The sequence below is a fragment of the Ylistrum balloti genome, unplaced genomic scaffold, assembly GCF_031769215.1.
Source record: "Ylistrum balloti isolate Yb309-2 unplaced genomic scaffold, AGI_CSIRO_Ybal_v1 Utg370208, whole genome shotgun sequence".
Lineage (NCBI taxonomy): Eukaryota > Metazoa > Mollusca > Bivalvia > Pectinida > Pectinidae > Ylistrum > Ylistrum balloti.
In genome coordinates, this window is record NW_026782179.1 from 143,495 (window position 1) to 205,900 (window position 62,406).

Below are 62,406 nucleotides of genomic sequence, written 5' to 3' on the forward strand. Positions count from 1 at the left end.
GGTTCACATTCCGGCAATTCCAATTCAAATGTCCTGTGCCCAAGCAAGTCGATGTCCATTTCAAACAGTTTGCTGGAAGTATTCATATCATATTTTGAAAAACACGGAGTCAGCGATAGGTCGGAAATCCCATCAAAAGCTTTCACTTGGTTTTTTATATCCTTGCACGCTTGAGACAACACTAGGTCATCGAAGTCATCCTCCGGCAATGACTGGAAATCCAGGTCTTTCATATAGAGAGTAGATAGAGCTACCAGACGGAGAAGTTGCCTTCCTTCTGCTTTCGAAACGCAAACGAAAATGGTGAGAAACTCGGGTTCGGGTTGAACTACTAATTTATTGTTGATTGCTTATGACGGAAATGTAGAAATGTACTCTCGAACACAGGACAAACGGGATTGGTTCGTAGCAATTGATTGACGGACCATGATAAAAGCCAGTTATTGAATGTCAATTGACTCGTGAACACTCGTCTAGACTTCTAATAACTGTAACTGATTTCATTACACGACACATCACAATAACATTTTGCACTGTCGGTCCTAATGATCAAGGTGAAAGGTCAAGGTCACTGCAACCTTGCACGACACATGACCGTCTAAAAGTGCATTCACGCCGACATTTTGTTGGCACTTTATCAAATGTTGTATGAACTTCGATCTGTGGTCATTAACAAAAGGAAAGGAGTAAAAGTACAAGATCTGTAGAACGATTCCAATGACCAAGTGCTGCCTTGTAAAGCAGATTTAAGACTTTTCGTCCCACGAAGCTGCAGTAGCATTATAAAGATGTTACCTAACTACAAATTAAAGTTACAGGTACCGACTATACATAATATATGAATGGGGTCCCTCTTACAAAGGCATCATATAGTAAAGGGTCTGGTATGTGAATTAAGTTGCACTAACTTGTATCACTCTTGGTGGTCCAGATAGGCTAAACATTACTGTGGGACAATCCAGAGAGTAACGAACACAAGTAACGGTCCCTATACCTTTTTTTTTAGTTTTATCTAGAAATTCAAATAGGTTCCCTAAGTGTGAGGAGTGCACCAATGTGCTACTGAAAGTTCCATCAACAGACAAACAACCCAACAGTGTTATTAGTTTATTTATTCAAGATGTCCATTTAGCAAAAAGCTATCACCGTTAATAATAATTATAATAATATATCTTAATATGTAGCTAGCTATAAGCAGCAAATTGTATACACTTATTATCCAGTACATATACATGTAGATCATCACACATGATAAAGTCTCCAGAAAATATACCATTTGTTCCCACAAAAAAAAAAAAAAAAAAAATATTGCATATCACCATGTTTTTAACATGTTTTCCTAAATTATTGTCATTAGAAGAACAAGAAATATTTCAGCACGTTTTTATTTCAACAGTTACATCAAACTCCTAGAGGTATTTTCTACGCTAAATAAATTTATGACCAAATATCACGACACAGCTGTTTGTCCGCTGTTCAGGCACTAGATTGATGTGGCGATCAGTTGTGTTGAGATCTTGTTCCTTCCTATATGTATTAAGTACTATAACTACGTGGGTGGAACCCCTAAAATACAGGTAACAAAGGTCTGCTCCCTTTTTACCCCTGACATAAAACATACCACATCTGCAAGGCCCTCCATTTATTTCCTTTCAATCAGAGTCAATCTATCATGAATTATTGTTCTATAATATTTCTACTAAATGCCATCTATTTCATAAGAACATGTTAACAAAAACTGCCAAGATAACAGAAGTCAATTTGGCAGATCTTTTTTCAATGTGATTTATTTACTTACAGGTTCTGCATTTAATAAGAAGTAATAAAAGAAAAGGCTTTGGCCATATGCCAGTGATGTGCCTGTGAATGACACTGACAAAATGGTGGTGGAATGAGCTGGTTGATGTGTGTTGGATGACATGACTATTTACATGTGTAATCACCATTTTCTAGTGCAAGCTACACACAGTGATCACATCTGAACAACACAAATATAAAATTGATATAAAGTCTATTTTCATAATTTCTTGGCTAATAATTAACCAATACCACCAACTGTTATTTTGTTCATCATCAATATTTTGTATTCAAATATTTACAGATATTTATGTCCAATGTTGACAGTCAACCCTCAAACAATGGATTTTTACTCTCGCACGCTCTCGTTCCTTAATTTTCACTAAAAGCTAAGTATACGAGACAATAAGAATAGCACAATTTAATTTAGAGCACATACAATAAAGACTGTGATAAAGAAACATAGGGAATATTCTGTGTTTATAATAGCGACAGGTAAGAAAGCAAAACCACTATACTGGCAAATAAGGGCATGCACAAAATACTTTGACCATCACAGGAAAACTCTTCTCAGCACCTTAGCAGTTCTATCTTCCGACACCATCAAGACATTTCAGAAATGACTCAATACGAGGAAGTCGGAAATAACACAAAGCCAAGCATGGTCAAAAATGACACAGCTGATCCCATGTCAGAAATGACACAATGTTGATCTCCAAAAGAAATGACCAGTCAATCTTTGTTGGGAAAAACACGTCGAGCTTGGTCAGAAGCTGCAACACTCTGTCATGTCATAGCCTGTGGTTTACATGTCAAAGCTGTCACTGGCCAACAGGAAGACCAATGGTCAGGGTATGGTCCGGTAATTCAGGTCCCAGTTTGGTGATATGATAACTTGTCATCACATTTTCTTGCGACAGTTTATAATTGGTGAGAAAACTCACAAATACGTAACAAAACAATTTTACACCGTGTATAAAAAAGGAAACAGGAAATAGGATCCAGGTAATAAAAAAATCATAACACAATAACAATGGTAATAATACACAAACGTTTGTTTTTCATTATAGAAATTATGTAGGTATGAAATAAACATCTTTTGTAGAAAAAAAAGGAATCCAATGCATGTGTTTATATAAAGTACATAGTATGTATGGGAAATACAGTGGACAGGCACCCCTTTAGTTTGTCTAGTAAATGATAAATGTTCTGGTATGTGTTTAAGCATCAGAGTTCTGTTTTGGTGAGTCAACACTGTCATCATCGTCATCATCCAAATCTCCGGCTCCGGACCGTATAGACGACAACATGGAACGAGCAGATGACACTCTAGAACTAGGTCTGAAAATGGAGAAGAGAACAACACTAAGCAAATTATTCCAAATAAACCATTTAGTTTGGTATCTAAATGAATGGTTGAATTCATTAATAAACATGCTGTAGGATTTCACTTTTTTATCAGTTAGTAGTATAATGAATGGTAATAATATACATCAATGATCCACATCACTAACAGCAGTTTGGCTTAAGTTCTGCAACATTTCTGTTATACTAGCTGAAAAAGTCTGCTCAAATTTCTTAATCATCTTGAAAATATTTATTCATATGTCAAAATTGATTGACATTCTTTTGATTTTACAACATCCATGTATCTTTACTTCAATGTTTAAAGTTCCACGATCTATGACATTAACAAAAACAAGGTCTGGTTTCCGTAGTATTAATGAATTACACACGCACAAACTCAGAACAAACGTGTTGATGAGGATGATGTAAACACTGGGTCAGGATTGTGAGTTGTTGAACGGGCATCAAACAAAGCCTCAGAATAGTGACATTTTCTCTTAGATATGTAGCTAACAATGTGTTAATAGCTATGAAAACCTTGCAATACATGTTTCAACATTATGCACTGCTGAAAGGAGGAAGCAAGGAAGGTAATTGCCCCAACCAATTTCAGCAGAGGAAATCTATTGTACTAGATGTGAAGCTTTGGCAATGGCTGTGTTCTGAGATTCAATTAATGTCAAGTGTAACTTTGGTCATTAGGAAATACTTCCTTCTTTGATCTACAAAGTTTATTCTTTCACTTTCAATTAGAAAATGTATGACCACAGACATGCTTCAGTAAACTCCCAAAATTAACAGACTTCTGTCTTCCAAAACAATCTTAACATGCAAGGATGGATGGATTAAGATGTCTGTACATGCCAGACTCACTTCAAATACAGATGAAGGAAACCTTATGATAAATTGAAACACATCATTATCTTAAATATTGATACCAATGATTTATAAAGACTGTTGGCACTATTTCTAGATGAAAATTGCTTGCCATTCACATCAAACTGTGTGAGGGTGATGGTGAGATTGGTGGATACACACTAATTTGGACTTTGATGTCAAGAGAGTGAACACACCGAGACAAAGTTAACCATGTGCTCTCCATAAAGAACTTACGATAGGTTTGATTTCATACCATGCACACTACCATGTGATCTAAATTAAATCAAGCACATAATTTCAGTAAAGACAAGACAAAACTATGAATGACAAAAGTTTGATCCATTTCCAACAACAAAGGTATTCTTTTTCTAATGAATCAAATACAACTTGGTACTTAAAGGTACTCCCCTCTCTCCAATTGTACTTTCATATTTCCTAATAACAACATAATACCATTATGAAAGCTGAAGCAAAACAGAGAAAATTAAAATCAAAAGTGGATTTATTGATTGCCTTCATGCAGCATTCCCCCAAAACCAGTCAAAAAAAATCTAGGTAGATTAGCGCTCCAGGAAATTAGTTGGCTAATAACTTAGGATTTAATGATGCAAAGTTGGCAGATACATGATATTATTGACTACATAATGATACACAAGACTAGGAATACGGCCAAAAAGTCACAAGCATTTCATGTAGGGAAAAAAAAAGAAAAGACGTACAATAGGCAATGAAGAATGCCTTGGCTAGCAAAGGCCGCAAGTAGATCAATCTGAATTTTACCTGTCTGACCAAACAGGTGTCAGATCATCAATTAGAGGCTTTCTCCCCCAATCTGTGAATTCAGAAATGTACATGTAGCTGGGAACACCTCAAAACAACAACCCAACATGGTCACCCAGCCTCCCTGTCTACCAGGCAAACTCACATCTCTTAAGAAAAACTATCGTTCACTAGCATCTTATTGTCACAACAAGCCTTTACAGTCCAGTTGTTTGTTTCAACTCTACAAAGTCAAGCTTCAGATGAAGAGAATTTTGAATGCATGAGAAAATGGAAAGAGTGCAAGTCAAAAGACACTTCATGGCTAAAAAGTGTCTGAAACTTGTGCAATTAACCTAACAAAACAATAGAAAATTCACAGACGTTTTAATATACTGATTTATGCTCTAAATCTTCCATCATTTTGTGGTGCAAACAATTAAATTGAGGCTGAAGGGATAGCATGTGCTTTAATGAAATAAATAATTATAAATGTTTATGAAAGAACAGTGATTGTCATGATGCAGTAATGTTTAAATGATAGTTTATCATGGTCTAGACACTAGATGATCATCACACAACATGCAAACTGTTAGAAAACCTTCTATCGACCATGACAGAGGCACCATCTAAACCTAGGCTGGCAATGCTACTCAAGACAGCAGCTCCATTAAATATCAATATTATCCTACTATCAGTGCTGACAATGGAACAGTTCAATCTTCATCAATACCGTAAATGTTGACAATATCAATGACAATTGAGGGTCTCAACAACCACTCACACTATAAACCATGTAGGCTACAAGATCTCTACATGAATTTGGGTTTTATACCCGAAGTCACAGTGGATCAATGATTCCTACACTAAGGTGGAGGGTTCATAAATGATGCCTAAAAATGTATCACGGACAAAGACAGATACTGTTGACAATCTCTATACTTTTGTCAAACAACACGGTGTTATGGTTTACAACTCTACAGGAATGATATCTAGTTCCAGCTTGCCAACATATTTTGTCTTTTATTGTGAAGCTGATGAATAAATGAAACTAAAAGTCACTGCACATACATTAGGTGATTACTGACACAAAAAGTCTGGCTAACCTTAGATCTAAAATCCTATTATAAAATATAGAAATAAACTTTGGTTAGTACATGACGAATAAAAAATCTATATCTATCAACTTCAATAACATCAGAATGCATTTAGTAACTTTTTAAACACAGTAAAATCAATTGAATTTTCAAATGTATGCACAGTTTCAGGGTTTATCAATACCTCTTAGAAACTTTCTCCTCCACAACAAACAACAAGTACACATATTGTTATGCATCCCTTTTCAAAACAGCAAAATATAACATATCAATAATATTTTTGGAATGAAACAAAGTGATGTTTTTGGAGGAGGAAATAAACTTACTGCATAACAATTTTACAGGCGATATCAAAATACCAGCACCGCCAAGTTTAGGAAGCTACAGCCATGACCAGTTATCTTAATTTCCTGAAAAGATGTTTTTGGCGTCTGTTCAACCTACCTATATTTTTTCAGCTGAGATATTTCTCGAGCTGATGCTTCGCTTTGTTCCATTTGCTCATCAAGATCACGCTGTAATTTGCGTTTGGCTGCATTCATCCTTGTAATCTCTTCCTCAGCTTCATCTAATTGTCGTTTAAGAGCTCGTACACGGTTGTTCATCTTATCATTCTGTTGATAGATTTAACACAACTCTTCTACATCAAAATTTAGTTGATTTAACAATAGGTGAAGATATCTGATGCATACAAACAAAAGTGGCAGGTCTGAATGTTCAGTTACTCCTTGATTAAATTTAAAATCTATTTTCAAAATCATTTGTTTAAATTCTGCTTTTACTTACAGCAATGAAAAATATCTATGGAAATTAATCTTTTGAGTATGGTGACTCATTTTACATATCCTAATTTCATCATATACAATGTTTTGAAAGAAGTTAGAACACAAGATGTACCTGTTCTTTGAACTGGTCAGCATGACGACGTTCATCCTCGGCTTGCAACACCATTTCTTTCAGTTTCTTTTCCAAGCGGCGTACAGTACGCTGCATAGTTGTTCGGTCCCTAGAACATGAAGTACAACTTTAGCTAACAACACAATAAATACATGCAAATCCCCTCCAAAAAATAATGAAGCTCTAAGGAAAATTCATCCAAAAAAGACAGTTCTAACAGTAAGACAAGAATTTAAAGAACTGAAGTAAATTCTACACACTCAGTTCAGCTAACCAAATTAAATTTTGAAGTGATAATTTTTAAACTATTTTTGTTTTGTTTCTAGACCTGACCTTTGGCCGATTAAAGAAACAGTTAGGATACATCTGCCTATATACTGTAAAGACGTGACCTGTATAGGCAGTGTCATTTCTATAAATTACAAGTGACCTACTTTGTTTCATTGTCAAGTTGTTCCTCAAGGTTAGAGACTTTGCCCTCTAGAGTGGCGATGGTTGCCTTGGTGCGTGTGCGTACTGTGTTTTCCAGGTCTTGAAGTTTCTCACGTAGGTCCTTATTCTGCCTCTCCTGGGCTGCTCGTTGGTTCTCAAGCTTCTGAGTGACAGATTTTTCTGATGCCAGATCAGCTTGTAATTGCTCCGCCTTTAAAATACAACAGTTTCAATACAAATGTACAACTGCTTCAAACTTAAATTCATGAAAAAATTACTGAGTTTTAATTTGATTCCACCTTTCAAACACTTTACACTTTGTTCAATTTCTGAATGTATCTTTCTTTATGTGATGTTTAGACTCTAAATTGGTTAGTTAAGATAACTTATAAATTCAAGCAAAGTCTTCAGATCTAACTCTCCTTACCTGCATTTGTGCCTTTCTGGCTTTGTCAAGCAGCATCTCACCGTTGGTCTGTTCATCTTCCAGTTCATCCTCCACCTGTTGTAACCGTGCCTCAAGTCGGCGTTTCTCATCCAACAAAGATGACCTGTAAACACACACTATTGCATCAGATAGTGTCCTCAAAGAGCAACATAATGAGATATAATCTGAACTCATGACCAGTTCAATAAAACTCATTATTTTCCTATAACTACACTTAGTTTTGAAGCTTCATAACTAATGGCAGTAGCATTTTCAAATTAAGCAAGTTTCTATTTGGCAGTTGAATTGGAACTTGTTGAAGAAAAAGGAAATTCAAAAGTGTCTTCAGTTATTTTATTTTTCCACAATTTTTTCTTGTCAATATTTCTTTTTTTCGTTGAACATCTCCTTTAAATAAATACTTTTCTCAACAACTTCTTCTAAGCAAAGTATTATGTGTTAAGTCCACAATTCTAATAGGGCACACACAGGGAATAGGATGTTTTTGAGGAATCATTCAGAGAATTATCGTGTACCCAGATATCATGGACATTGTGGGATAGTTGAGAACCGTTTAAATAGAGTTAACACATTTTCAAACATACAGAAATTATTGGAGTTTTTCTTGCATGCAGTGTGCAATTCAGGGAGATTAGTTTTTACTTTAAAGATCTTAAATAATATTGTTATTATTTTTTTTTATAAATACACACAATGAACAAAGTAGTTTGTTATATATGAAATATTTATATATCCATTCCATTTGCAAATATCTGAACATTATCAATGATAACCTAGACATAAATATTGAATTGCTTCCTTCTCTAAAATATTCATGCTAGGTAACATGCCCCAGGGTCAAGGACACAACAAAATCACAGTCTATAAATGCTTGTACCGATTCTGATCATCACTGAAGAGCAAAACAACAAATTGATAAAAAATTTTAGAAAGAAATTAACAAAGTTTAGCTCAATTTTTTTTTTACTAACAATGAAATAAGTCTATGTACTGATTTTGATAAAACTGTTTTTTATTGTAAAATAAGGACTTTCACAATAGTTTTCATTCATGATAAATCACTTATGAATTAATCAAAAGATTAAAATTCTGCCAAATATACTGTGCTATCACAATTTAACAACGAATATAATGGTTTTTAAATTAAAAACTAACTGAAAACATTTCAACAGAATATTATCACACTAAATTATTGCACTGAAAATTATGTGCAGGTAAATGTGTGAATAAACCTGTACTTACTTTCCTGTTGTGTTGCTAGCAATTTCATCTTGGAGTTCATCCCTCTCAACCTCTGCATTTCTGCGTGACCGCTCAGAAGAAGATAATTCTTCCTGCAGCCTAATCAATTCTGCTTCTAGGTTCTTAAATTTCTTCTCATTTTCCTTCAGAGTGCTAGCAGCATCTTCCCGGGCAAGTCGTGCTTCATCCAGCTCACGCAGGTTGTCCTTCATGACTGCCTGAGTGCGTTTGAGCTGTTTGACAGCATCCTCCTTCACTTTGTTGGCCATTTCTTCTTGCTGTTCCAGATCCTTGATGTCATTTTCCAGTTTTTTCCTAGCATTAACAGCCATTGCACGCTGCTTACGTTCATCTTCAAGTTCAGCCTCCATCTCACGTAACTGAAGAATAATTAAGTGTTGATCTACAGTCACAGTAGCAAACTTTTTTTATCTGCCAACACCATTTATGCCCTTATCATCTAGCTGGAAGTTATGTGAAACAAAACAGCAGCAGCATTTTCTGTTCTGATGCTTTTTCTGACATTAAGAAAACTAAAATCTCTTTTGACTTTGTTTTTATTAGAAACTCTAAGAGAAGGTAAAAGTACCAGTATCTGTAATATATCACATATTTAGTAATTGTATCAATTTCTGCAATCAGGAATAATTTACCTGTTTGAGGAGTAGCTTCTTCTGTTCTTCGACAGTATCTTCCTTGGCTTGATGGTCACGTTCAAACTGGGTTCTCATGGCCTGCATGTTCACCTCTAGTCTGAGCTTGGCATCCTCTGTAGTCTGGAGTTCATCTTCAAGTTCTTCTATCTGGAGTCGCTGTTCCTCAACCTGTGCTTCCAGGGTTCGCTTGGCCTTCTCCAGCTCGTGTACCTAGAAAAATCAAAGCAAAGTAAGACTTACATTCAGAGAAAAGTGTTAGATAAAAGAACAAAAATATTTTCGTTCTACAGTGCCTCAGATTCCGATTATGACCAAAGTGCATGAACAAATAAAAGATGGATATTGCTATTATATAACTGCATCAGGTAAAGATCATTTTCAACAACTTTCATGGAAATTGGCAAAGAGCAAGGTTTTTTTTTTTACAAAGCACAAAGTTTAAATGATTTCAATTACATTTAGACAGACATCCTATTTCCACCAGAACCCTTCCAACAATGTTGCTAAAGAAAAAAAAATTACTTATTCTGGTATCCATGTTACTTCCTCAAACATTATGTTTTCAAATACTTCCTTGTATTTTTCTATGATATCACAACACTTACATTTTTGCCGACATCATCCTTTGATGACATGAGATCTTCAAGTTCCCTCTGCTGGAGAAGTCGACTCCTGTCAGCTTTTTCATAGGACTCATGCAGTTCATCTAGTTCTCTCTGTAGATTCATTATCTTTGTTTCCTTTTCTCGGCTTTCTCTTTCCAGCAGATCTTTTTCCATTGACAGTCTGTACAATAAGTATGATCATTAGTAACAGGCAAAATGTTTGTTTACTGTCCCAGTATTTTCTTATGATGTAATTATGGCATTAACAAAAGTAGAAATATATAAGGTTATACATAGATAGTGATTTTATATTTATAAAACTTGGCATACAGAAACATTGTAACCTATTTGTCATATTCATTGTAAAATTGATTTCAATATCCACCAACTTACTTTTCTGAAACACTCTTTTCTTCATTGAGGAGAGCATCAAACTTCTTTTGTTTCTTCTCCAGATGTGTGTAAGCAGACTTTTGATTATCTAACTCTACATTCATATCTTCTACCTGTTAAGTATAAACGCAAGGTAAAATTTTTTTTTGTGTTCAAGATATCTTAATAATAATCCATTTGGCAGAAAATTTCACAAATTAGTTAGTAAGAGAAGAAAGCAAGTGAAAAACAAAACATGATGGACAAGAAAACTACCTCTGCTTGTAACTTTTTGCGAGATTTCTCATGTCGCTCTATAATGAGGTCTGATTCTTTCTTCTGGTCATCTAGTGCATCCCTAGCTGATTTCTTCCTCAACTCTTCATTTGCTTCCATCTTCTGGACCTCCTCCTCATTCTTCTTCTTCATCTCCAACATCTGTAACAGTAGTGATTTTCAATTCAAGAACTGTTTTATCTGCTAAGCATGCAAACAAATACACAGTGAAGATGTTTAAGAAGTATGCACATCGGTGTCTCTTTAATATACTTTATACTTGTGTGATAAAGAGAGTTACACACCATAAGTCAGAATTATACATAAACTAAAAGGACTGCACAAAAGTTATTGCTTCAATTTATCTAAAAAAAAAAAAAAAAAACCCTCCAAAACATCATGGTTGTATGTTCTGAATTTGGGTGATACGAATATCACAATCAAATGACATTGGAAATTTGTACCTACCTTAGCCTGCAGCTCATTTATCTGTTTTTCTAATGTTTTCTTGGATTCCAGCTCCTCCTCAATGCGATCTAACAAGCCTTCCTTCTCATCATCCATCTGTCGCAGTTTTGACTGTACCTGCAGTTTGCTCTTTGTTTCTTCTTGTAAAGTATCCTGTACAAACAACATGTTATGTCTTAACATCAGCTATCATCTTTTCCCACATACCTTTACCCTACATCGGAACTTTCAACATCCCTAATATCTTGTATTATTGGATTGATATAATTGTAACATTTTTCTGTTTCCTCACACTTATACACTCAAGTCCTAGTAACATCCTGTTCAGTCCAATTTTTAAGACAAGGTGTTTATGCTAACTTACGTTTTTGATTCATGTTAAAAGTAAAAAATATTCTGAGGATACAAATCTTGTAATTCTTTCGTCTGCAGACTTTCCACAAGTTCTGTTTTTGCAGCTTGTCTAGAGCATCAGTATCAACTTCAGTTTCTAAACAATGATTATTTCTTATTATACAGAGCATCGAGATCAAACCTTTATCCACAACAACACTTACCTGAGAATCTGCAAGTTGGGATTCTAAGTTGGCCACTTTTTGGCTCAGATGAACAGTCTTTGTGTCTGCCTGTTCAAGTTGTCCACTGACCTGATCCAGTTCATTCTAGAAAAGCAAAGGTAAATAAAGAGTGTACCAAAACCCTGAAATTTCAAGGAAAACTTAATATCATACCCATCATAGATTAAGAATTCTGAACTATCTAACCAACAACCACATTGATTCAAGTCACGTTTACACAAAACACAGGTACAGGACAATATAATGCTGAATTTCAGCATAAACCTAACAGGTTTTATATCAAGCAAGACACCAAATCATATGAGAGTTGATTTTCGGTCACTTTTCCCACAAATGATACGTAATGTTTCTTATCTTACAGCTAGTTTGGTAGCCTTGTCAATAGTGTCAGTACGTCCCCGGTCAGATTCTTGTAAGCGTATTGTGATCTCCTGAAGCTGAGCTTCCACCTGCTTCCTCTTGCGTTCTGACTCTTGTTTAGCCATCTGAACTTGTTTAAGGTCTCCTGCCAAGTCTGTGTTCTCTGCCTCCAGGGTTTGTCTTTGTTTGTCAAGGGATGCTTTGCTCTGTTGGTGAAAAAAAAAGAGATCATAACAAAATTGATAACATCAATAATCTTATTTTATAATCATTATATTCATTTTATCTGTGAATTGTACTTGCAACAATTAACAGGATTAAAAGAACAAAGCCATCTCTCCAAACTTCAGCTGATTGTGAAACACTAACTCATTCCATATATTCACATTATATTGTTTGATTAAAATCACTTTAAAAATGAATTCAATTCTGACAATTCACTGAATTATTGGATTTTCTATAAATATCAGAGTGACCTTGACCTTACATTCTAAAAACACAAACTTGTGTTACATGAATAAACAATGATAAATGAACCTATTTACCTTTTTAACATTCTCGATTTCTTCATTGAGCGCCTGTATTTGAGCTGAATGCTTGTGCCGTATGGCATGTACTTGATCTTCTGAACTCTTCTTAGTCTCAGCCAACATAGTTTTTAAATCTTTAAGTTCCATTTCTCTCTTATTTCTCAGATCCTGGACAGCAGCTGTTGCATCCATGGAGTCTTCAAGCTCAGATTTCAAAGCCTCCAATTCCTACACAATTTAAAGTTAATGAAAACAAACTGTAGGAAAGTACTACTTTATTACTATCACACAAATGATCTTGTGTGTTATTAAACAAGAGATCCCAGAGGGATCTTGGCACCCACCATTTGAGGATCTATTTCCAGTTCTTGAAGATTTGTTTATTTTTGTTTGTTTGTTACAGGTGTTGTAAATGTTCATGAACTGGTCTTCATTGAATGTACTCAATGATGGCACAAGATATTTTTATTAAGCACTTATTAGCAAATATCATTTGAAAAAGATCCCAAAGTATTATTAGATAGCAGTCAGTTACAGGTGGATAATGGACAATATGTTTGTGCTGTATTACTGTCGACATCCAAGATGGTGGCCTGTGGGCCATCTTGATTTCAAATCAGTCCAAAAAAGGTACAATGCACAACTAGGGACCAAGGGAAACCAATATCTATGAAATATTAGAAGGATCCATCCAGTACTTCCTCAGATATAGCAGTAACAAGATTTTACTCTCAAAATCCAGCCATCTTGATTTCGGTTCAGTCCAAAAAGGTACAATGTACAACTTGGAACCAAAGGGAACCTGCATATGAAATTTGAGAAAGATCCATCCAGTACTTTCCCAGAAATAGCGGTAACAAACTTTTACATCCAAAATCCAAGATGGCCACCTGTCGGCCATCTTGAATTGGAATCAGTCCAAAAAAGGTACAATGCACAACTAGGGATCAAGGGGATCAAGAAATACCAAAGGGAACCTGCATATGAAATTTGAGAAAGATCCATCCAGTACTTTCCCAGAAATAGCGGTAACAAACTTTTACATCCAAAATCCAAGATGGCCACCTGTCGGCCATCTTGAATTGGAATCAGTCCAAAAAAGGTACAATGCACAACTAGGGATCAAGGGGAACCTGCATATGAAATTTGAGAAAGATCCATCCAGTACTTTCCCAGAAATAGCGGTAACAAACTTTTACATCCAAAATCCAAGATGGCCACCTGTGGGTCATCTTGAATTGGAATCAATCCAAAAAAGGTAGAATGCACAACTAGGGACCAAGGGGAACCTGTATAAGAAATTTGAGAAAGATCCATCCAGTACTTTTCCAGAAATAGCGGTAACAAGAATTGTTTACGGACGGACGGACCACGGACCATGGACGCAGGGCGATTTGAATACCCCACCATCTGATGATGGTGGGCTAAAAAAAAAGAGACAGAAAAGAAAGTACTATTTCATTGAATATAACAAAAAAGCTCTCAAGAGTTAATACTGGCTTTGAAATTCACTATCCTTCAATTTTGATAGAAGTTGCCTTGAATTGTTGCAAAATTGTAAAATAATATTTCCCATTATTTTTTTTTAAATCAGTATTTTAATTCCTTTCCCAAATTTCAAATTAAAATATATTGATTACTGTATAAGTTTCATAACTACTACTACAACCTGATGGCTTTATTGAGATTAAACAACATACAATCTCATGACTTTATATAAACTTCTGTTATAATGTAAGATTTTATGATATTTTACTTACCTCACTCAGATCACGTTTCTGTTTTTCTGCCTTCACTCTGGCATCCTTCTCTGTCTCCAAGTCCTCTGTCACTTCCTGTAACAGGTTCTGGGTCTCTCGTGACTGTTTCAAAGCCTGAGATTTGGTTACACCTTCTTCATCCACCCTGGATAATTATCACAAATATATTATTATCAATTTCTTTGAATGTTGATTTCCCCCTAGATAATTGTAATTACAAAAACACACATCAAATCTGGTATAAAAACTATTCAATCATAATTTCATTTATAGTTACCAAACTTAAGTCAATACATATGCCGGGGTAGAAGAAAGTTGAAGTGAATGGATAACTAGAAAATAACATGAATACACTGGTCTGAATAAAGTTTCTCATTGAATAAATCCTTTGTAAATATCAATATTCAAAGCAGTTCTAAATATATTCCATAACAGATACATTCTGTTGTTGATAGGAACACTGACTAGATGAGTGTCAGTAACAATTCCATCCAGACTTACTTTTTCAGTGCTGATTGTACTTCCTCTTCTCGTTTTGATAGCTGTGCCTGTAAATCTTCCACCTGTTGACGTTTCTCTGTTAACTGTTCTCGTAAATCGTTCAGCTCACTTTCCAAACGTCGCCTTATTTTCTCCAGTTCTTGCCTAGCCTGTAAAGAAAATTGAAAACAACATATTTCTATGTGCCCTGGTACAACAGATTCCCATAGTTTCCTTGTACAACAGATTCCTGTAGTGCCCTTGTTCAACATATTCCCAGGATACCATCAAACAACAGATTCCCACAGTGCCCTGGTCCAATAAATTCCCATAGTACCCTGGTACAACAGATCCGCAAAGTGCCCTAGTCCAACAGATTCCTGGTGCCCTGGTATGACAGATTCTTGTTGTTCCCTGGTCCAAAAAAATTAACCAATTAAAAGAAATAAACTTTTTGTTCATCAGTGTTAAGATAATGCCAGTCTCTTACCTGTGTTTCTTTCCTCAAGCGCTCTTCTAAGTCAGAGATAATGGACTCGTACTTGGTCTTAAGTTTGCCTAGCTGCTTAGCCTTTTCTTCTTCCTCCACTAAGTGTGATGTGACCTCACTCATACGTTCCTCCATTGCCCGCTTTTCTTTGAGCAATTTATGATTTGTATCCTCTTGCACTGCCAATTCCTCATCGTACTTCTTCATCTTTGCATCAGCAGCTACTTTTTCCAGCTGTAATTTTTGTCTAGATTGTTCCTCCTCCTCAAGTCTGTAACATTATTTAAGACTAACTGCGATACTGCTCAAAGTGTTCACCTTAAAATCTTAATGTTTATTTACATTATGCATACCTATAAAATGGTGGTTACCTTTCAACTTCCACATTTTCTACAAAAATTTAGCTATAACTTCTTTAAAAATTTATCACTGATCAATGTCAACACACCAAAACTTTAATAGAAACACTACCACATCAAAAGGAACAATAGATGGAAATGCTGGTCATTTCTTTTGAATCTACCTACAAATAAGATAAGTGTTTACTCTGTGGTACAGCAAGAAAATCTACTATATACAGGAAAACATTCATCCGTGCAGAAAACTATCATACTTCACAAACAAACTTGTTCACCTTAAGTTTTTGTCCTACAGGGAAAACTGGCAGAAGTTCCTGGTATTTTTAGTTGATTTTTCACAAGTGGACTAGCTACCATTATATGCAAATTTGGAACAAGAGGTGAATACATGTCATAGCTTTGAAAACTACACTCACTGTTCCTCCAGGTCTGTGACTGTCTGCTGAAACTTTTTGCGTTCCTCCATGAGGGCATTACACCGATCTTCCTCTTCCTCTATCCTGATCTCAACGTCATGTAGTATCTCCTCCAACTCCTCTTTCTTGGCTTGCATCCTTGCTTTGGACTGTAAGTGATTGCAGTACCAATTAATCAAGGTAATCAGAGAGTTAACCATATACAAATGGTAGAAGGAGACTTTGATAATAAACACATAACCCTACTGCTCCAAATCTCTTATCATGGTAGATGTGCTTTCTCTTTTATGGTGCCATTAATATTTCTTAACTGAACTTGGCTTTTAACAAGTCATGACTTTCATGACAAAGAGAGATTTTTTCATTTCATGAAATAACTTTTTTTACATTTCAGTGTTTAATTTTTTTTCTTTATAAAGATTGATCATTCTCACCTCTTCTGCTTCAGCACAGATTTCTGTTTCAGCTTGTAACTGTTCTGCTAAGATGGATTTTTCTTCAATGATTTGAGCATACTTTCTTTCCAGTTCTTCTATATCAGTCTTTTGACGTTCCAGACTTTCTTTAGCTTTCTTAAGTTCATCCTCTTTTAATGTAAGTTTTTCTTCCTGTCCTGCTACTGGTAACAATGGCTTCACCTTTAAGCAGAAGCAAAATGATCAAATGATTTATCACTTGCTACTTTTGGCTAATAAGGACTCTTGTACGGTATGGTTTTTGATCATTTGCATATAACCGAAATACTTTGAATGCGAATATGTAAACCCAAAAGGCAGACTGAAGATTCTTGGAGAATAAATGCTGTAAAAATGTGTTAGAAGAAGGTAAAAAATTTCAGATTTAATCATAAATGTAAATGAACCATTTTCCTACCAATCCTAACCCATCGGTTAATTTAAAAAATTTAAAACTCAGCAATGCTATAGTTATTCAGTGGGATCACAACTGTTTCAACAGACCAAATATCCAAATGAATTGTTGATTGTGCTGAGCAATGACATGAAAATGAGCTAAATCTACTTGGGAGTTAGATTTTTCAAGTTGGGTCCTGCCCATCTGGCCCTGGGGGCCAAAACCCAGGCTTTATGTATAACTGATTTCCCTTCACCCCAGCATGCTTCAGACAAAATCTTGACAATATCCTACAATTCCTGAAGAACCAGATAGATTAAAAAAAAAGATAGATTTTCCCTATTGGGCCCTGCCCATCTGGCCCTAGGGGGTAGAGACCCACTGTTTATACAAAACTGACTTCCCTTCACCCAAGCATGTTTCAGACCAATTTTGAACAATTTCCTACAATTCCTGAAATGGGACTTGCCATAGAAAAGAGTCTCAACCATACTATGTTATTTACTTTGAGGCATGTTACTTTGGTAATGGGTATAAAGCATATTCAGTGTCTGAGTTCTAGGCAACCTACCATTGGTAAAGAGTCTCCACAACACCTAGTTTCTCAGTTTGAGGTTACGTACCTTGGTAAAGAGCCTCCACCATGCCCAGTTCCTCAGTTTGAGGTAGGAAGCACAGTTTCTCTGTATAACACGGATTGCACTCAATTGCTGCAGCCTTCTCTGGTGATTTCTGTCATGCAAAATATGGAAATGAATTACCTCCCTTTTTCCACATATCAATTTCAACCATCACAAATTCATGCAACTATCTTTTCTGCCCTTAGTTATAAAAGAGTTTGTGTTGAATTACAAAAATAGATTTCTTTTCTATCTCCATGCACTTAAATATTTTTGAATTACTTATATCAAAAGTAGAAATCTGATGGTGTTTGGTTAACCCCTGAGGACCAGTGTATGAAATATGTAAGTGATCATAAGAAGAGAAACAACTTGTTTATGTACATGTATTAATTTTCTCCTATTCTTACCTTCTAGCTATCAGACCTCGGCATAAAGCCTGGAACTGGATGATGATATCAGTGAGTTTTAGATCTCTTTCTTCCTCCAAATGCGCCAACACTCCGGCTCTGAAGAAAATCTTGCTCTGTCCAACTCGGTACAAATTGGGATCCAACTCAAGAGCATTAATCTACATAAGGAGAAATCATATCATCAACAGAGCTAAATTCAAAAACAGTAATTCCCATAAGACCAAAAATCAGGAATAACTTAATTACAAAAATAACTATCAATGGATTAAAGGTGTCTAGAATCTTCTTTATTCTTTTCTTCAGTCGATGTACAATCTCTCCCTCAATTTCAAACCTTGTGAATGTTGTCGCTCATTTTCTTGTCATTTAGTACATTTTTAAAAACACTGAAGTGATTTAACTCCTGCCAATATCAAACAAGCTATCTGCTAGCTGACAAATTTACCATTTTTTCAACTGCCTTTTTGCCATCCATAAATCCTTTGGGAATACTATTTGGACACAGGATCTCGTATCGCTGTCGGAATTCCTGGAATAAGATCCTGTTGGGGAAGCCCTGACGACAGATTCGGATTCCTTCCAGCACACCATTACACCTAAGCTGCTCCAAGACTAGAGGGGAGTCAATTTTTCCGGCCTATTGAAAAGAAAAGTTAAAAGTTAGTTTTCATCCCAAATGAGTAAACAATTCCTGCTAGTGACTGATCATTTTAACACGATTCTTTTTGGTTAACTCTTAAAAAAACCCAAAAAAGTCTCTTGTTTTCTTTTTTCAAATTTGAAAATAATAAGTTCCTCAGGTGATCCAATACACTTTCATAAAAACTGAATCTGTGTGACTTCAAAAAAGCTCAAAAATCAATGGGATCAAATGGAGCTGCATTTGATATCTAATAAATATAACATGTTATGTCTTTCCCACACTTTGCCATAATGATTTTTTTGTTATAATTCAACTGCACGACAATCACATCAACATGTAATTCCTCAAGACATAGACAAACAATTAATACAACAGGTTATCAAATAATTTATAATATTTTTAAGAGTGTCCTACCACAGATGACTTACCTTTTTCTCGTGGTTTGGAATGATACATCTTACGAAGTTCGGGTTTGTGTTGCGAAGTGTGGCCATTAGTTTGGCAAGCTGTTCCTTGTACAGTTGGCTTACTGTTCTGAACATGCCCTTTCGGGTTCGTGACCCAAACATGGTGTCACCAGTTGATGCAGCTCCCATACCAACAATTTCAGCTGTTAACAGAGTAAAACTTATTATTCTATGTTAATCATTAAATTACATACAGGAACATCTTACAAATTTCTTTGGTAGATCAGAAACATCCCTTAAAATCTTGAAACTAAGCTGCAAATTATGTTCCTTTTTATACATGGCTTCATTAAATATTTTCAATCCAGTCTAATTTTGAAGATTTTTATTTTTACAATACCAAGTTGTGTACAATTATAGAAATCATATTTCCTGTACAAAGATGTACTGATGACAAGTCATTTTACTGAATAATGATTTTATATGGAAGATGCAAATAAACATAGCCCATGGTCCAATTCTGCAACCCAGATACATGTTAACTTTTCTCAGCAAGGAGTCCATGACTTAATTTTGACAAGATTTTCAGATATATCGACATGTTTATTTACCATCCTTCCAGATGGCAGCAACGAAGGGATCTGATGAGTTCTGCAGCAGGGATACCACATTCTCATTCAATGGGTCCATATTCTTCATCAGCCACATACTAGCTGAGTAGTCAACCTGGAAATGATTTAAGAACATACATTAAGACATTTTCATCTGAAACCAATCAATAAGTATGATAGGAAAAGTCTCTGTGATGTTTACTTTGGCTGAATCTAAAGTTATGTCAGGGTAACCAACTTCACCACAGACAGAAAGTGGACTGCTGTGATATTACAATGGCATGTACTTTTAAGCTAATTGATCATCATAACCTCCTCCTATTCAAACACTGTGTTTCAGGTTTCAAACATTGTGCTTTTAACAAAAGCTTAAAAAATAAAGGATCTATTTTTTCACTTAAGTCATAAATTAATTTCACTTTCAAGGAATCTGGAAAATCATAAAATTTTAACCCCTTGAAATAAAACCATTATAGTAAACGAATATTTTTTTTTTTTTTCAAAAGAAAGAATGAATGATTTTGTTTCTATGCAGAAATGCATATTCCCAACATTTAAATTAGAATGAAGTGTAGCACTCACAAGTAGTTTATAACAAATGTAGCACATCTCGATATGCAATTTATGAAAAATTAGGTTTCACACTATAACGATGTCAAGAACATGTATTTCTGTGTTTTATGTGTTACTGAATTTCTAAAATTCAAAATCCATATAAATGAATCTTATGAATAAAAATAATGGTTTAAATTAATGGTTTACCTTTCCAGCATAATGGATGAGACTGAAGTCTGCATCCGCCCTGAAGTCAGGCTTCTGGAACTTTGGATGGGAGGAATGTTGGGTGACAACCTTGTCAATGAAGGTCTTGTCTGTTGCTTTGGGGAAGAAACACTCCTCATCAACCAGAGCATAGATACCCATGGGCTTAAAAACAATACAGTACAGTTTACAATAACCATCCAGTGTCTGTATATCAAATGTTAGTCTATCAACAGAATTTCTGACAAAATACTGCTAAATGCATAAAATAGTATGAATTACTTCAATCAATTTTTTTTTAACAATATTGACATTATAATTCTTTTTATTTCTATACTCTAAAGACTATTTGATAAATCGAAGTCCCTATCTATCAATTTCTTCAGATATACATGAAACATATCTTGAAGAACTTGTGTAGGAATCAATACCTTCTCAAGAAGGTCAATGGTGGGCTGTAGGTCAAGACCAAAGTCAATGAACTTCCATTCGATGCCTTCTTTCTGATATTCTTCCTGCTCCAGAATGAACATGGTATGGTTGAAGAGTTGCTGCAGCTTCTCGTTTGTGTAGTTGATGCACAGCTGCTCGAAGGAGTTCATCTAAAATACACACCATACAGTATAAATTATCCCTGTACAAATAATGGTACAACAGTGTTGCAGATGACACATGCTCAATCATAATCTGGATGATAAAAGATGACCTATTTGTTATATTTGATGTTTCCCTTCTATATGTCTGATGAAAGTGACAGTGTTTTGTCATCAAAATGTCACATCTTCATTTTTTTTTAATTGGTTGTTATATATGAAATTATATTCAGTCCTATCTATGGATGTTAAACACTCAAAGGTTTTGAAACACTTTGTTTCCATGACCTTTGAATTCAAACCTATTCCAGCTTTGAATTATTGGACTGTATTGGGATTTTAAAATTGGTAATTTGGCTTGCCATCCATGTCAGACTTTAAATAGTCCTCAAGGTCAAGTCTCTTCAACTGTGGATAGGCACATCATAAAAACCCAACAATTACATGTGTACCAATTCAAAAAATATGAATTTCAATGTCTTAATTGCAATGGATAAATAATTTATATATTTCTAAAGCAAAACCAATGTACTTAATAAGACATCAAACAGTTTCTTCATTCTTCCTGCCATAAAACAGTAGAGTGAATGGACAAACACATCACAGTAGAAAGATATCTGCATGTAGTTGACAGTTTCTGGGAATTTAACATTACTTAATGCTTCAAATTTTCAATCAAAATATTCTAGCATTTAAATGCCAGTCAATATCTGGTAACTATAACTCGAAAATAGCATGCTTATAACCATACAGAATAAAAAGTAAAGGCACAATTTCAACCATTGAAAATGCATAAAAAGTTCATGCAAAATTTGCTAATGCCTTTGCAATATTGTCCAAAAAGATATACATCTCTTTCCTTGTATGCACAATGTATCCCTGGTATGTCATTAACTTAAAATTTGAATTACAAAAATCTATATTTCCAGGCATTAGACAATGATGATATAAGCTGGGACAAAAGATAAGCTATGCCACAAAGATATCTGGGTGTCAGGGGAACTAGCAATACAATGTAATCAAATAGATTTTAAATATACAAAGGTTGTACAGGACATTGGGTCAATACAAAGCTTGGACATGACACTGAGTCAATACAAAGCTTGTACATGACACTGGGTCAATACAAAGCTTGTACATGACACTGAGTCAATACAAAGCTTGTAAACGACAGTGGGTCAATACAAAGCTTGTACATGACACTAGGTCAATACAAAGCTTGTAAACGACACTGGGTCAATACAAAGCTTGTACATGACACTAGGTCAATACAAAGCTTGTACATGACACTGGGTCAATACAAAGCTTGTACATGACACTAGGTCAATAAAAAGCTTGTACATGACACTGGGTCAATACAAAGCTTGTACATGACACTGAGTCAATACAAAGCTTGTACATGACACTGGGTCAATACAAAGCTTGTACATGACACTAGGTCAATACAAAGCTTGTACATGACACTAGGTCAATAACAAAGCTTGTAAACGACACTGGGTCAATACAAAGATTGTACATGATGAAGGTTGAATCATAAATATGAATACTGAATCTGCAAGAAACTGGCAAAATTGAAAGTTATTATCAACCAGCCTTTCAATCAGATTAAACAATAACAAAGAAGGATAAACAATTAAAGATGGAAAAAATATATATGTAATTGAACGAGTTATTTATGATGTAAAGCCTAGATTTTCTTGAAATGTTTTCATTACAATACTGACCAAGGAAACCCATGCACATCAGAAGATAACCTGCCTTAATCACAACATTTGAAATTTACTGGTAAGTTTACAACCATTTCTCTTACATGCACTTTCATGCATACAAATAAGTCAACTGGATTCTGCCATTCTGCTTAAGCTGAAGGTCAAACTGTGACCTCTGGGATTCCTGCCATTCAGTGAAGCATGGCTCAACCTCAAATGCCATACACTATCAACTATATCATGACTTCAAGAAAAAAAGCTTCTTTGTACAACACAATAACCTACTACAAGTAGCATGTTTTACCATTCAATCTTTAGTTTTCTTTGTTAAAAAAAAAAAAAAAAAGATTTTGGTACAAAATGTTATTTCGTTGATTTTTTTGTGGTTACTTCAGTTTGAAGTCAGTAGTACTACTTTGAAACATCTTTTGATATCTATAGAATTGCAACACAAATGAGTATTAAGCCAAATTTTGAACTAAGCCTTGAACAAGGGTCATTGGGTTAGACAGGAAAAATTATGCCAAGTCTGAAAAGGCAAATTTTGAATTAATTGCCCTGTGGAAAACACTATATTGGAATATAACTAGGTTTCAGCATTGCTCTGCCACACCAACCAATAGAAAAACAATCATTTTCACAATGTCTCAGATTTGTCTGAATGCTTACCTCGACACAATATTGACTGATTTATGATAATGAAGCTGCTCATTTCAATTCAGTGAGAATTATGCAAGTTGAAGAGCCACTGTCTATGAAAAATGTTTTTCTACTTCAGACTGAAATCAGGTCAATTTTCAGTCAAAATGACTTAATTTTTTTCTTTTCAATAAATTTCTCCAACTCTTATAAAATTTCATTATGCAGAAAGTCTTTCAACTCCTCTTCATCTTTTTTTTTTCTTCTCCTTATACAAAACTGCCATCTAGGAAATAGTTTCCCCAGATTTCTTTTAGAAATGTTGCATGAAAATCACTGAATTGCAGAAGTAAATCAATCAAGGGATTGTGCCGAGATGTTGCACCAAAACAAAAGGATTCAACATTGTGAAGATGGTCCACAAGAAACAGACATTACTTACGGGAGCTTCACCCGAGCCCACATCGCTCGGCTTTAACAAGACAACATACTGTCAGAACTGATCCAACTATGGTTCTACACACACATATATATCATGACTATCACTTCAGAAATTTTTGCTAAATGTACATACACGTGGTTACTTTATGTGACCAATTGAAAAATAATCTTTATGTCAAATCAAAAATACGAGTATGCGGAACTCCTTTCATTTCAAAGATACCTGTGAAATCAAACCATGATTTAGGACATCCAGTGAAAACCAGCATCATTTACTTTCATTTCCTACGTAAACAACCATTGATATCCTGTGTGATCTGATCAATGCCATGTCCGATAAAGGCTTTGATTATACAGGTTTCAGTGTTTTGATATCAAATACTTACACAACAAAACCTTATGTCGAATTCATTCCACACAAAACAGGATATACCTAAGTGTTGTTAAATAAGTTAACATGAACTTAACAATAGACAAATTTGCAAAAAAAAAAAAAAATAAATAATGAAATGACAAAAAAAAAAAAAAATGTTTTGTGTAAACAATGATTACAACTCAGCAAAGAAACCTACTAAAATCTACTGGCTCATTCTCTGACAAATAAATTGACGAAAAAAACACAAATCATGCTTTCTGATCCAAACACTGATGTCCCAAGCAGGCAGTGAGCCTGGGGATCAGGTCATTTACCTTACAATCTGTGGACTGTAGGCATAACAGATACAAACAGTATGTGGTAAGTTCCTCTTCAAAACTATCTTTGTATCAGAATTATCATCATTTGTAAATATTCTAAGAGAAAAGTCCTAATACTTTAAAACAAACTGGCTCTGGTTTTTGAAATCTTTACAATGAAGAAAATTTTGATAACTGAAGTGTGTTCCATTGACAGTCTACTATGGTAGATGATCAAACACATGTGATTTCCAACATAAATAAAACCTTACAAGAGAAATTTAAGGAGATTTTTAGTCCACTTGTGGAAGTATAGACTGAAAAATGATTCATAAATCACAGCAAGTTATCATCACAAGGATGGTATTTTTGGAGTACATTAAAGTTTTCTGAAATAATCAGATGTGTGTAAAAGATGTCCTTTTTAGATCCAGAATGAAATCTTTGTTAAAATATAATTCAATCATTTTTAAAGAGAATTCTGACCCGCAAAAATTACCAGTTATACACTATGTATCAGTTGACCTATAGGGTAGGAACTAACACATCTCAGCAGCTATATTACTAATAGATGGACAGGGTCAGGCACCGAACTCAAGAGAGTAATAATTATCCAGCCAGTTTCATTAAAATAAAAACCCCTATTTAAAGGTATTGCCATGAAAATAAGCCCCTGAGTTTAAATTGTTCTTCAAAAATCTGATAATTAATCAATAAAAGTACATTTTGGAATATACAAGCATTTAAAACATTAACAACTTTTTGTTGCTTTTGCAGGCACATTAGATTTAAAATGTTTATATGCTCTAAATATTTCTTCATACCAGCTATTATGCAAACTAATCTTTGAACAGGACTACACAATGTGACCTTAATTTTAAAAAGCAATACATACCATTTTCAATCTTAAGATTTACACAATATCAAAACACTTATCTATGACCGATTATATTGTTCATCACAACAGATGTAAAATGATATATAGCAGAATATTAAAATTTACGCATCTATTAAAATAATACATCACTGAAGATTTGTAAATGTTAGAGATGGACATCAGCCAAAAACGACACATTCACCTAGACCTGCTTTAGTGGCAGACCATTTATAATGTGTACATACAAATATCAAACTATTCCTAATGAGAAATCAGCAGTAGGAAGAGAGAATGCAGCATGTTACGCCTCTCACTAGCAATAATAGTACAGAATGAAACAAATAATACTTGTTAAAACTATTACACATTTGATAGTACACAAAAGTTTGTAAAAACAAAACTTCTGAAAACATAACAATCCCTTTTCATCCCAATTTACAGGTAAATAAATTTATGAAAATGGCAATACAATAGATGAAACAAATCAACTTGAAAATGAGGTAATTTTAAACATTGAAAGAATACAGCAGCAAAGACTGAAATATGAATCCTAGTAAATAAAAGCTCCGATCTTATACACACCTTGAAAATTTCGAAACCAGCAATATCTAGAATGCCAATGAAGGATGCTCCCTGCCTCTTAGTCCTATCTAGTGAACGATTGATCCTGACAACAAGCCATTTGAACATCTTTTCGTAGCAAGCCTTAGACAGGGCCTCCACTGCAAACTCCACCTGCTCCTTGGTCTGGGCCTTTGTCACATAGTCCCGGCCTACCTTGATTCTGGGGCGAAGGAATGCCTGTATTACAGATGTCACCGAAAGACCAAGCAGATGACAGGCTTTCTGGGCAACTGGTATAGAAATGAAAATAACAAATAACATTTCATCTGTTTTTCCCTTTGTTTATGAATTTTGAAAAAAAAACCCCACAAAACAAAAAAAAACAAAAAAACCCAAAAATATTGATTACTGACAAATATTAGGAAGGGCCCCCACATTGTGTCAAGACTTAAAACTTGATTGTTACATTTCAAAATGAAGTCTTGTTCATTGCTTTATACAGGCAATAATTTGCCTGTGAAATATAAAAAAAAAATCAAATTTGACCTTCCCCCTTTGACCACTAGACAGAGGACTTCTCAATTGACTGCAACTAATTATGCTTCATTATGTCATAACAACACACTTAGTTACCAGTGACATATTTCAAACTGTACCTCAACCTTTGACCTGAAATACTTTAAAAAAAAATCATCATTGATGTATACCTGTTGTTGATCAACTTTTCATTTGATTGCAATCAGTAGTAACTTTTCATGTCACCAATGTGACCAATGTCACTCATGTCAGAGTGACCTACATTTGACAAATGACACACCAAAGTGTGAAGCTCCATTGTATAGGATATAGGGCACGGACAAGGTTTTTCTTTGATGTAGGTCAAGGTCAAAATGAAGACCAGAATGACCTACTTTTGACATCATACTGCCTCACTAAAGTAATTTGTATCCAATGTATTAAGTTCAACCAAGGTGAAACCATTTCCCAAGCATAAAGTCCCTGTAATTAGTTGTGTACAAGATAGGGAAAGCGAAAAGAAGGAAGAAGATGATGGACAGACACAATGCAGAACAATATAGCCCCTTCTGGTTCCTTGTTGGGGACTAATACCAAGATATTTTAATGGTTTTAAAACCATATATCTGAAATTTTAAAAATGACCGGTTTTTGTTGTGGTTTTTTTTGTTGAGAAATTTCAAAATTTAAGTCAAGTCTAAGAAAGTAGGTTTATCCTCAAGAAATTGGACTTTACCTGTATCATCTGGAAGGGTTGCCTGGTCAGAGCTCCTCTCTTGTTTGAAGACCATGTTTCCAAACAGCAGGACTGCAGATATCACTCTCATAATGGCTAGAAATGCAAAAATATTTATGACTTTTTTCTTTTTAAGACCCTAGTTGTTAGGAATACTTGCGTCATATTTAATGAAATTTTGTTAAATAATCTTTTTAGAAATGTGAAGATAATCCAATTATTTCTAAACATGTTGAGTGAAGTATTACCCGACTGATCCTCAGGTGTAATGCCCATGATGGTGAGAGCTTCCACAGTCTGGCGGAATTCTGCAGTGTCGTCCACTCCACTGACAGGCACACTGCCATGAGTCAGGAAACGGTAATTGCCAATGTCCTCCAATAAAAACTCCTCTGTAAGCATAAAATCTCACAATGTAAATTCTTTATTAAATTCACTGTAACATGTTCCCTTTTTTCTGTTATCTTATTGTTTATATTTTCTCCAAATTTAACCCAATAATGTCAGATACTGAAAAATGTGGTGTAATATATAAATTTGAATTTGAAAGGATTCCAGGCAAAGATGTACCCTAACACATGTAACTATACTTTATCATATGGTACTGTTAAAACTGTGAAAACCTAAACCAGAAGTAGCCTGCTGCCATAACCAGATAGGATTTTAAGTATGTCGCATTCAGGACATTTCATCTGTTTAAGTCCTTTAAAATTCATCTTTGGTGTTTGTTTGTTGAATAATAGCATTATGGCCAAAGTCAAGAAACAAAATGAACTTTGAATTTACTTGAAGGTTCAAGTATCAAGTAAAGTTTGATAAAAAAACCTCAACCAGGCTGAAAAACAGCGATATATTTTAGTTATCTCTTCATTTTTGAACATGCATGCATGCACACATACACATACATGATGCATGCGCATACACATACACCCTCACATACACGCGACGATAATAATGGCTATTTCTTGGGGCAAAATTATCTTTTTCTTTCTCAATGTATTTTTTTTTTGTATTATTCTAAAAAACAAATGTTTCAATTTTGTTATCAGACAAGCAAGAAATGAAGTATGAACATATAACAGTAATGTAAAATGTTAGGACATATTAATCAGTGCCTTATGATGGATGACCATGATCCAGGTGTGGGACGTGTACTACAATAATGCTAGACTGTCTAGCCAGACTACTGTACAAACCAGCTGTGGTAGTATGACTCATTCCCTAACTTGTCAAGGTAGGTCATTACCTCAGCCTTACACCACAACAGGTGATAAACTATGCAACAAATCCGTGTATGTATAAAGTAAAAAACGAAATATTAAATCCATGAGTAGTATAGATTTTCTTCCCGTAATTCCCACTGATAAGCATATTCATACTAGTTATACTAGTACCAAGGAGGAGGTAAGGTACATTATGAGGATGCCGAAAAAGAAATTTAAGGTACCTGACCAAGTAAATAGGAGTTAACAGTAAACTAATGAGGCCAGGTTGTCTGACTAAGCAAAGAGGATTTTTACACAGACACCAAATGACGTAACAGGGACTTTGATGGTATAATGGGAAATTATGGGTTACTATCTTTCAGTTAATTAGGATTATGAAGAAAGCAAATATGGGTACAAAGGATTAATGATCATGACCATAAAGTAATGAGATAAGATGTAGAAAACTAAATGGGTCAAAGTCACCAAAAAGCATTTGGCTAGCCATACAATTATACTGAGTTTTGAGAAAATCAATTAATATACTAGTATGCAATATTCCTGAATATTCAAATACTTTTTTTTGTGGTGGTGGCGGAGGTGGGAAGGGGTTGTGGCGGGGTTCAATATCTTTATTGTTCCTGAATTGTGAAGGAACAAACGTATCACTTATCCACATACTTCTCTGATGAGGCGTGGCTCCATATAGGAACTGATAGAAGATGTGAAAACATCTTTCTTGCTCAGCCTGTCTGATAGCTCGAGATTTCTCCAAAAGATCTTCAGTAAGTGAAGGAACAATGAAGTACTTACAAAACACCCTTAATGGAATTACATGTATTTCTGCACACAATAATCATTAATATGACAAGAATTGCAAGTCTTTTCAAACCCTTCAGTTTCTACACACAACCATTTACATATAAAGGTAGACCAACTGTCAAATTACAAAAGAGTGAGTCATCTCTCTCTCTTTTTTTTCAATCATTTTCTAAGTTATGTAATAAATTCTGATATTGCAATGCATAGATATCATCATGAACACACAAATCAAGAAATAAAAAAGCCCACTTAAATTTACATGTAAGATGACTTGTTCTTTTTTACCCTTAGCTGCTATTTAATGATGATTCATGAAGTTAAGTGGTACGGTCACATTTTTTTCTATGAATAGTGATATATTACAAAACTTCATTATATAACCACTTGTACAGTACTTCCAATAGTAATAAATGTTTATTATGTCCACCCTGCAGTAAGGAAAATTGACCACATGCCATGGTGCAACATTAGCGATGGAAAGGATACATGTCTCTATATTAGCTCCAGATATGTAGCCAGATGAATCGAAGTTGATTCTGATGAACTTCCCCTAAAATACAGAAAACCTTTATCAAAAATTGGTTCATATTGAATAGAATATTAATATATATCACATAGGCATCCTTACATATTATTATTTAAAAATATACACTTGATCAAATTTTGAGTGATAACTTACAAATCTGGAAGAATTGTCGTTCTTGATAGTCTTTGCATTTCCAAAAGCTTCCAAGATGGGGTTAGCCTGAAGTAACTGGTTTTCTAATTCGCCCTATAAAATGGAAACATTACTCATTCAAGTCACAGTAAAACAAAACAAAAAACAAAATGCAAAAATATCTTTTAAAAATGAGATCCTTTTCATACTGAATAGGATAGATTGAAACTAAAAATGGTGTGATTTTATTAAGAAATTTTTTAATTGCTCTATAGTTACTTGAAGACTGAGTTATGAGTGATTATCAAATTAGTTTTTCTTTCCTGTACATGTCTAACATCTTTAGATATTAACAGAAATACTTATTAAAATTACATAATTGTTAAAAGCATGCAGTAAAATGAGTTATGGGCTAATTAACAGGAAGAATGCATCATAAAGTAAAACAAATGACCAGCAGTATCTAAATGGATGTTAATAATGACGTCGAGTGTTCAGATCCTTGTACTGGAATCATCAGTCTGTTTGGCCACTACAGAATTAATTAAGCTTGATTACCTCCCTTGGATACGATAACCAGGAAATCAACTTAAAAGTGTTAATTCTGCATGAATGCATTATTAATGGCAAAGCTATTTGTGTGTGCGACACTTAATAACCTTGCCTTGCAATGGCCAGTGGAACCATGTAATTGCCCCTCACCTACTGATGTAGGTATTGAAGCAGGCAAGCAGACCAATTCCATCTCCATAGAACGTTTAGAGAAAGATCCAACTTAATATTTCAGAAGGAATTTAACCTACCTTAAAGGTCACACACAATCAGTTGTAACTCTCAAAAAACACAATCAGTTGTTAGAACATCAATGTTTCAGAAAGAACTCTAACATAATGGATAAGATATTTAGAGTGATCTTTCTATTTAAATCCTATCTTCGTCCAAGGTCAATGGGAAATCCTAAGATAATTTGTTGGTAAATGGACATGTCAACCTGTTTTTTTGTAAAAGGTCAACGGATACATGACCCAACATTGTTGTCCAGTGTCAATAGAAAATACCTATTACTTTAATCAATTCTATGGCCAAGGTCAACTTTGCTGTCAAAGGTCAAAAGACAAATCAACCACTTAGTTCTTAAAAATCAATGGGCACATCATCCAATACGCCTCAACAGCAATGGGAAATACATATCTTTTTTTGTTGTCTAAGGTCAATGGACAATCACAAGAAAATTTGGGAACAAGGCTTACTTTCCAGTCAAACAGTATTGCAGATGTAACAAGACTAGCTTGACCCAATGACCTTGACTGTACAAAGTAATACATTGTACAAGAGAGTTCATGGAGTTCACATTAAAGTGCGAGATGATGGTGAAGTATAAACAAGATCACAAAAGTGTGATAATGACATTGGTCAGTACCAACATTCCTTAAATATAGTGAGAGCTGTGACCAGTGAATGGACATGATCAGTGTACAGATCAACATGTTCAATAACAGTGTGTTTCAGAATTCCGCATGCATAATGGGATAGTTAGTATAGGTTTTAAATAAACACTATCTGGATAAATCTCTTCCATCTGTTCATGCTTCCTGTATAGTCTATATAGAATTAACACTATCAATGTCCTGGCACCGGGTCGGTCTCCACAACTCTTGAATTGGTTTGGAAACATCCTTACCAGGCATGGTTCTAGTGCAGAACTCCAGTTTACTCTGCTAGGAGCTCTGTTTACTTACCATTGCAAAGAAATCATCTCCATTGATCTTGGCTACATATACTTTTACTATCTAGAGAAAAATACTTGGAAATTCAATATCCTTTTGTTTTATGGACAGTCATTAAAAGTCTAGTCGGAGTACTTTAGCATAAAAACCAGACTGTTGACACTGTCTATAAAACAACTGACCAATGATTTATCAAAATTTCCTCATATCATTTCTCTTCCTAGGAGTCAACTAAAAAACCTACTTGTTAGTAGTCCTGCTTTCCATGTTGTTCTTAGACATGGTATGAAGCATGCTCTATTTTTGTTACTTTCTATAACACCCCAGTATCCAAAACCACACAGTCTAAAAATCATTCCTATAGTTATTTATCCCTATACACCTCCCAGTACCTCATCAACAAATGGCTTTAAATCTAATTCTGATGCAGTTTACTAGATGAGTATTCAAAATCACCAAATAACATGTTACACCAAACAACGCAAAAACAAAATTACTAAACAAAACAGACAAGACGAAACATTACTATGACAACATGGCTTGTGTGACGTGAACAAAAACGATGGGTATGAAGTACATGTGTACTTACAAGGTTTATGTCCTTATGGCTCTATTGAACAGTGTGTCCCACAATGGAGAAGAGACAGTTCATTAGGCAATGGCTCAACAGAAATCAACAAAGGTCGTACAAAGGTCATATAAAACCAGTAAAACTTCATGCTTTTTCACATGCATAGATCTACATTTGATTCATTACAAGATATATATTATCTTTATAATGAAATAATGACTAGAGATAGAAATTATTTCAGAAACTAGCATGACAGTTAAGTATTAGCATAATTATACTGGGAAGAAAATTACCCTTTTGACCATAGAGTATATATTCGATATTTTACCGAAAACAACTTTAAACTTAACAAGAAACAATGTTATTATAAGAAATGAGAACAAGAACAAAAAACCATAAAACTCACAATACATGACAAATTTCAGAAATCTATTAATTTATCATACTGTTTTCAAAGAGGATGTAAAAATAAGTTAATTTTCATTCTTAAAAAATTTGAAATACAGGATAATAGAATGCAGTCAATAGTTCTAAGCGACATCCCTAGTTCCCTAGCTAGCACACAGCGCAAACTATAGCTCGCTAAGCCAGACTCTCATGCATTAACAAGATTTTCGACAGATAATTATAGAGTAATATTTACAGATGTATATAATCTAATAATTAGGTTTTGATAAACTGTAAATATTTTTTTAACAGATAATTTGATCATTCCATATTTGTAGAAAGAGTATTTATAAACATTACTACTTGCCTGTACAAACACATTACCTCCCTGTACAATGTAAGATCAGAAATATTGAATGTTTCATATTATTGTTTCCTTAATTACGTCCTTATTTAATTTTTTACATGTATATATTAACACAGTAAACATAAATGGCATGCAATCATCTGATCTCCATGCAATTATTTTTCACACACTGCAACAACGTTGGTTAGAAGCATGTTAATTACTCGAGGGTTTCTTAGGGACAAACCAATGGTAAATTCACGCCCTTATACACAAACAGGTTTTGTTTATATTTTGATTACAGATATTAAATTTATCTGATTTGTAACAGATGCACAATTAACATTAACATACTTGACTCTTGAGTACAGGCATTTGTAAAAATACCTTCAATAACGATATTATCAAACAAGAAAGTATGGGAAGATATTATTTGTAATCAGTTACTTTAGGAACATGTGCATCTATCACTTGGTAAGTTTTGTTTTAGAAAGATTTTTGGGGTTAAAACATTCATTTACAATTACTATTACGTGACCTACCAGTGTGAGAGCACTTTGACGATCTGTGTTTGGCTTTTGAGTTGTGAAGTTAAAAAAGACAAAATGAAATGTTAAAACTAGTCACACTTCTGTAAAGAGATTATCATAAGTATTGTAATGTGTGTGCGTTTATTTGGGTTTTTTTTTAGGGTCGCTAGTTATGACAGAAATAATGAAAAATGTTAAATAAAAGCATCAATTAAAAGAAAGGACTTCAAATTCCTCAACAACAATTTGTATGTTGGTAATTAGCATGAAAAAGACCTTTTCTAAAATCATTTCTGTGACAGAGTAAATACCAACATAATATTACATATTTTCAGAAGTACATTGTACTTGAAATGCTAGCCTTGACATCCTCGAGTCACTTCAAACAGAAGCAGGAAATCAGAAAGGAAACACAAGAAGGTCCACTAAATTAGATCTTACTATGTAACACCCCCTACATCAGAATTTCAGCTTCCTGTTTTTGAAGTTTGTCCTTTAAAGAGTGCATGTATATGTCAAAAGCCACAATTTTGTACACAAGAACACATACGACGAGTTTTAGCCATTCCATATCGACATGCATAACCCCACCGCACCAATAATGTCTTTGCCACTAGTTATTTCAGCTCAGTGTAATTTCACATCTGAACTTAGGGATCCTACAATCAACTTACACTTAAACATAATATAGAGGTGAATAACTTCCTGATGAGATAACAAGGCAAACAAGAGAGTAAACCTAAAGAATACTAGTCCTCCTGGTTTGATTTCTGTACCAGTTTATCATAATTAGCCCAAAGGAAGTGTGCATTTTGCATTATTTCAGTAAAGAAAATGTTTCTAGCTACCTACAAGTTTATGTTCTAGCTACACATAAAATCCATCAAATTTAAAGTAAGAACATCAGACTTTCAACAAGTCTTTTATCATTACAATATGTTACATATTTTCAAATAATTTTCAAACCCTAATCTTTTACAGTATACAAGAATGATTCCCTACACAGACTCATATCTCAGAAAATGGTTTACATCTCCACTCATCACAGTAATCATTAATCAAGGAAAATCTGATCTTAGAAATCTAGCCATATTACAAATATATCCTTAGAAATGTACTCATCAGATCCCAAAGTTCAGACAGATGAAGCAATATCACAGAAAAGAAAGTAAAACATCCTTATATCAATCTATTAACATCATAAAAATTTACATAAAAAAAATTGTAAAAACAAACCCAACAAAAAATAGATAATTAAATTGAGGGAAAAAAACAAAACAAAAAAAACCCCAACAAACTAAAATTGAATAAACAAAAACTTTCATATAAAAAATTTGACTTTTGGAAATCATCTCTGGTGATTCTTCTTTATTAGCCATGCCAAAATATGGGTTTTGGCACAACACCCATTTTTGTAATATTTTTTCCACGAAATCATAAGATTGAAGACCCATTGACATAAGGATGACAAAAATATAAGCTCACATCTACAGAATAGTGAGTATATACAGATTACGCTGGTGTACAACAACAATTCTATCAAATAGCACACTATCTAGTATAGCCAGACACAAGCTAACACATCAGACTGGAGCAGCTAGCTACAGATGCTGCATCATATCAATATAGAAGTGGGGCCGGACTGGCGATGTCCGGCACCACCCAGCCACACCCTGCCAGCCACTCAACAGCTAGCGACAGCCACCAGCTACAAGCGCATACATACCGGGATGTGGAAATTGGAGACGGATGAACGGTTAGATGAAGTTCTGTTTGAGGCTGCGACGTGGGCCAAGTACTGTATAACTTTCTTTGTGTTTTCTGTCTTTCCAGCTCCGGATTCACCTCTACAAGTACAACAGGAAAACAATTCTCAAGTGCTCAACAAGTTGTTTAATCTTGTTCCTGTCAGTGTCCTGAGGGAAAGTTGAACGACTCACATCCCTGAGTGATACCGCCACACCAGTACATTACAAATTGAACGCATGTTTTATACACAAACACAAACCCTGCATCTTCGTGTAAACTGCATTTATATTCAGCCAAGTAATCATTATCTTCCCTGCAGTATCTTGCAATGATGTTGAACCAATTAATCAACTTTTTGACTCGCATGTTTCTTATTCGATTTAAACAAGGGCCAGTGCTGGGCTATCAAAGAAAACAGACACTGAATAAAACAGTTTAAAGTTTCATTAAATTGTTTTATTTTTTCTTTGCTTCAAATATTTGTTAATGTGTAAGTGTAACTGTATATTATACAGACACACAAGAAAATGGTGTCAACTACAATAACAGACACCATTCACAGCTCAGATAAATCTAGGAGTTGCCATAAAACTTTTCCTGTCATTCTTAATTCATTGTGGAATGTTTCATTTTTTTTCTCTTCCTTGTCTGACTACAAAAGGAGAGACCCATTCCTTTTCATCTTGGTCTTTATTCACCACAGAATATCCTTACAGTCCATCATTTCAGACATAGTGCAAAGATAACACAAATAACGTTTTAGCAACAAGTCATGAAAAACTTTGTAAGACTTGTGAGAAATGTGCCTCTATGCTATATACCTGACATGTAAGACTAAGGTCTGATCCTGTTATTACTTCATCATGTACTGAGCCTCTGATTACAACACAGGAGGCATTCACCAGATAATTCGCCTGAAGAATTCAAATGCTAGCCTCAGTGTGTCGGATATGTTATAGCTACAACCTGGAACAATGAAACTATCGGGGCAAGTCTCCCCATATAAATATGCCATACACAATATGTATGATAGCATTATCAGTTATGTCAGGGGTTTATCATCACAGCGACAACCATCTCCATTTACACTTCAAGTCTGTATCCCGGACACAGGTGTTCTTCAATATATATCATCTAAGAAAAACTTGTCTATTTTCAGATGTAATTCTACCTATACCAAGTCTAAGGAAATACTTCCTTTCCCTTTTCTAAGATGATACAAAAAAAAAAAATGAAGAATTATGATCTTATACTGAAGTGACCCAGCCAACTTCAGAGTTAGATGCCAAAGTTGTAACAAACAACAAGAAAACATCTTCAAAATATTTTGGTTGAGGTCAGACAACTGAAATAAGATCTGTAATGGAAAAGTCGTAAAATCAGCATGACTATACAGTTAGTACAATAAAGACACATTTTCTAAATTCAGACCAGGAAGAAGAAATGATTCAAGAGCTGTTGATAATAACATGTCCCATACATGTAGTTTCTGTATGCTAGCGTATAGGCGTAGTCTTTGGCTAACCTTGAAGACTAATTCTCTTCTGTTCAGCCATTATCTTGTTTATGATTCTGAATAAAAAGGAAGTTTACACTTCAGTGGTATAAAATGAGAATATTTGTGCTATACCTAATTATAACATACAATAAAAGATTAAGGAAATGACATTATTAGGTGACAGAAGGGTGACGGTAACATATTGATATCTCCAGTGGTCATCATTTCCTTGGTGACTAAAGCCTTTCTTCACTCAACCAATATGCAGACAGGGTATTGATTGAAGTTAATCTCCATAGCTACCGCCTCATGTTCCTTCAGCATATATACAGATTGATTTGAGCAATATAACAGTATTTTTTGACTATATGGCTGCTACTACATACTTAACATTGAGTAACTACAACAGTAACCCAATATATCTGAGCTTTCGCTCTAAATATACAATCATCTGCAACATATTCTGATAGTGCACAAAAGATGTTTGTGGAGGAGTAAATCCTCAGGATTTTGATGACAAATCAGATGCATTAATACTTTGTTTCCATTCACCTCCACTCCCCAAACACAAAAAACAAACTCTAGAATCAAGAGCTATCTAGGTAAAAAAGTGATATTCATTTTTTCCCCCCAACTTTTAAGACTTCTTTCACCCCTCCCAAATTTTTTTTTTCTAACCTTTTTCTAATTTACTTCATTCCTTGTTGGTTATTAATTGCATGTTTACCAGGTATTACAAAATGTATTATGTTACCATTGATGAGTGATAAGAATTTGTCATGCATGGTGTTGCTATTATGTACATGGATTCTCCATCTTTATTTTCACTGAACACGTGCCTTGATGTTATTTTGACTATTGGAGTTGTGTATTGTTATTTTGACTATGTAACCTGCACATATTGACAGCTGTTTCCTCTTGGATAGCCAGTGCCAATTTGGTAAATTGTGTACAAACATTCCTATGTTCCTGTGTAGTTTGTCAGTAGCACCTTACTAATCAACCCAGCAGTCAGCAAATCATCTCTACAGCCAGTTAGTGTAGGTTTAACATGTCCAGGTGAGACAGCTAATCTCGGCTCTGGGGCACCTATATGTAATTAGCTACATGTAGACTGCAATTACCAGCAATAGATACTGATACAGATGGAATATATTCTACAACACATTCATCCCTACCGCAGAGAGAAAATTAAAAGGAGACCACATCTCTTTCACTTTTCATAGGGGCCTTTTAATCCTTCCATATGTCCATGGCTTGATCTCCAGTGATAGTCCTACATCCAAACTAATCACTGTACTAAGACTTAAGATAAATCATTCTGTAATCTTTTCATTTCTGGAGTGTCAGCACAACTGAGAGCTGATATTAGTTGGGATGACAAAGACCAAGTAAGTATGAAATTGACACAGAAAAAGTATGTAATACAGGTGTTTTATTCTTTCAAAATAAAAAATGATATCTTTTAATTCTTAATCATTTTCCTATTTAATCCAAATACAGGATGGTGAATTCACATTGAAAAAAAAAGATGATGAGAAGCTGACCTGTCCATCATCTGTATAGGTTTGTATGAATCATAGCCTTCCAAACCAACAGATCAAAATACCAGGAAGATAGGAAAGGTCACTGTCCAGTGTGGGGCTACAAAACAATGTAGACTTGCCAATCACAACCTATTTAACTACCCTATGACTAAGGATCAACCCACCTTCTGTACTTTAATGACCGCCCGTAAAACCTATCAACCCATCGTATGTACCTGTATGACTGCGCAGTAAACCTATCAACCCATCTTATGTACCTGTATGACTGTCCAGTAAACATATAGACCCATCGTATGTACCTGTATGACTGCCCAGTAAACCTATCAACCCATCGTATGTACCTGTATAACTGTCCAGTAAACATATCAACCCATGGTATGTACCTGTATGACTGTCAAGTAAACATATCGACCCATCGTATGTACCTGTATGACTGCCCAGTAAACCTATCAACCCATCGTATGTACCTGTATGACTGTCCAGTAAACATATCAACCCATGGTATGTACCTGTATGACTGCCCAGTAAACATATCAACCCATCATATGTACCTGTATGACTGCCCAGTTAACTTATCAACCCATCGTATGGGCCTGTATGACTGTCCAGTAAACATATCAACCCATCTTATGTACCTGTATGACTGCCCAGTAAACCTATCAACCCATCTGATGTACCTGTATGACTGTCCAGTAAACATATCAACCCATCTGATGTACCTGTATGACTGCCAAGTAAACCTATCAACCCTTCTGATATACCTGTAGTGCAGGAAAGTCCAGTAAACCTGTAAATCCATCTAATGTACCTATACTGTATGATTGTCCAGTACACCATAAACACATGAGGTATCTAGAGTCTTTCTATATAGGTTAAGAATTCTATTGTTTGTTGACCTGATTTTATTTACATCATTAAACTAGGGCTGAATTACAATGGAAAATTCATGACCAAATCATAAACTATCCAAGCGTGTGTCATTACACATGAAAGGAGATTTTGTTCACTAAGACTGAAGATATTTTCCACTTGTAGTTTCTCCTTCAGATAAAGTTTTCAGTACTTGTAGTCATCGAGTTCTGTGGATAGATTAACACCAACATAACTAATGATGTGCTGGTACACTTCAGATCAAGTGCCTTGAAACATCATTACTTCCCATGAAACATTCCACACTTACCTGATGACCACCATTTAGCCCTATGCTAATCAATAGCATTAACACTGAAAAGGTCAGTAACAAATACCTCAGATTCCTTTATCAATATTTCTCCTAGATCTTGATGTAGAAGCAGGAATTCTAATTCTTAATTTGCCCTACAGTAGCATTAGTGGCTAGAGTACAAACCCTCTCCCTTTACACCAACAATCCCCCTGTGTTACTCCAGTGACTTTCCCATAACTTGGAGACCTAAACATTTCAACTGCAACCCGACTTCTGTGACCTCCATACACCTCAACTACACACACAACACAATAGCCTTTTCAGAGTGTGAAACTGTTGACAAGGTTTGTAATCCTGAGATAAGTACATGCATGTTTCTGATAGTCTAGTAATACTACCTATGAAGCTATCTGCTTCACTTCCAATATCATTCAACTATCTTTAATCTAGGTATCAATACATGTGCTGTGACTAACACTAACAATGTGCTATTCAGGACGTGTAATTTCAGCATTCTTTCTGGAGAAAAAGTACCTATATAAATCCTTAACAAGTTGAGTTGATGTTGACCCAGCTTTCTTGAGACAGCGCAGTACTGAAACATCAAGGACTGCATAGTCAGTGCCCTACAGAATGATTTGGGTGAATACCTACAATACAGATGCTCGGGACTGGAATGTCAATCACTAAGTCTCCAAATGTGTGTTAAAAAACCTCTAACATTCTCGAAAGTGAATGTTTTCAGGTACAGAACAATTATACACAAGACCATTTCATACTGGAATGTGCAAGTAACTGATTTAATCATGCACCTACTGAATAACTCACTAAATTATTTATGAAGCTGACAGATTCCAGAGACTCCCTGGGATTAAAAAGTAGTAAGAGTTTGTGACCTAGTAAACTGTCTTTCCTTAAAGGTAGCTGGTAGATTAGGAGTAATATTGCCTTATATGGGCTTCCTTTCAACCATGTGAGTCATTAGCCATGTAAGGAGTGTAAAATTTCTATCTGTCTCCTTATTTTATGACGAGAAGACATTACTCAATAGTGGAACAGGACTATCTACGACCGCCCCAGACATGTAACCACACAGTAGCATTTAACCAATCCAAAACCGACATTGGGATAAAAAAAGGCCGAACAAAAGCAGTCATTCATGTCTAGTATGTACACAGGTAAACTTAAATATCTCTGCCAGCCAACAAAGTATGCTGATCTAGCATAAAAACTTTATAGTATCGCTACACTAAAGTTAAGTATGCATGATTGCACAAAAACATGCATTCTGTCATCCAATGACTGTGTATATATGTATATACAAATGTACATGAAATATGTGTATTGTAATAATCACTATTCAGTTCAATTTATTGTCTTGCTAATTTGAGTTGAAGATTTTTTCCTGCTTTTTCTTTGAAACTGAAAATGAACCACAATATGTATCTAAATAGATCTGTATGTACCAGCTATTTTTCCAAATGTTTAGGTCAACTATATAAATGAGAAATTTCACAAAAGTTAGACTCCATGAAATTCTCCCTCTGGCAGTTTAATCATTATGCTACCTGAATAAGCAATGAAAACACAAGGCCTACACAGTGAGTTTACTTTATTGTCATGCGTGTTAAATTTGGAGACCAGGTATAACTTTAACAACTATCTTCAAACACATGCTACTGCAAATTAACTCTTAGACTGGTTGCAGACCAATTTTCTTGCCTATGAAACATAGCTAGTATGAAGTGTCCCTGAACCTTAAAGTGTGCAAATAAAATAATAAGCTTGTTTAGAGAGAGATTGGATAGCAGGAAGAGTGACATGTCTGTTCACACCTGTGTTGAACCAGGGTGGATTACATTTATGGCTGAATTCTGCGACCTTTTAAATTCCGTATTTGAAGAACTTTTCTATTTAGGCTGGAGATTAAAGAATGTGATATTTTGTTACAACATGGAAGATACTTCACAAAGTTCTTGTCTATGCATGTATCCAATATAATACAAGTTAGCTGGGCAAAAGTGAAATCGGAACAAAACAGTTGAGCACATACTACATCCGTTAACTTCAATAACACCTGAACTTAAAAAGAAAGATCCATTTAGAAGTACACAAATTGTGCTGTTACTTTCCTTCCTCAAAATGATCAAGAGTTATTATTTTGAAATTAAAAGCCAGTCCATCATTCCACAATTTTCTCCAGACACAAGCTAGTCAGTTAAACAAAAAGAGTGTCTATATCTAGAATAATTAGACCTAAGATTTGAATTTGTTCATAAAGACCTGAATTTCTTTCTTGTTATGTAACTTAAACTTGATCTTTCGGCACTCACCACTGTTACAGGACATACTTTCAAGACCTGATCAGACCTAAGTTTCAAACAAGGGGAAGATTAAGCTAGAAGAGCTGGACAATGTTTTGCAAAACCTTTTCATTTGATAGCCAGTCTAGGGTGGAGTACAATATGTAAGATATATACACAGATGGAGAGGATATAGGTCAGTGATAGTTCTAAACAGGGACCACTGGAAACCTGTCCGACAACACAAGAACACCCTGCTATTGTATAAGATGTAATAATTCAGTTTTATCTGAACCCTTCACATAGTTTACTGCCTAGTACCCTGATAACTCTCTTTGTTTTACTATTCTGAAGCTAGGTATAGGGTTGGGGAACAGTTTTCGATATTTAGTGTAAAGTTTAAACAAATATCTTTATCAACTCAATGCTCTTCATGATATAAAGTCTATAAATATAATATACATCTGCTGTTACAGTAGAAAACTGAGTGGGACAACCTGAAGCTTCTGGGCCAGCCTAGAGGAAACCTGTACTGTTTGCTTTCCTGTTAGGATAATTAGAGGTTTGTATATATAATCCCACAGCACAAACAGGCTTTATACATCTGCATTATAGTAACAGTTCTACATATAAATATATATATTTCTGTAAGGCTTAACCTCCGGAAGCTGCACAAGGAGATGGAACAGACAGGACAGCAAGGGAATATGTAGGACGTGGCCAGTATGAGGTTAACCTATTGACATATTCTGTAATGATTTTTTGTCAATCTACATAGAATAAAGAAACTGATACACTAATACTTTTATCTGGAACAAAAGGTGTGGCATGATTACTCCAAGGATTTGCATTGTTAAATACAAATATATGTTGTACTTGCTACTCCCCCCCCCCTCCACTTTCATCTAGCAAGTAGACATACAAACAAGGCTCATTAATGTAAGTTTATGTTACATATGGAAAAAATTTAATTTTCGTTTTTATTTCTTAAAAGAAAAAAATATGCTGCTCATTATAAAGCATGAAGGAGGTCTTACTACAGATCAGTATCACTACTGAAGTAGGATATCATGACAAAGGTAAAGTCACATTGACTTGTATAATTAAGCAACAGGTGTCCATGTATATACATGTATATATAACATTGTTATTATCATTGACAAACTCAATCAGAATACAAACAGAACCAAAATCTGGTTAATCTGTCAATGGACCTAAAGTTATTGTAAAAATAACAATCTAAAGTAAAACATGAGTCAAGATACCAGCTGTGAATCAGAAGTAATGTATGCAGATTACTTGAATTGATGACAAAACGCTTGTATATGAAAGATCTGTGACGGCTGACATATGTAATACACATGAATAAAAGCAGTCATTTTTTTATCTATAAACTCTATCTATTGCTCTGTGTGACTGTGATCAATGTGGTTTTTTTTTGGATGCTCATTACCACTGATGCTGAAGCTTATACCAGTGTACAAACACAGAGCACTTGGCCCCATCCGTCCTCATCACAGCCGGTCTCCATCTATCTTATATATATAACCACATGTCTGAGCTGCACTTCACTGTCAGGCAAGGCTGCATATTGTCAGTCTATATCAAGTTTGGTGTAGAAAGACAGCTTTGGATACAACAGATACATATATTGATACTTAACAATATCCATTACTGACCAATGGTATTGAGATTCATGAAGAAAATATCCATTAAATCTTAAGATGTGCTTACTTCAATTTGTTTAATATTGTTGTCAAGAGATGATATATTATTATCTGAGACTCAATGGATTGCTCATCTCTGAACGACCTTTAATATTTTTAGGACACCGATCATCCCATGATAATTTGGGTCTAAATCAAATATTTTATCAGTGTTAATGATTGTTGAGATAGGTCAAATTCAATATATGGCCTTTAGATAAATAGTTAAAAAAAAAACCTTAAGACATGAAGATTCAGTACAAGCTGAATTGTATGCCAGTACAAATTATGCATGCAATATTTTAGTTTTCTTCTTTGCAAAATTATCAGGTATTCAGCAATGAAGGAACTTGGCCCATCTATTGGGAGTGGACCCAGAGTATATAAGCTTATCAAGCAACAACTTTAGAGTCATCATTAGCTGCTATTTATTATGTGTCTATTACCTTAGATTAGATAAATAACAGTCGAGGCAGGGATGCATACATGTGTAGAGTGTGTATAAAAACTAGAAATCCCCTCCCACAAACAGCATGGTGAGAAGAGACTGAGGGGTGTTTATCTCTCCCCTAGCCCCCATTAATCACCTGTATACTCTAATCAAACTATAATTCTAACTGAATGTAGCAAATTCAGGAAATGATGGCTAAGTTTTGTAGCAACTTTCACCTAAATCTACATAAAAAAAATGCATACGTCATACATATAACTAGAACTGATATCTCTGTTAACGCAACAAGATGCAGACTCTAACATCAGATCTTATCATCATGTTTCAAATTCAACCCAGAAAAGTGAAAGGCACAACTCCATAGTGTAAGTCAGAAATGCTATTTCTTCGACTTCACACATAGCTGATGATTCACTGGGCAGATAGCTGGGTAATTCTCCGGTTATGATTAATCTTGAATTAAAGTGACTGCATCACCTCTAAATGATATAAGAAATAGATCCAGAAGGGAGGTATTCAGTCGTTCCAAAGATATGAGATAAAGCTAGTGCATATATACTTTTACAGTTGAGGTTCATACAGATTAATGTGACGAAAAAAATATTATTGCAATTTTGAAGTCACCCCATTCTTTATCAAATAAGTTTTTTTCAATTTTGAAGTCATCCCATTCTTTATCAAATAATTTTCTTTCTTTTCTGTATATAAATGAAAACTTCCACCATGCTCCTTTGATAGGTTGGTATTATCACTGAATTTTTGTGGTGACATGTCAAATAGTCACTGCACACCTATGCTGTTCTTATCAAGTAATGGATACATATCTCAAGTCTATATCAAACATGTTAACCTAGATAAAGGTAACACTGATGGCGTTTTTACTGATTACCAACCAAATGCACATAACACAAAGTGTCAACTTGCATAAATGAAGAACTAACACATTGGAACAGTACAAATGTACTAGTATGGTGTATATGTATACTGTATTTTTTAACTTATTTTCATTTCATTTCAGAAATACTTACGTGCAAAGGATGGACTGGTCTTCTCGGTCTAGAACAAAGAAAAAAAAGTTAACTTAGAATGCAGATTTAATCACTTTTGATTCATAATTAATTTTAAAACTACCATGATAGTCATAAAACTTTTTTTTTTAAATTTATTGAGGAGTTACTATCTATCATTTATTTGTTGATTTTATTTGTCTTTGCTAATGCCTCTCCCATTTTAAATGTTTAATACATATACCTCCTTTGGTGCTCCATTAAAAGCCAGTACCTCTATATAAACATAGATGCATAAGTTAAATGTAGGATCAATTTGAAATATCTTAATGTGAATATCCTTCAAGTAAGCTACAGGGACCTAACTGTGAACATCCTGTGTGTTTATGACCTCTACATTGTATATCTGTCAAAATCAAGCTCCCCTTCAGTGATAAATGACCTTATTTCACCTTAAAGGCCAGTGACTTTGGCTATTTATTATACATTTCAATTTTTCAGTCAAATTAAATAACCATATATATGTAAAGTATTCCCTTGAAAAGTTTACATTTTGAAATCGTAATGCCATGAAAATTGTATTTATAAGAAGCTTTAATAATTCGGACTATTGCCTCCAAACAAGTGTTTTTAACAAGTACATGTACCCTACTTGATGGCTTGACAAGCAGTCACAAACATTACTACAAAGCCAGCAAGTGTTAGGGCAGGTTGATGTACATTTACATTTTGTAAGCTCACATTTTCAGAATACCACCAGGCCCAAATGGATGATTGCTAATACTTCAGCTCTAGCCACATCCAACAGGCATCTTATTTTGACAGATATAAATACTAAAGGTCGTTCTGTAAGAAAAGTCACGCTTTGAGTTACTAGTCTACATTTTCATGTTGGGACTCAAATACTTCCTGTTTTATAAAGAGTAGTAAATGAATGTTCTTCAATATTTTTTACCCAGTAATCTAATATCAAGGACTACCGTATATAGACAACCAGAGGTGGACTTAAAGGGGCCACTAAAACCACCTGATGTATTTATTAGATACCACAGAGTTCCACATATACCTTTCTTAACAACACATTCACTATTTAAGTTTAATCTTTACAACTTTCAGATTTCCATTTACACAGAATCCCCTTCATTCATGTTTCAAAGGAAGGTAATGGCTACCAATTTCAAGGTTAGGTAGTTATCTGAAATATGTGACCTTACTAGAGCTGGAGACGATCAATGGTAAAGTTAGAATGCTCGGAATGTGGACAAGCCTAAGACCATATCAGAACCATTGTTCTTGGCCAAATTAATGATGTAGGCCAATTATACAGTTGTATTGTTATCATGCATGTATTCAACTAAATACACAAGACTTAAAGTTTTCATGTTCTATATTTATACTGTTTTTCATGAAATGTACTGATTATTCTTGGTATACACAAGCAAGAATTTTACTGATAAGTTAACAATACTGTCAAGTAGTGAAGAAACTATGATATAAAACATAGATCATGTAATTATGCAAGAATTTCACAGCATGAACACTCCAGTCTTAATTCAATCCTGAATACCTTAGTGAACATTCACGGAATACTTGTGTGTATAAATTTTATACACAAGTCTGGAACAGGGGAGAAGTTTAACAATAGATTTTTATAAAAGAATCTGAACATCCGTGACAACGATTTCCTGAAACATTTTCTTTTCTACTTTTACATATTATTAAGGACTCATTTTAGCATGCAGGTGCGTCTTGTGGTGCATTTGATACACAATAAACAAGTTAATTTTAGTTTACACTAAACTAAAAAATATGAAATCTGTGTGCATTACAGAACTGCATCATAATTCTTAGCAATTATGTCAATGCTCCGAATGCATCTGTCTGTTGTCTATACTTGCATACAATAAACCATAATAGAAAAAGCTTAAACACTCTCATTTATGCGCAGTCATGCTTCTATGGCTGCTATCCTTGAACACAAATGTAGACGTGTGTTGATCATCAGGTATATTTACTGCGGTGAACATGTTTTTTTAAACAAGAGTTTGTAAAATGTAAATGAAGTGTCATTATCTAATGTATAATAGGCTCTATCATATGTGGAATGTACAGAAGACTTATCCCTAAGGCTGAGACTGTGGCATATGTCATGCATAACTATTGTACACAAATCTCTTAACGCTGTCTGACTATGTATTCTGGCATAAAAATAAGAACATTTTGGCCAAATAACAAAAAAAAATAATAAATGAACACATGAACACTTTACCATATGCACAGTAAAACATGCCCATCAAGAAATCTTTCTCACTTCAGCTATAAATTGCTAATGTGAAATATTTCTCTAAATATGATATTCAAATGACAATTTTACATAAAGGACAAAAGTCTGAGGAGTACAAGTTATACCTACAGATAAAGATAGTCTAAATACACTTTTTGAATAAGTTCTACACAATCCAAAGTTGAACTATACTATATACAAGTTTGTATTTAGTGCATAACATGGCATTAATCTGTCTTTGTGCCACATAAAATCATAAATTATGACAAAATTTTTTTTTACCATTTTCTCTGTGTATTGTCTTACTTAGTACATAGAACTAGTAGGACACCAACACACTTATTTCCAGATATATAAAATAACCTACACTGTAGTCATAATTTCTGAATGCTCCTAGAGCCAGCTGTAAGCACTACCAATTTGTATATAAATGTCAGCATGAATGTTATTGAGTGGCATAGGGTTGATGGACAGTGCATCAAAGTCGTGAACTATTAACCCAAATCAATGTTCCATATCCAGAACTTCCTAAATGTCATGTACATCCAAAGTAAGTGTATACACTATGATTTTATCATGTTAAACTGAGAAATCCTTAATTTTGTGTTAAAGGATCAATAATAAAACAGATCACATATTCTAAATCCAATCAACAATCATGAACTTGTTTCACATGTAGATGATGCTAGACAAAACTTGACCCTAAGCTCAATATACATAAACATGTAAATATTCACTTACAGGTAAAATGAATTTTATTCCAACGCCCAAAACTTTCTGACTTCTACCCAAGCTTCTGCAGAACAGAAATCTGTCACAATGATTCACTAAGATTTATATTTTTTTGGTAAGAAAAGTTTACCTGAGGTACAGTAGAATTTGTATGATTGCCTTTTAACAATCTCACAACCTATCACTCTCACAACCTATTACTATATTTAGCTTGGTTCAAGATGAATATCTTTCAACTTTGCTCCCCAATGTCTCAGCAATCTGTTGTCTACAAAACTGACAGGGCAACAATGAATGATTTACTTTTTTTTCTTTTTGGTTAGTTGCCATAAAATACAATTAAATACAAGTAGCACAGTCAGCACTAATGTCATCTTTGTTACAAATTTGAAGATAACATTATATTATGGAGTCTTCATTAAAAATGTGTATATTTAAACTGTCACCCAATTTTTTAAACTAGTTCTTGTAACATTGAAGACAACAGGAGGAAAATGTGTTAACTGAATCCTCCCCCATTTACCTTGTAACATGCTGCGATAGGCTCCATCTGTGATTGCAAAAACATGGGGAGGAACTTCATGTCTCTTTTTTCCTTTGTATAATTCAATCACTTTTTCTGTGTAGATTGGAAGTCTTTTGTAAGGGTTCACCACCACACAAAACAGACCTGAATATGTCTGAAAATGGAAAAGGTGAAATTCAACATTTCCTGCAGATCTTGTTAGAAAATAGAAATTCTGTGATATAATAATGCATATCAAAATATTCACAGTAATGCTGATAAATGCCTACCTTGTGTCAATAATGCCTTGTACACTTATTTGTTGGGTTGTAGTTGTAAGCTTGTTTGTATGCTCATAAAACAAAGTGGAGTTAAATTCCCAAAACTATGTAATTGTAAACAAGACTTTGAAGAAGGTATCGTACGTATACTAGCTGTTATACTTGCTCAATATGTTAAACAATGTTCAGTAATGTTGTCCATCTTTAAAAAAAAATCACAACAGCTCAAACTAATCATATCCTCTGAGACACTAAATTTGGATGAAAAATAAGATGGGAACATTCATCTTCACCTAACATATGAAGTGTACATTTGAATAAGGTGTTATGGATGTACTGGGATCACCATTACAGCTACCCTAGGTTAAGTGAGTACATGACAGAAATAACTACTCGTGGTGGAAAAAGATCAAATGTTCTATCATCATTATGTAAGCATTTCATGCCAAAATATACACTCATAAGCGTCAAAGCTAAAATATTTAATGAAGATTTAAAGGACAGTACCATATATATACTTTATTTTGTTGAAATAGTTTTAATTTTTGCAATCTTACAACATAGAAGATGAAAACATTTTCTCTTCAAACAAGATTTTCATACTTGAATTTGTGGTTAAGATAGGGAAATTAAAAATAATAATGCACATTTGGGCAAAATGCCAACTGGGCTTTGCATTACAAACTGAATCATCTGTAAACGGGTCATTATTCTCTTGTTGTATCCAATGCACCTTTACATGAATGAAGTCAAAAAAAGAAGTACTTCCGGTTATATCTGTTATTTTTACTCATGTTCATAACATCAATCAATATGTGGTAAATAACCATGACTTATCTGCTTTGTGGTCCAGCGCAGTTTATCATTACATATAACAAATTGCATACTAAATAGGAAGTTGAAGATGAAACCAAACAATAGTCAAAATACTTTAAATTGACTCATTTTACAACACTTTTAACTGGAGTGCATTTCCTTATACTTTTCACGAAACCTTAGAAAAAGATATGTTAAGTGGCAAATCATAACTAGGGAATCATCTTGAATAGGAAAAAGAAATGTTTTAACGAGGAAGCATAAACCTTTCTTTGTTGAAAACGTTAATCACTCTCTGCCATGCTGTACTGGATCATATCAAAAATATCTGATTTTTATCAGCAAATGGTTTCTTTTGCAATTTGGTTATCAGAACACAAGGTTAGCCTTTCCTTCCATCTTGCAATAAATAATGTATTTGATATCAGATTTCTACCATTGGAGGACAGCTAGTGGATAATCAAAGGGGTAAACACTGGGGCCCACTTTGTGTTTGCCAACATCAAATAACGGTGAAACATTTAGTCCTTGCCCAGGTAACTCCTACAGGTGATATAACAACACTGTTATCTTGTAAGTGTATGCCTGACCATCAACTTGTGTAGTACCCCTGGCTCCAGATAACATTCTCTATACCTGTATATCAATATGACAGGTACCCTAATGAGACAAGGGTAGATCTATTACAAGATCAGATGAAGCTTTCGCATTCCCACCAACTTTCTCATTAATTGAATAGTTTATACAGCATTGAAACCCAATATTCAAATACACAATAATATAACTGATAAATATAAGAAAGAAACAACCTAGACCAATTTTGTCTGTGTATTAATCAAATACTTTTCCTTTTTATCTAAATATATCACACAAGCTTCATCATTGCAAAGCGATCTAATAACTAATCTGCGACTGATACCAATTAAGTTTTATTCACCTCTGCACATGACCACCTGTCCGATGAAATACCTGGCTGTCCCCATTTCAGAATCGCTCAACCAAGACAGTCTACAGACCTCCTGCACTGTGACCTCAATCTAATTCTCACAACCAATAATATAGCAGCTAACGCTAACCATGTTTATGCCATTTTTAGAGGTATGCCAAATATGGAACACTACTGACTAGTGGATTTCTATTTTTTTTTTTATTCAAAGAGCATAAGTTTAATAATGATTTTCAGTGGTAGCTTCAATGGTTACTAAAAAAAATACTGAAGGCCATTTCAATATTCTGGACTGACAAGTGAAAAGCCGTGAAAAATCACTTAAAACTTTTAATCAGTTGTGTTACATTTTTTTATTACAGTTTTTGCTACACAAATCTGATTAGCCAGCAACTGATCTATTGCCAAAATTTTACTAGCTTGTATTAGAAGTTTGCCATAAACTTAAGTTTGAGCTCAATTAGTATCAGGAAATACAACATTACCCATTTCCTGGTAAGGAATCATTATGATAGGGAGTGTGAACTATGATGGTCAATCTCTGTTATTACTCCTAACACCATTGTCAATTTACAATGGGAGTCCTATGACCAAATTTGAAAATGAAAGGAAGTGGATCAGATAACTTAAGCAGGGTGTCATTTAATTTGATGTAAAAATACTGTAATGTACCTCTGTACACCCCAACAAAATCAATGCCTTATCAGCATCTAACAGATGACTCATGACCTGTCCCACTACCCTGGTCATCATTGGACAGATTGGTGGAGATCAGTATGCAACCAGGTACATATTGCAAATATCTACTAAAGGAAAAACTCATTCCCATCCTCAACAGACAGTAGGGAGGAGGGGGTGATCTTCAATTTTTGGTAATAAAAGTCTCATACAACATTTATAACATCACTCTTGGTTTTTCAAATGTAGAACAATCATACAATGCCAGTTAAACATTATCCAGGCAAAGAAGCATTATTCTTTTGCACACCCAGCGAATGTTTTGGATAATGGTATTTCTAAAATATTCAAAATACAGAGGGTATCAATGCGACTGCGTATCCGTGCATCCACTTACTGAAGACAATTTGACAAGAATGGAGCGGACAAACCAGGGTCCGCAAAAACAGGGAATATACACACCATATACATTTTTCTGTGCACACCATAGTGTTACTAGTAGACAGTTCTACAGATAACAAAATATAATAGGGATTGCCACATGATTCATAGACGGATCACCTCATGTATCGCAGTGCGACCATGTCAATAAAACGCAGACATTTCGGGTGCGCTTTTTCGGCTTGGAATTAAATTTATACTTACGTAAATTAGGCCGGAGTAGTATCGATCTTTCAAATTATGAAGAACAGATGCTTCGTTCAGACATGTCAATTCGGCCATGTCCTCAACTTTCGAAAACTTAGGGGGGTTCATTTTCTGACAGTCATCCCGGTGAACCTTGACATGTTTTCCAGATTCCTCAAGCTGAACTTCCAATTCATCTCCCCTCTCCGACACGACACTGGCAGCGCAAAAGCCATGAACTTCGTGTGGAACCCAAATTAATCTTTTGGCTGCCCATTCGGCTTGGACCATAGGATCATTTATACGATTCCTGTCAACAGCAAGATACTTCAGCTCCTGAGCGCTGACACCAGCGTACGGATCGTCCGCCATTTTGAAATTTTGCAATGGATCCACACGACTTCAGAAAGTGTGGAAACTGATAACACAGCTGTCTCTCGTGTATCAAACGTTTAAATAAATCCCTACAAAACAAGGAAATTCAAGAATAATAATTTCACAATGACACAATCGTCCAAAGTTGCAAAATTATCATTCAATGTTCAAACCATGTCAACCGGGCCGCCGCCCGCCTTGATTCACACAGGAAATTCAATGAATGTCACGTGATCGGAGCAGAGGGTAGGTACGATGCAAGGGATCGTCTCAAAAGTTATTTTTGTATTTCGAAAAGGTATTTCAATCTACAGCATGACATCACACACTGTTACGCATTCAAAGGTAAATTCATTACCAAGTTATTACAACAACATGCTTTAATATATGTAATATGAAATTATTATCTAATATTCATTTCTACCTTTAACATTTAATATTGTGTTGTAACACCCCCAGTCTGGAATCTCATCAGTCGGATATGACACTTCAATACACAAATACCTTTACGTATGTGTCCAGTCCCAAACCGGATTCCCCTATCTCATATGTTTGTCAAGTAAACTATGTACCGATGGGCTGAATGCATACCACTATGTCGGTGAGATCAGTACAGTGACGTCACCGTACCAAAAGTGATCTCATACGGAAGGTGCAGCGTGCTTCCTGTTTACAAGGACAGTCGCGATATGTGATAATTTACCAAATAAGGCAAATCGTGTGAACCGTCAGGCCAATAATAGAAGTGTCTTTCGTGCTTTTTAAATTTTTAAACAAACGCATATAATGACTTCTGTACATTAAATGGTTGACTGTTAAATGTATATTAGCGAAAATCATCAGAATCTTACTATATTCTTGAGCTTTGAATTCTGTCAAAAAAACATGTTCGCGTGAGATTTCAAATGTCCCCCACGTCTTCTTTATGTCTTCATCCATTTTATATTACCATTATGATAACACTATCATACACAGTTGAAACTACGTGAATAGATATATCTAGATACATTAGTCTTTGTAAGTGATCAAACCTTATGATAAGTTGTACTTATTTCTTTATAAAATTAAGGAAATGTTTCTATTTTTTGACAATTTACCGAGTTAGTTGATCGCTTTAATTCCTAAATATTTTGTTGTCATATGCACATTTTAATTGATTAGGTCACAATGTAGCATATCATTGCTTTGAACCTTTCACTGAATAATCTCAGCTGATCACGACAATGGTAATACAGGAAAGTTTCAAGCACGTTTCTTTCAGTTTTTAATCTTCCAAACAATGCATGATGATCTGGACCTTCTTTGGGACAAGCAGAGTCAGTGCTGCATGGAAAGCTTTGCTTCCCCTCCACCCCACCATTATCTTTAAAATTTTGTAAAAATTTTGTAGTGAGTGATGTCTGTATCATTCATAAATTTGTCTACGATACAATGAAAGACAATTGTCAGTACATACGTTGGGAAATCATTGGAATTCCTGGATTCTTGACCGTTTGTCTTTATTGATTTCGATGGAAAAATCTTCTCAGAAACAAAGTATGCCCCTCTAGTGAGAGTGAATTGATTGCAGATATTATCAGAACAGGTCACACTGACCCTATCAAGTTTTCCAATTTCACGTTCCTTTCAACGAGGAACTTATTTCCTTTGCCCTTTGGATATACCCTGATCAAGCAGTGAAGGCTCTCAATTAAGCTTGATGTATAAACATTAAATAACTTATACATCACTTTTCTTTTTCTATTTCTATATAGTATCAATTTTGTCTTCCCTACCTGTGACGATAAAAACAGCAATTCATTTGTCTTAAGTTTGCTCCCAATATCACGAGTTCCATGATGGACTGCGGTAAATAGCTGGAAAAAATTTACAGTGGATATCCTCATTGGGAAAATTCGGTGATCTTGAAGTTAGTATGTTTATTAGTTTAGTTACTGACCAGACTCTACATTAAGAACTCAAAGGAACGACTAAGATTCGCATGTTGGAGATCATCAATGAAGCAGACAGCATTTACCTCACTGAAACACGTCTTTTTCTCTGTATTTTATGTTTCATACTGAATTTTTTCTTTTTGTACAAATGCTGCCCTGGTTTCAATGATTTAGACCTACCAACTCGGTATTCAGTTTTGGAGAATAAGTAAATGATTTTGATGTTGGAACTTTGTATTTTTTGCTAGTCATCCTACCATATTTGCCATTCAGCATTTCACAACTTCATGACATCGATGACTAATATTTGTATATGGTCGACAAATGGCTATAACTCTTTGTATTCATACACATGCAACTCCACCATTCCAAGAGTCGCTCATACAGAATTTGGTAATTGTTATGTTGCATGAAAAGGATATAACAATTGGTACAAGCTGTTTGCAAACCTTCAGAATTTGAGCCTTTTAGTAGTGGGGAACTGTAGATTTGCTCCTACCTTTCTGGAGTATTCTGATAAAGATGAAAGACATGTCGTTCATATGTCATTTCACCAAAAATACATAAGTTACAGCCAATGTGTAATGAAATAATTTTATTTCTCTTTTTATTTTCATAAAAAAGGAAAACTGTACAAAGTTTATAAGACATCTGTCTTAAATGACAAACCACTTCTAGTCAATACCACTCATACATTTCCAGCACTTTCACCATATAATGTAAATATTTTCTGATGTTGCGTAAAAGCTCACAGCTGTGAAATATCTATCTCTTAGAGAATCAGAAAAATATAGCTGACATGCACATTCTCCAATCTACTGTATAGAATAATATGTTCAGGATTTAAAGCAGGATTGAAAGTTCAAAAGCCATGCTAGCCTCAAGGACTGATACAGACTTCATAATCTCCATGGGGGGAAAAACAAAAAAAACCTAAAATTAGTTGGAAGTTATCATAGCAGCTTTGGTGAGAATTTCCTTAAAGTTTGTGCTTTGATATGTTTTACACTATCTTATGAAACTAGTGGAATGAAATACTTTGTAGGTATTAGAATATACTTAAGATGTGGGAAAATACTGTTAATTAAATGTACTTTATCAATCACCTGTTAGTGTGAGAAGCTTTTTTCACACTTTCCACGGTTCAATACTATGCCCCATCTATCCGTGTTCTTTGGATATATATGTTTGGAGAAGCTTACAAAGGTTAATACAGTAAACTACAGCATGAAAAATGTTGCCATGGATAACAATATGATTACAAGATGAAATGGCAATTGTCATTGACACAAAATTTCAAAAATCATCTGCTTAATATCTGACCAAATTTTTATCATTCAAATTGCAAACTTCAAAGTTACCTCCCTTCAATTAAAATAAAAATAAAGATTGCTACATCTAAACTGAACTTATTTTGTTTGGATTGGTCTGCATGTAAGGATATCAAGGAGCTGAGAGAAAATAGTACAGTTTTTGCACCTTAAAATATGCTTACAAATTAACAACTGTTTCAGAGTTAAAAACTAAGGTTTGATGTTTGCAAAAGGGAAGGAACTCCTGATTCTTTAATGCCAGTGCATGGCTGAGTAACACTGGAAGATCATAGCTAAAAGGAAACCAAATCATTTTGAAGAAAAATTAAAGGGCTAAAACAAAAAAATGTTTATTTAACAAAATGTTATCTGACCATTACTGTTAATGCCTTAAGTAATCCTAGAGGTATTCTAGATATATTCAATAATATCAAAACACAGTTTGTTGAAGAAATGTGTAGTACAACACAGCAAGTATACATGAGGAGTATGTCCATCTTTATAACCGTATTTAAAAGTTTGAAATAGACATGTGTATTAAGCATAATTGTATATACATTAACTATGATACGACTAAATTGAAAGTCTGCCAGTGTAATAACAGTGTAATGTCTAATTTGAACAAAGCGTCACTTGGCGGTAGGCAACTTAAGTGCTTAGGGAATGCAAATGAGCAGGCTTATGAAGTACCAGGTTTATTGCAATCATCTTTACTAGATATCATCAGTAATTGTTGAAACTTTTTCTAATGATGATTTCAAAACACAGAAAAAGTAACACAGTATAAGCATTTCAAAGTTTTTGGTCCAGTTGGTATGTATAGAAACACAAAAGTTTGTCTGTGGGCCATGTCAGTGTGTGACTGGATATGAAAACGTTAACATAGAATCATTATATAATAGTCAGTTTTGATACTTAACTTATCAGTTTCAGAAATAAGCCAGCTGATAGGAAAAACATAAGTTTTTCCAAATAAACCCCCAGAACAAGATCAGATATGGAACAGGATACACCAGTAATAAATTCATTTTAAACATGGCTTCCACTTTTAATTCCTTGTAAAATTAATTATATATGGTAAACCTTCAGTCAGTTCAAACAAATTTAATTCAATATTGTTCAACATATTTGAATTATCAAATTACGCTTGTGTAAATAAATCATGCTTGTAAAAATAAATTAGAGTTTGAACTAAAAACGTTGTTCTTTGACAAAACAAATGGCAACATCTTGTGGTTTGTATATATTTACCAACTGTTTGGGTTGTAATACAGAGTTGGGGACTCGAGTTGCTTCTGCTGGTGCACACGATGTTATGGCAAAATGTGAAAGAAATCACACTACACAATCAATGCTATGTAAGCAACATGTATCTGTATAATTTGACACTATCAATTACTTATGATGGTCGTTTACAATCTGTTACCCGCAGCGTTTAACCTTGTTGTGAATTGTGATCACACAGTGATTATTGTGACACCAATGCCTTTATCAATGGTTAAACGTGCGATAGGTTCAAACAATTCAAAATGTTAGCAAAACAAACTAGAAAGGGTTTGAACTATCACTAGACAGAAAATTCTAGTTTTTATTGAAAAAAATCGAACTACCTGCCTATTCACACTGACCGAAGGTTTACCATATGTATATGTATATTAATACAAGCAGGATTTTTGTGCCTATAGTAAACAATTTTCTTATCTTACACAAGCAGGATACTTGTTCCCATAGCACACCATTTCCTTGTCCAATAGAATTTTACTTCTACTTCACACTATATCTTATACATGTACAAGCAGGATTTTTGTTCCCATGGTGATCGTCAAACCATTTTCTTAACCAACAGGATTTTATTTCTACTTCAGACTTTCTCTTTATACAAGCAGATTTTTTGTTCCCATAGTGCATCATTTCCTTGTCCAACTGGATTTTATTTCTACACCAAACCATATTCTTACACAAGCACGATTTCAGCTTCTTTCAAGACTTATACAGAGAGATTTTAGCTTCTTAAACATGCAATTTTCTTATACAGACTGTTTTTTCATTAATGTAACAGAAATGTCTTCATCTCATGTACTGTAGTTCTTGATTATATAGGTCAACATGTTAAGGAGCTTTAGTCTATTTGAGTTTTATGAAATATATTAAAGAAATTGGGAGCTCAATTTAAACTAGCAAAAATGGATAGGAAATTAAATGGTACATCATACCTATCATTACCAGTAATAAAAAGTGGTATTTATCTTAATAAAAACTGAAAAGAAAAATACTAGCAATTAAATGTAGTGTAAACATAATTTCAAGTAATTGTTCCAAACCTTTAAAGTTAAAAATGGCAAATTTCTTTCTTCAATTTGACATTAACACAATAGATTTAACAACATGAGACGGTTTCTCAAATACAAAAATACTTTTTTTTTCACAACAAGGGTTACAACATTTTATAAGATGTACATTAAAACCTTGTTTGTCCCAACATAGGCTTGTTCTGGTAAATTTCTCATGAAATACAATCTCATTTTTTTGTCGCTAATCTACAACAAGGATATCAGAAATGATGAGCAGAATTTTTTGTTGTTTATATTAAACAACAATATCAAAAATGTTAAGACAAACAAGATCCTAATGTGGTTATGCAAATTTGATACTCTAAAATTAGCTCAACCATACCAGGATGTAGATAACCTGAATGAAACATAGAGATTGTTCAATTATAGACAACTGATGACCACTAACCAAGTTTACCATAAATTTGGTGCTACCCAACCTCATTTGAATTTCATCGAATCAAATCTAAATCTTCTTAATTTTTATCGACTTTTTTTTCTCTTAATTTTTATCGATTTTTTTTTCTCTTTTCAATAAAATGTGTATATGAACCACTATAAATAACTGACTTATAATTGAACAAGCAATGCATTTCACTCAGTTTGGTACTATACGACCAGGAACTAGTATCATATATCTTTTAACATAAAGAGACACCCACTATGGTACTCAAATACAAACTGTTAACACTACATTTGACTAGATTCTTAAAAAATATAAGTTATTAATCACTCTCTTCCTCATTTAGATATATAAAAGATACAGATCAAACGAAGGGACATAACTCATACCTCAGACAAGGGATGTTAGTCATATATTCCAACTATTCTTTTTTTTTTTATTGGTTATCAATTCTGTTTAACCATGTCTAGGTCAATGATGATTCTAGTATGGTCTTCATTATATATGGTAGTTTCTAATTCTGTAATTACACTGCAAGCGGCAGTTTTCTTCCCTAATTTGGCCTTTTATTTCTCAAAAATTGATTTCCATTCTAAGATTCCTCATAATGGTTCTGATATCAAATCCCTGTGAAAAATCTAGGACAATTTGCAAGGTTTTCCTTTTATTTACACTGTTATAGCCTAATTATATAGTAGTTTCAACACATTTAACAACATGTTTACCAATGATATCTTAGCGAGTCTTGACTGATTGACACAATTTTTCATAAGTCAGTTTCAGGCAAAAGCTCTTTACATTATCTCCTAAAATGGTAACAACAAGGTGAAAGAATTGAAACTATTGGCCAGTGTAGTTTTCATATTGCAGGTTGATGCACTTTGAACTAACATTTAAAGGAAAGCTACCAGTAAAATCTCAAGACAAGAACTCTTAAACCAACCACAAGGCTTTCTTAACGAGTCAATCCAACTGAAATCTTTTTCTTACAAGGCTGTTGTTAGTGTCGTCTTCTTTTCTCAAAAATGCAAAACAGCTATATTTAGATATTGCTTTCTAAGGCTACTGTCTCTGCTGGGTGGTCAGTAGTCTTGACCAGGTTCTGGTCAGTCCTCAGGTCACCTCTTGTGCCCCTCTGTGGCCGGACATCACCCAATGTGGTCTGGGGGCAGGAAGTCCACAAGCAAGTGTTTGTGATTCAAACCAGCAATTAATGTGCCTGCAATAGAATTGAAACATCTTTTAGAATTTTTCCTCTAATTTCTCTATTCAAGCAATTCACTGACCTATCTGAATAAGATTTCCCAACTTCTCAGAGGAATTGTTATGAAGTATGTCATATGAAAACATGCAAATTCTCTCTCACTCAAATCTCTGCACTGTAATCACTTAATTAGCAGATCTGTTTTCCACATATCTGCTATGGAAAACTATGATGTCCACCATGTTTGTGATAGTGCTTTCTGATGCTGGAACTGAAATCTGAAAAAATGTTCAGGAACAATTCACATCATTTATTTTTTACCTTTTATAGACTTTAGAAAGTTAGATTTGCATAGGGCCAATGATTTTCCACGGTCGTGGAATCACGGGAAAAAAAATTGCGGAATTGGCATTCTAAAACAGAATTTTTGAAAAATGGGAATCCAAGTTGGGAAAAAAATCTCATATATTCTTATTGAATTCGACTGAAATTCTGTATGCTTTTCCTTCCAATCCCTATTCCTGTGCTCATTTTCATTAATTTATGGCATAGAAAAGTAAATTGTTTGAACCCCTTGAACCGTGCCTTGGATACATTTACAATATCCTGCACCCGACCGCTTTACGTTGGTAACCAAAGTCACATGGTTAGTGCATGTACATATCATGGCTGACGGTGGCAATACGCCGGGCGTTTCGTGTGTGAAAAAACATAGGCTTGATCCTATTTAAAAAGTCAATGCGAAATCTAGGGCATCACAGTTCCCAGACCACTTCTATGATGATGGAGACGTTTTATTTTGCAAATTTTCAAGCACAGCATTGATTTTATCAGAGCTGACACGGTCAAGGATCATATAAAATCCAAGAAACATACAGAGAGAAAAAAGTTGACTGGCTCTAGTCAAACAAAACTTAAACAAACCACTCTCACATCTGTCGTCAAATCTAGCTAGTAGTAACTGCTGAAAAGCATGGCGTTATTATACTACTTAGTACCAAAATTTGAGGAAATATTGTCATTTGAAATTGCTTACATTTTCACATAACATGTGTTGATTATCTGCAGACTGCCAGTCTGCCACTAGTGAATTAATGATCTCAGTCCATATTTGTTTTAATACTACTGCTGCAATATATTTTGCGTATTCTAGTCAGAAAACTAGTCCAACCGAGATATCCTATTCCCAGATAGTTCATGAGTTCAATTATTCCAGTCAGGGAAATTTTAATTATCAAGTCATTAAAGTTTTTGATGACTATCTGCTATGTTTTTGTGTTTTATCTTATGAAACTGGTAAAAAATGGAATTCATGAAAATCTGAAACGGAATTGGTGCAAATTTGAAACGGAAAATCATTGGCCCTATTTGCATATGTAACTTAGCAAACTTTATCAAGTGCAAGGCAGTTATGTAAGTCTGAACATACACAGTGTAACAAATTAATGCATAAACAAACAGCAAAGTCTAATCAGATCTGATACCTTAATAGTCTTAGATCAATTTATCATAGAACAAGACAAATTGATCTTGAACATATGGGCAAAAGATTCTTTTTCTCCGACAATTTATTGTCAAAATTGCATAAAACTTTCTCAAAGAGTTTCATTTCCAAATGCTTTGATCAGATTAGATTGCCTTCCTTTTCAGTTATGCATCAGAGAGACAACTGAATATGGTGCCATTTCAAAAATGATATCACTTTGCACAAAATATCACTTAAAGATACCAGACAGATTAGATGAGAAAGAAAAATCTCGTCCTTGGTGGAACCTGAGATTTCCCAATCTCGAGAAATGTATATCATGAAACTGTATGTATATCAATCACAATCAACATTTCATAAAAAAAATCTCCTGCACTCTTAAGTCTCATAATATCAGATATCAAGCAATTTAAAGCACCATTTCAAGGCAAGCTCTGGCCAAGAAGCTCCAAAAGCACCAATGCAGTAAGCTCACCTATTACCCAGGATTTACTGTACAAATGTTTATCATTGATGGACTAAGAAATAAGTGGCTAGTTAAAGTCTAACAGTTATCAGTTAAATAACTACAAAAACACACACAAATAAAAGACAACTTAGCTATTAATAATGATTTCAAAAAATTAAATTCAGGATAGCATATTTTTCCATTAATAATGATTATTTTTTTACATAGCATTATGAATATGTCACATAAAATCATGTTACTTGTCTCCTGATATACAAATACAAATTTTGATAACTTGGAATCTTATTTTTATAGGAAATGAAGAGCGATGTAAAATCCAATCATGACTATATAGAGATAATTCTATAGAAAAACATGTCATGCTCCCTCTATCATTATATTGAGAGAATGACAATTATTGAAAGGGCATGACCATGGAAACACTATAATAACTGCTGACATTACAATAATTATTATGTGGTATGAATGTCATGTCTGGAAAACAATAACTGAAAAGTCTGCAAAATAGTCAGGTTTGACCAACAGTCATGTCCGACAAATAGTCAGGTCTGACCAACAGTCATGTCTGATTAATACTAATGCTTGACTAATAGTCAGGTTTGACCAACAGTCATGTCTGGCAAATAGTCAGGTTTGACCAACAGTAATGTATGACTAATAGTCAGGTCTGACCAACAGTCATGTCCGACAAATAGTCAGGTCTGACCAACAGTCATGTCCGACAAATAGTCGGGTTTGACCAACAATCATGTCCGACAAATAGTCAGGTCTGACCAACAGTCATGTCTGATTAATACTAATGCTTGACTAATAGTCAGGTCTGACCAACAGTCATGTCTGACAAATAGTCAGGTTTGACCAACAGTCATGTCCGAAAAATAGTCAGGTTTGACCAACAGTAATGTATGACTAATAGTCAGGTCTGACCAACAGTCATGTCCGACAAATAGTCAGGTCTGACCAACAGTCATGTCCGACAAATAGTCGGGTTTGACCAACAATCATGTCTGACAAATAGTCAGGTTTGACCAACAATCATGTCTGA

The 62,406-nt window shown here is 34.5% G+C and overlaps 1 protein-coding gene across 12 annotated transcripts; it reads right to left on the reverse strand.

The window, feature by feature from the left end:
- Positions 1-1,094: 1,094 nt before the first annotated feature.
- LOC132551601 (myosin heavy chain, non-muscle-like) lies at positions 1,095-52,405 on the reverse strand. Of its 12 annotated transcripts, XM_060215771.1 has the most exons (40): positions 51,866-52,405; positions 48,518-48,674; positions 45,000-45,027; positions 35,279-35,399; positions 33,565-33,597; positions 30,013-30,105; positions 29,820-29,883; positions 29,193-29,291; positions 27,555-27,698; positions 27,307-27,402; positions 26,073-26,344; positions 23,940-23,969; positions 20,988-21,158; positions 20,557-20,721; positions 19,795-19,909; positions 19,205-19,386; positions 18,579-18,770; positions 18,131-18,291; positions 17,724-17,832; positions 16,683-16,886; positions 16,249-16,397; positions 15,474-15,744; positions 15,005-15,153; positions 14,504-14,648; positions 12,759-12,971; positions 12,213-12,419; positions 11,833-11,937; positions 11,276-11,428; positions 10,808-10,969; positions 10,553-10,665; positions 10,160-10,340; positions 9,552-9,764; positions 8,899-9,278; positions 8,534-8,548; positions 7,636-7,759; positions 7,211-7,419; positions 6,777-6,885; positions 6,324-6,493; positions 4,804-4,855; positions 3,051-3,138 (listed from the first exon to the last, which is right to left on the reverse strand). In XM_060215771.1, exons 1-39 carry the CDS (start codon positions 52,217-52,219, stop codon positions 4,831-4,833), a joined length of 5,883 nt encoding a protein of 1,960 aa, XP_060071754.1. In that variant the 5' UTR covers positions 52,220-52,405; the 3' UTR covers positions 3,051-3,138; positions 4,804-4,830. The 12 variants fall into 12 exon arrangements, with proteins under 12 accessions (XP_060071745.1, XP_060071744.1, XP_060071743.1 ...); XM_060215762.1 differs by lacking the exons at positions 4,804-4,855; positions 33,565-33,597 and adding an exon at positions 32,308-32,328 and having other exon boundaries at positions 1,095-3,138; XM_060215761.1 differs by lacking the exons at positions 4,804-4,855; positions 33,565-33,597 and adding an exon at positions 33,044-33,064 and having other exon boundaries at positions 1,095-3,138.
- Positions 52,406-62,406: the final 10,001 nt, after the last annotated feature.

Bases quoted from the DNA above. Each gene is read 5' to 3' on its own strand.
- LOC132551601 (XM_060215760.1), bottom strand. From the start codon at position 52,219: ATGGCGGACGATCCGTACGCTGGTGTCAGCGCTCAGGAGCTGAAGTAT. The intron at 45,028-48,517 runs GTAAATGGGGGA...TCTTTGTTCTAG, and splicing joins CTATCGCAGCATGTTACAAG to ACCGAGAAGACCAGTCCATC. The intron at 19,910-20,556 runs GTAAACCATTAA...AATCATTTCCAG, and splicing joins TCATCCATTATGCTGGAAAG to GTTGACTACTCAGCTAGTAT.